Below are 72,089 nucleotides of genomic sequence, written 5' to 3' on the forward strand. Positions count from 1 at the left end.
ATTTATTATTTTCTTATGGCATAGGTTGATGAACAGGAACAGCTAGGTGTAGCAGTTTACTTTAAAAAGTATTTTATTTACCAGTTTTACACACAGTATAGTAATTAATACTGCTGAAATGCAGCTCAGAAAGAGGTGTTAAAAACAGCAGCATTGTGACAGTACTGTGATGTAATCGAATCAGCAGATAAGCATAACGTCTTGGCCCTACTTTATACACATATCACTACACTGTGGCAAAGTCTCATTTGTGCTCATTCAGCAGAAGACGTTTGTGAAGTCTGGATAACAAGTCAAGCAATTTAATATGATTTTATTTTCAATTTCATCAAAGTATAGACTGAAAAATTAAGTGATTAAGATTGAGCCAACAAGTTGAAAACTTTCAGCACTTCATTAATTTGAACATACTTAGAATGAACAAGCTACTCCAAAACTCATTTGGTCAGTTTGGGGTTTTCTGAGTTATTACTTCTCTATTTGAGCAAACTGAACTATAATTGTCCGCGTTTCAATTCCACCAACTATTGTGGGGCTCTGAAGTGTGTTTATGATTGAGTCTGGGGAACATAAAAGAAGTTACCAGACCATGGAGACTAAATATAACCTTTAAAGTCTGCCTTTTCCTTGTAAGCGTCCCTCCGCTTACACTCGGCCTCTCTGAGGGGTGTAATAACTTCCCTGTGAGGTTTGTATATATGCACGCAGGAAATCTGTTGACAGACGGGGAGCGCTGCAGAGCCAAGCCTGTCCTGCGAGATGGAGAAAAGTCTGATGACTCGTTTAGAAATCTCCCAAATGGCTCCCAGACCTAATCACTGGTCTTGTTTAATGGCCACTGATGTTATTATTGTGGATGACTATTTGATCTCGCTGTGCCACTTGAGAGGAATTAGGGGAAGAGTAATTCACAGACAAACAGTATAGGCGTGGCAGCCCATCTTAAACACAGAGCCCATCTTCCCTTTGCTGTAACGCACGCAGCCTTAGTTTCTCCTCTTCATGAGGCTTCAGGTTTGATTATTTATTTTGTTTGCATGCACACACACATGCACACACACACACACACACATGCAGAGCTTTGATCTCTCCACTGCACACATCAGGAAGCCAAACCAGGCCACATCTTTGCTCAACGCCAGCACTCGCTTGTCCCTCTCCACTGCCCCTCTTCCTCGCCAGGCAGGCACTAACTAATGTAGATAGTCTGGCTATGATAGATTACATACTGCCAGCCTGGCTACTGCCAAACACCCAACCTGGAGCTGATTTCCAGCCTGACTGAAGCAGCCCGGCGAGATGTGATGTTTGGTTGTGCTGCATCACAGGCCTGTAGTGTTTTTTTTTTTTTTTTCTTTTTTGCAACATGTCAAGCTGAAAAGTGAATGAATAACAGTGCCAGTTGTACAGAGGGCCAAATGCATCTCTTAGCCACACCTTCTCCTGATAGGTTAAGACAGTTGACTGGCTGTTTAAGGCCAGCTGTCGAGGAAATTGTTTTGGCATGTATTTTTCCATTGCTGTGTCCTCCCTCTGTCCTGCAGCCCAATCAATAAAAGCCTCCACAAGGCCATCTGTGGGTCTCTGTGGGTCTGTGTGTGTGTGTGTGTGAGAGAGAGAGAGACAGAGAGAGAGAGAGAGAGAGAGGAAGGGTGTGTGTGTGTTTCCGTGTGTATGTATATGTACTGTATACATAGTGTGTCATCATTCTCCAATGAAAAAAAGGAATCTGTTTAGGTTTTGTGGCCTCTTTTGAAAGCGTCTGGCCTCTTTTCCTTGACTGTGTTTCCACTTTAGTGACCGTGGTCTAAATTAAGTTTAAGTAGCCGGGTAGGTCTGCACGATATGGATATTTAAAAAAAAAAAAAAGTAAGAAGTGACATGCAATATGATATTTCTAGGCATTTTTGCAATGAAAATAATTCATTAAAAATCAAAGGAAACTTCTTCCAGGGAAATAAAACCACACTGCTTACCAAAAAGCCTCAGGACTGAAAAATTCTAACAAAAGCTCAAAGTTATAAAACATCAAAGCACACAGACCATTGATAAATGGTCAATAACAATGAAAAAACCTTGAGTCAATTCATTTAGTTATACATGTATAATATGCAGGGGCTGCTACGATTGGTCGAACTCGCAGGAAACTACAATGATTGGTCAAAAGTGCAGAGAAGTTGATGTGATTGGACAAAATGGCAATGTTGTGCAGAATTCATGGAGATTCCTGGATGGGCTGAAAAACTATGATGATGTGACATTTGTTGGGGTCTGCACCAAACAAATGTTTTTTTGCAGTTGGAGAACATTAAAAAAAAAAAAATCTGTAACCACAGACCAGTGTTGTTCATTATGTTTTGACACATCATCAAGGAGATACAGAATAAAGCATATGACAGACAAACCAACAGCAAACCCCAGGCTTTGTTAAGAATGTAAGGATTAAGTCCAGCAAGAAATCACTAATTTCCCTAATTTTTGCAGGTCTTTAGAACAAACAACAGGTCTTAGTTCCTTGAGAAGGACTTCCTGGGATTAAAACTGTATTTGTTGTCCAGTACAGGTGACATAATATTTCAGCTTAATGACACAGATAATACTACATTATTTCTGTTGACTACTCACTTCAGTTTTTCTTAAAGTATTTATAGACATTGAAGTCTGGATGTATTCTCAGCTGCTCTGTCATGTGTTTACCTACAGGAAGCAGGTGACTTTTTCTCTACCAGTCTGCTCTTTCTTAATCTTTGTAAGTTCTTCTTTTTTTTCTTAGCCAGTGACACCAGTACAGTATCTGCAAAAACAACATTGTTAGAAGGTGTTTTTTGAATTGTGCTGCTGCTGGTGTTATTGCTATTTTAACCAATACGCTAAAAAAAAGCTAAAATACTTTATAAGCCAATCTGTCTCAAATAACAGCAGTTTGTTTGAACAAATAACTGCACATCCCCAAAACAGGCATGTATGCAACATATGATGCTAAATGCTCAGAAGGTTAATTTATATGAATAATTTAAACAAAAACATGAATCTAACAACGTACTTAACTCTCATACTGAGCATCTCAGTTTAAACAGTAATTCTGTTCTCAGACTTTAATTAATTGATTCTTATCAGCTGAACTCTGCCATGATTTCTCAATTTTAAACTGTTGCTGAAGCTTATTATTTCCTGCAAATGCTTCCCAACGTGAGCCTCCCAGCAAGGATGCCCCCTGTCATATTACAAGGATTGTAAAGCAATTCAAATAATTAAGGAAAATGTATTTATTATTTGTCTTAATGACACTTAGATGAAACCGACCAATACAGGGCAACACAGAATCCCTCTGGATCTTTACTTTTTGCCAAAAACAAGAACAGAAAAAGTTTTACATTGCAAATTCTATTACTGAAGAAAGGTTAATAATTTAATATATTTAATATTGAAGATTTTTTTTTTTTACGAACGAGATCATTGCATCGTTAAAGTTTGAGAGGAAGAAATAACTTTCATGTATAAAAACGGCTTAAAAAAGGTTGATGATTAAAACACAAGTTTATAACCTAATATATTTCAATGTTGTTTTTAAAGTTGGCCAGTACTAAAAAATAATGAATACAGATGTAATGTGTCTCTTGTCAGTTAAATTTCCTGGTTTAAATTTTCTTTCTTTGTTATTATATTCTAACTAAATGATGGTTAGAGGCGTCTCTCTTCCTGGTACAGGCTGGCTCTGTGCTTCATGTTGCCACAGTTTCTGCCATGTTAAAAAACGATTTCCTGTGCATAGTTGTGGTAGTTACAGAATTTCCAGATCTTAAGGCACAAGTATGAGAAAAGCAGGTTGTTGTGGCATCACTCCTTTATATAAAGCTCCGTAATTTTAGCATCCGCTGCTTTTGAGGTATTCTGTGCCTCGGCATCAATGGATCTCCACACATGTTGTTGAACTGTTGCTCCTCTTCCCACTTTACGCGACCAAACACTCCACTAATTGTAGGTTGGAACCGAGAGAAATGTGGGATTGAAATTCCCCGTATTTGTCGGGTATGCAAACAGCTCCTCCTTTGCAGAAATTTAAGTCCCAGTGTGGTTTTGAAGAGGATGTAAAGAGATCCAGTCATCTCAACAGGGAGAGAAGGGCCCCTTAAAAGCTGAGACTGGAGACTAAAGGAGGCGAACATGTGAAATCATCAAAAAAAATCGGAACCAAAAGTCAGATTTTTCTTAAATTTAGCACAAAACTGAACAGCGAAAGTAGCCACGTTTCTCTCCCAGCATTATACTACATGTGGGATCAGATGGGGTGTTGCACAGGTGGACAGGTTAATGTTTGCCGACACATCCGGTGAGAAGAGGATCTGTGATTTTGTTATCCAGAGATAACTGCATCATTTGGCACTCGGCAGCATCCCAGTCCGGCCCATTATAGTTCATTGACCTTGCTGTGACATTTTACTGACGAGGAAAGAGCTCACAAATGCCACTCCTGATGTTAAAGTAACTACGTCAAAAAGATACTGAAAATAAGATTACAGCTTTTTTTTGTACATGCTGTGGAATGGCCCGGTAAATTCTCGCTACTAAAAATAATTATTCTGTCATGACAAATGCAGTGAAAGCTAGTCTCTCTCTTTCTGTCACTGCCTCAGCCAGACGTCACGAAACCACAACAACACGAACGTAGCTGCATTCATTTTCAGCAGGTGTTTAGAATCACTTTGAATTACCACAGGCACCTGCTCTTTTCATTTGACTGTTAACTGCACTATAATAAGAAATTAGTGCCTGATTTCAATGGATTTGCTTTAATCAACGATAAAAAAGTGTTTTGGCACCAGATATGCAGCCTAAAATTTAACTGATACGTGTAAAATTGTGTGGCTGCTCCAGTTTGGAGCTGGAAAAACACTTTTTATTTCTATCAATCACAGTGATGATTTTCTAAGTGGGATAAAATCCCTAATATGACTGGGCAATATATTGATATAATCATATAGATATTGTCTTAGATTTTTTTATATTATTATATGGTGATATTGCAGAAGAGTTTTGCATTTTTAAAGTCTGGTGGAAACAATAACGTCTGAGCTGCAAACTACATGTTGAAAATGGCAAGTTAGCACCTGCATCACTAATGGTACAAACATAAACAAAAGTAACAGCTGTTATCTTTTCTTTTGTGGTTTTTGATGCCAGGCCTCGCTTCCTGACGTGCCGGTATTCCACCAAAACAAGACATGTGACTGTATTCCACAAGAAAGTTAATCAAAAACGTTACAGCTCATAATACAGTCAAAACAGCACACAGGAGTCATAGTACATCCTTTAAGCCTTCATAAACATCTCAAACTGAGTGTCTCCTCTATCTGCTCCGTTTTGTCTCATGAGTCAAGGTCGTCTCATTGTACCCCACCCCAAGGTTGTCTGCCCACCTCACTCCCTGAGGCTTTTCTCATCTGACCGAGGGAGAAATCGAAAGTCTTGTTCAGGAGGAACAAAAAAAACGTCAATTTCTCTGTTGATTCAATTAGGGAAAAGGAGTGTGTGAGATAAAGCTAGTGTTATTTATCATGGCTAAGGTAACACTCGATATCGAGCTATGTTAATTAGAGCTCTGTAGCTAAAACAATGACTGTGGGAAGCAGCGCTTCCACAAATAGTCTCTACCTACCAAGATCAATTGATCTGAAGGAAGCTATACTTGGGTTTTCTTAGTAGAGCGTTGTTAGAAGGAATAAATCTCCAACAAGGTAACAGCTTGATTATTAGAAACTGTAAAAAAAAAAAAAGAAAAAAGATTGTTAGAGCTGAAGAAACTTGTGACATCAGTTGCAAACTCACTGATACAGTCTCATGGCAACTGAATACATGTACAAAAAGGATTTATCACAGTGGCTACGTGGTCTAAAGGAAACACAAGTGACCTGCGTGTATGAAGCAAATACTGATCTGTAATAAGAGACAGGGTTTGACGTTTATTTTTTATGTTGACGCAGGAGGATTTTTTGTCTTTTCTTTCAGTATTACCACAGTAACCACATAACAAAATCACCTGTTCTCATGCATTGGTTTATATTTTGTTTTTCTGTGTGTGGTGCGTGCGAGAGTGAACATTTTTATGGTCTTTTAAAGCATTTATGTTTTGTTTTATGTTTTATTTGCACATTTTAAAAAGAAAGGTCAGACAGAGTAAAAGTCAGTAAAAGTAAAACACATGCAGGTGAGGTAGAACTTGTAAGCTTATCATAAAAAAAACTAAAAGAGAGAAAAATATGTCTAAATGAATAAATAATAAGTGAATAAAATGCATGTCTTGTACATGCCTAATCACATTGTGAAGTATGATTAGCTGCTAATGAGAAAGACAGCACTGTGATGAAAGCAAACCAAAATCAAATTATTCATTTATTGATTCTGGATATAGATATGGACATGCATAATCACATGTGATTATCATATATTTTATAACTTAGGCTGTTATAAATAACAGCAAAAAGACTGAAGGCAAAATCAAGATTGATCGACTATTTAATCACTTTGACATCAAAGCACTTTGAGTCTCATTTTCTATATATACAAAGAGAAGAGGCCCTATTTAGGTGATCAATAGCAGCGTGGTCTAAAGTGCACGGTGCACGTGCTTTTAGGGTGTCCAACTCTACTTTGATATTTAAATGGTGCATAATCTGGGCAAAAACTTTAGTCTCTTAATTAATCATGGGTGTGTTTGGGTGTAACATGAATTAAACCAATCAGAGTCCTAACAGTGTGCGTGCCTTTTACGCACAACACTCTCAACACGTAACTGCTGTGACACTGTGGGTGTACAGATGGGCGCAGGTACATTTGCTACTTAAACAATGTGGGCGCTGGACGAGAAATGACGACCACGTCAGCCAGAAAATAGCAATTACAGCTGCGCTTCACGGTGTGCCGCTTTGCACCAGAGGAGAAAATAGAGCCCAGAGAACGAGTCAGTACGCAAAGTTTGTATTCCATAATTGGACTCACTGTATATTAAAGAGCACTGTCACCGAGATATATGATATATTTGTTGGTTAAAGGTTATTGATCTATTTAGCGGTATGAAAATGAACTTGAGAATTACAAATGAACTTGTTAAAACTTTCTGGCAAGTCTGTACCACTGTAGTATGCTTTAAAAAAGGTACATATTTGAAGAATCAAAAATAGACATTACATTACATTTCAGCAAAAGTGGGGAGGCTGCAGCACATGACCTGGAGAAAGGGGCTGTTTCAACAAAACATTTCTGCAGCTGTAGATTTCTATGAAGATATGTGTGGAAAGTGATACGGGTATAGGCTGTAATATTATGTTAGAAGACAAAAGGAAAGTAATAAACCACTAATTCTTCTAGTAATCAGAGATTTTGTAACCTTGTTGCAAATGAAAGCAATATGATCCTGCTTTTCATTAATTAAGATCCCTAAAAATCTTGAAACCATTCTTAGTAGCTATAGCATTACATGAACACAGAGAGAAACAGGAAAATGGGGAGAGGGGTTGTGGTGACAAATATTAAACGTATCAACTGGTGTGGACTTTGACACTGATTACTGCAAGTTGCACCAAGGACTCTTCATAGACGGAGAGGGAATCCTGTAGGAAAGACTCCGTATCAATAGGTCATCCGACAGCAGCTCTACCAGCCTTTCTTTGTGTCTGGGATTGAGGGCACAAATTTAAATGTGGCTGTGCTGGTCAGACATCTAAGTGTATAAAGAATGAGCTGATATGCTGAGACGAGTGCTTTGCTTTTTAGGCTTAGTACAGTAATAGAAGCACAGCTATCTATTTTGTCTTTCTGTGTTTGTTATCTTTTACCCCCCAACTCCTCCGCCATGACTCTCATTTAAATTGACTTGCTCACACACCCACCCACATGCAATCATCTCCTTCTTTTTCTTTTCCAATGACCTTGCAAGGTTTGCATGCAGTATACTTGTGTAGGAGTCTGTAATAGCAGGTAAGCTATATTCAGTATGGGGGAAATTGGTTCCAGATGAGCAAATGTATATGGATCATACTCAGTATTTCCCAGAAAAATTGCTTATCAAAGCAGAAGAACACAACAGTCCCATCTAAACTATGACAGACTGGCACACAGCTTAATTTTTTCATCAAGAGTTTTCTTTGCTGATACTTGTCACTTCAAAACACTGTTAGACTGCATGGAAAACACACAAAAAGACTTTTCTGGTAGGTGGAAGCACTTAACCGGCCCTAAATGCAAATGTAAAAGGAGTTACAGCAGGCAAACAGGTACAGGCAGAAGGGACGGCTTGGAAGCTATGGCAGCTTAATTGGCAACACGGACCATCTGGCAAAGACTCTCTGAAAACTGACATCTTTATATATACTGGGGCTGATGAGGAGCAGCTGGGTAGGCAGGTGACTGGGTCAGGCGATCTCTAGAGGAGGGAAAGTCACTGAGGGCAAATAGAGGGCAAGTAAAACAGGACAGGATATGGAAAAATCCAAAACAGACACAGTGGGAGTGGGTGGGGAAACGTGGAGGAGATGGAAGCTCAAGGGCATTGACGATCAGGGCTATGCGATCGAAGATGGGTCTGAGCACTGAGCTAGGTGGGTGATGACAACCCAAGGACAAGCCAAGACCGGCTTGACCCGTGAGACATGGTGCCTCGAATGAGTGTGCATGGAGTAAAGCATATGCAGGAGGCAATGTCGGCCAAGATACTCACGAACTGAGGTGTCGGCTTGTGGGACTCAGATGATAAAACAGGGTGTGCTTTAGGGCTCCTGTGTGATTAAAGTAATTCTCAGTGAGTCCGTCCAGTATCACACAAAGGCCTCACAAAACTCAGATCAAACTGTCAAACTAGACTTTATCCAATATAGATCAAGATTCTGTTATTGCATTGTCTATTATTCACCTGAAAGGTTTTCAGTGTACTGTTTAGCTGTAATATGAAAAAGATCGCAACATGTGTCCGGTTTCCAACCGAGAATCCCAAAAACTCCTGTCAAACTAGGCAGCATTGATCAAATATGGATCAGTATTCTGTTACTATTTCTTGTCTAAAATGTTTTCAGAAACATATTTTAATGTACTGTTTTGTTGTAATACGAGAAAGATCACGGCCAGGCATGCTGCCATTACTTCCTGCTGAATGGACGAGCCAAAACCAAAGACTGGCCAAGTTGCAGTGCATCACCCACCAGCTCTACGCTCTTGTCGATACTGTGTATGCTCCCATAGCAAAAAGCCGTGACAGAGGCTCAGGTTAAGTAGCAGAAACCAATTCATGCTCATCTCGACAAGTTTCAACAGTCTCAGGCTAAGGTTCAGAAGCTGAAACTGGTTCAGTCTCAGACAGAGGGACAGGTTAAAGCTCAGATACAGAGAGAGAGGTTCATGCTCAGGTTCAGCCAGTAAAATAGGAATAAACAGGATGTGAGACACGAGAGGTCTCTGGCAGAGAGACACAGCCAACTGAGACTGATAGAGACCTCTTCTCTGCTCTGACACAGAGACTTGAATGATCTGACTGCTGAAGACCAAGCTGTTTGGCATTATAAAAATCTAAATAAACCTAAAAATAAAACTTTTATGACACACATTCACACTTTACCAGGCAAAGCTGCAAGTTTTAAAGGTGCCATACATATTTAATGTTTCTGTAAAATGTATCTATTAGGTGTGATCCCATGTTTATGTAAACTGAGAATTACTCATACTACCTTATAAACAACCTGTCATGTGTTTTCACGGATGCAGCTTTATAAATGTTGGATACTGTAGACTCATCTCTATGATTACCCCTCTCTCTCTCTCTCTCTCTCATTTCACCATGTGTTGCCTTGGCTCACTCTGAGCCCTTTGGGCTTTGCCGTACTTTAATATTTATCAAAACAATTTCAAGTGACACGTCGCCTCTATTTTAACCAAGGCACGATGGCCTTAGGTATCCCCAGACAAATGCATCCCAATATGTTCAAAACAAGCTTACATCAACTGGAAAGCTGCCCATGTGGTTGCTGTCTGAGTGTCTGAAAGAAATCTGTAGTGAAGAATACTTAAAGGGATAGTTAATATTATTTGATGCGGGGTTGTCTGTGATAACCAGTGTCTTAGCTACAATAGATATCCATCAGTTCAGCCCCTGTTTGGAGAAGCAGAGAGGAGTACCAGCACAGGTCAGCGACAAAAGGTATTTCAGCCACTTAAAGGGCGGGTCCATCATTAAAACTAATGCAATATGACTGGAGTCTGGCCCGACCTGCAGCTCAGAGCACGGGCTCAGCAGCATCCGAGTGAACACGGCTGAACACGGTCTTCAGATTATAAAATCTAAGAGTTTGTAATCTACGCCACTGCTTTTTGTAACAGCTGAGCGGGCATTTCCATCTGAAAACCCTGCAAAAGAATGATGATGGAGTCGCCCTTTAAAAAGGCCCCTTACTGATTTTGCCTATGCAGTTTGGTTGGTTTGAAGAGAGAGCGATATTTGGCTTTTATAATGGTGGTTTCATCCTGGAGAAGGCTTTCTGATGGCAAAGTGAAAATATTCTAAATATAGTGTATACTACTTTGTTAGGTGGACAAGTGGAAAAATATATTGTGCTGCTGACCCTGTCCACACCAGTTTAATTCTTCTGTATTGGTTCTCCTCTCTGCTTCTTCAAACTGGAGACATGGAGACACGACCACCATCTACTGCAGCAAACACACACTGACTATCAATCAGTACTTCATACACCCCAACGTCAAATAATCCAAACTATCCCTTCAAGTAACAATTTCTGTATTCAGGCTAATATTCATGCAAAAATAAATTACTTATATTATTATTTTTGCAATATCCTACCTTCAGCCCTGAAGACATGATTGAGTTGTTCCTCGACGTATTAATATTGTATACCCCATGTGCTGACATGTTGCTCACATCAATAACAAATGATTATAATTATAAAGCCAGAGCCAGGGTTGTCCATTTTGCATAGGAACCCTGACATGGATCCCATGCATGTAATGGTTTTTGTGAATAATTAATCTGCTGGGCTGCGCTGTCTCCAGAATACTAAATATTAACAGTCATCTAAAGTCCTATTAGGAACCAGTAGTATCTGCAGCGCAGCCAAATGAATATATAATTACTCAACATTTCAAATTTTGTCCACAGAATCATCGAAGCGTTAGCGTATTCCCCATCTGCATGCTCTGTATGCATCCATCAGCAGTGACACGCGCAAAATACGTACACAGTAGTTAATGCTGGGACCAGCTGAGTGATCTGTCTTGTGTTTATGTTGTGGGGTAAATGGAGTTCTGTGTTATTCAGGCAGGCACGCTCACTCACCGCTGCCCCTGCGTCTCCCTAGGCTGTGTTTCTAACCACTGCCACAGAAACACATCAATCATCTCTCAGGGCCAGACACTTGGATGGACATGGAATATTGATATGGCTTTTAAGATGTGGGGCATGAATATGATCTCTGACACCTATCAGCCTTGCTCTGCAGCTGCTCTACATATAGCCACTGAAGTATTGGTAGATCTGTGTTTATTTAAAGGCAACCTATACTGTAGCTGGGGCACTGACATACTAGAAGGGTAGTTTCAAGTTGGGATCAGTACACTGTAAAAAAAAAAAAACATACTGGGATTTAGTGGAATCAACTAAGCTTTTCTCATTAATTTAAATGTACAACAAGGGGTTTTTAAATGGTTATGAAATTGCCTTAGTTAAATACTGATGCTTCCTTATGACTGATCTAAGTAAACAAGAACATCAGAGAGAAGGCTGGCTGTTTTATATAGTTACTCTTAATGCCTGCCACTGGGTTAAATTCTTCTTGAACCTGAAACCTGTAATCAGCCTGATTTCACAATTTTTCCACCCGTTACGATGAGTTGAATGTTAGCCAGTTAAAAAGAAGGAGAAGGAGACTTTTAGGCTAATAATTTTGTTTTGTGGTTACAGTAGAAGCACTACTATTTTTGTCCACAGGGGGCTCCAAAACACAATATGAAGGTTCCTTGTAGCAGCTTTAATGTAAATACACAAGCTTTGTTTATTCAAGTTAATTAAACTTAAATTTTCTAATATTTATTTTCAGAACACTTCACAACTTATAAACATGAGTTCCTCTAACTTGAATTCTTTTAAATTTAAATGATGAGTTGAATGAACAGTACAGAGTTCAATCAACTCATTACATTAAACTTTTAAAATAAACTTGATCAGCATATTAGCAGACATACCAGCATGCATTTGTTATTTTACCAAATTTAGCATGAACACAAGCACACACACACTCTTGACCTCCATACCAAATTTCAGCCTCCTGGGGAAATAATTGTGGCCACCAGAGTAATTTTTGTGGAACGACTAATCAAAGGAAATCAAATTTGTTTTTATTGTTCATCAGCGTGAATGAAGAGTTTATGGTTCAACTTAATATCTTAAGCTTATTGAACATGTTTTTCTCTTGTATAACTGAATAAATTTCAAGTTTATTTGACAAGAAAAGTTTATTTGTTTGATTACAAAAATTACCTAAACTTGTCTTTTCAAATTCAGTCAGCTAAAGACTTTAAGGCAGCCCTGAAACAAACTTTTTTTAAAGTTAAAACAACTGATTTATTTTTACAGCGTAAAGTGTATTCAAGGCAGAAGGAGCCTCTGAAGTAAAAGTTTTCATGCAGAGTGTAAATAGCTCAAATAACTCAAACAAATGTTTATGGTATTATCATTATACAAGTATTTGCTTTTCCCTGATAATGACTGGACAGGCAAAACAGTCTCTCGCAGTGCGAGTTGAAGTGTTTGGTGCGTCTTTCTAATTGTTTATGACTATCGGGTATGTGTGTATTTTCGTATGCGTACAAATGTGTGTCACTGTTCCACAATTAACTGGTGAATGGAAACTTTTCCCAGCAGACGTCTCCTCATTACCTGCTGTGTGTACTCCGAGCTCACCCACCATCTCCTCAACTGGAAAAAGAAGTGTCATCTTCACCATAAATAACATCGTCTCTCTTCCCCACCCCTCTTCTATTTTCACCTGGCACTCCTTGCGTGCTTTGTGCAGCCCTCCATGCATGAAGATTTACTGCTTTATATATCATTTAAGAATCTATTTAAATCAACTCCCCCTTATGTTCAGGCAGAAGAAAGATGGTTCGGTTCGGTGGGTATATCTCTTCCTGTATGTGCAGCATCTTGTTAACTAAAAGCTGACTTCTGTGCATGTGTGAAAATATTTGCCTGGTGGTATATTTAGCCCCTTTTACACAGAATGAAAAACTCACTAACATCTGGATTTTGTCTTCAGTGAAAAAAAGTACAGTCGGTATTTATTTCCGCGTCAGATGACTCTGCAGTAGTCATGGATATTAGAAATAAATAAATGTTCCCTGTTACTTTGTTATCTAAGAGCTTCTATTACGAAGAGGCAAAATCAGGAAATGTTCAGTTTTCATCAGTAGTAGTTTAACACGACTCCAATCCAGCTAAAAGCGAACATGAAACAGTAATATAAAGCAGATACCTGAAATAACAAACAGTGACACAGGAGAGAAACTTAATTTCAAACCACAGAGATTCAGTTAGAAGCTACAAAAGAACTGAAAGCTGAGCACACGCAGACTTTTAAAAATGTCTGTCTCTTTGGTCTCCCGCACAGACATGATTTGAGGCTTGGCATTCCAGAATATCTGGGGGAAAAAAAAGGCAAATTCATCACTGGGAAAAGGGTCAATTGCCTCTTTTAGCATATTTAGCTGCGTTCAAAAAACCTGCATAAACATGCTCATTTTGGTCTACAACAGTATTGGTTGGTTAAAATCCAATGCATTAGACTGCCAGGGCTCCTAACGCAATAATTAAAATGTAATACTTAATAACATTTATCAATAAACAGCAGTGTATATTTAATTGCACTACAAAGCTCCTTATCAATGCATGCAAACATATTGTGTTCGCACAATCATGCAAACACATGTAATCAAACATAAAAACACACACTCTCTTATGAATGCTGAATTGAAGGATGAATACTGCCTCCCTCACAGTGCCTTCACAGTGATGAGTGCAGAACATTTCCTCCTTTGCCTGTCAGCCAAAATGGCTTCCGTCCAAAACTGTGGTGTCTTCCACCACCCCTGAGCAGTGAAAAAGGGAGAGTTTTCAAAGTTCAAACAGTGTGCTTCGGGTGAGAGCATAACAGTTAAAAAGGCAAGAAAATTTGATAGATTTTTCACATAAAGAAATCCATCATATTTCTCAGGGGGACAAACAGAATTTACCTTTTGTCTTTTTTAGGCAAAAGGACCACATCGTCTAGACATTTGGTACAGCTATTTTAGTAAAGTACACATCTGTCTCAAACTTGTCTGGTTTTCTGTTTACAGTTCAGCTCTTCCACTGTGAGTGGTGCAGATTTAAGACAATTTTTTTCCACTATTCTTGTAGACTCACAAGTCTTAACCCTTCTCTAAATAGAGACGAAGGAGAATCTCCCAGCTTTCTTTGCTAAAACTGGGTGAAAACAATTAGAATTTAAATAAACCTACATTGCAGAACCAATCCAAAGTCTTCAAGACAGCCTTTCACATTGGGGCGGTGACATGCAGAAATCGTGTGCCGACCACTGAGAAGAATGGTGGAAGAACACTGTTTCTACTAAGGCGTGTCCTTGAAAACATGTAAGGGGCATAGGTTTGATAGCAGCCAGTCTCGCCGCCGTTCAAGTAACCACTTCGCTTTTAGAAATCCCCAGACGACTGATAGGCAGCGACATCTCCAGTCATCTGATATTGCAAGACTACTGTTCTGATAGTTTCATGCATTGAAATCATGAAACGTCTTGCACAATGCCAGGACTAGATAATACATGCCAGCAGCTGTTATATATTCCTTTTTGCAGCAGGTTAAAATAAACAATATCTGGCTCTAAACACAATCCAACACAAGCAAGTATCCATCCATCTATTATTTCTACCCATTTATCCTTCCAGGGCTGCGGGGGGCTGGAACCCGTCCCACCTCACATTGGACAAGAGGCAAATAAAGATGCCAGACTTTTAAAAAAATTAGAAAATGATCAAAGATTAGAGAATATTAACCCTCATGTTTGATCAGTTTCTGGATCTTTTGGGAGGCCTTGCATAGTGAAACCAAACAAAAAAAAATGAAATTGATTCAAAAACAGAAGATTGCAGTTCTTCTTTTGGGGAGATATTAGCATAAAATAATACAAGCTAAAGCTGTTAAACTGTTTAGATACATTATGTATCTTGTGAAAAACTATTGGATAGTTTTGCAGTTTGCCATTTAGCCTTAACTGGCAATAAATACTGTTACATTGCGCCAACAAACATTGTTTGCACATTAGTATTGAAGTATTGCATATCAGTAATTGGGTTTGCTGTTTTGTAAAAAACAGATAGCTGTTTCCAGACATTAACAACAAGCTGAACTCCAGATGCTCTGCCATCTTTGATGCTGTATGATTTCAAACATCACTTTATATAACCTCTCACTGCTGTGGAGGGTGAATAAACTTACAGATAACATCAGTTGGTGTATTTTATTTCATTTAACCTTTATTTAGCCAGGAAGGCCCCAGGGAGTCTTGGTCAAGACGGCAGCACGTGCAGTTTCACATAAAAGGCAGTTTCACGGGTAATAATACATACAATACATTAAAAAAACACACACACACACATATCACATATCACCACAGGTCATGAATTATGTAAAGCAGCAACATATTTCCTTCAGAACAGTTTGTAAAAGACCTTTAAAGGTATTTAAAGATGAGAGTGTTTCCAAAGAAATGGTATTTGGCAATTCGTTCCACGCCCACGGTGCATGACAAGGAAGAGCAGCTCTACCCATTTTATCTCTATATACTACATGAACTGTTTACAACACACAGCTTCAGATTCACTATAATCTGTAGACTTTCAAGAGGAATAAGTGGTGTGATATTCGCACAGGTGTGAACTCAAGTCACATGACTTGGACTGACACTCGACTTGACAAAATCAAAAAAGGATTTGCCACTTACTTTATAACTCCTAACTTTGAAATTGACTTGGGAATGGACCTGGGACTTATAAGTCCTGACTTGGTACTTGACTTGGGACTTGTCAGTTTTTACCTTGGAACTGTCTTGGGACTTGTTAGTTGGTACTTGTCAGTTTTGACTAAGGACTTGACTTGGGCCTTGTCCATTTTGATTTGGGCATTGACTTGGGACGTTTAAGTCTTGACTTGGTACTTGACTTGGGACTTGTCAGTTTTTACTTGGGATTTGACTCAGGACTTGTCAGTGCTGATTTGAGACTTGACTTGAGACTTATAACTCTTGATTTGGAACTTGACTTGGGACTTGTTAGTTGGTACTTGTCAGTTCTGACTAAGGACTTGACTTGAGACGTGTCCATTTTGACTTGGGACTTGTCAGTCTTGACATGGGACTTGACTTGGGAATGAACTTGGGACTTATAAGTCCTGACTTGGTACTTGACTTGGGACTTGTCAGTTTTTACCTGGGAACTGTCTTGGGACTTGTTAGTTGGTACTTGTCAGTTTTGACTTGACTTGAGACTTATAACTCTTGATTTGGAACTTGACTTGAGACTTGTCCATTTTGACTTGGGTATTGACTTGGGACTTGTCAGCCTTGACATGGGACTTGACTTGGAAATGGACTTGGGACTTATAAGTCCTGACTTGGTACTTGACTTGGGACTTGTCAGTTTTTACTTGGGATTTGATTTAGGACTTGTCAGTGCTGACTTGAGACTTATAACTCTTGATCTGGAACTTGACCCGGGACTTGTCAGATTTGATTTGGGAATTGACTTGTGACTTGTTAGTCTTGACATGGGACTTGACTTGGGAATGGACCTGGGGCTTGTAAGTCTTGACTTGGGACTTGATTTGGGACTTGGACCCCTCTGGTTGTCTGTGTTATGTATCTGTAAATGACAGACAGAGCAGATCCAATATGGAAATGAAAATAAAAGTTCAGATTCACATGTGACAGACTTTATATTTTGAATGTGAGCGATCACTGCAGTGGTCCTACAGTACAGGAAGGAGAGGCAGAGCCTGCTGTTTGTATTCCTGATATTTCTGTCTCTGACTGTACCTGTTGAGCCAAGAACAGTAAATAAGGAAATGTTTCTGCTGTCCGACAGTCATGGCTGATAGAGTGAGACCATCTGTGTCCTCGCCGCCTCTGAAAAGGGGGATGATGTCGAGGAAGGAGAGATGAAGGGATGGAGACGGCAAAGGCCTGCACAACTGTTGGTGGTCACAGCCCAGTGCACACATCCCTGTGGCTGCCTTCAGGCTTGACCTGTGTATGAGCTCTGTCTATCCCTCACAGCCTGAGCACCTCTGGACAAACACACACAGTCACAAGTCCACACAAACAGATCTGCCCGTCCTGCAAATGCAGACAGGTGTGCAAACTCAGTCAACAAGATTTTACCACAGTGCTTTCACGCACACATGCACACACCTACACACATATATACATATGCTCGGCTGCCACCTGGGAAGCAGATTTGACAGACACATCCGGCAGGTCACTTGTGGCGCAGGTGCTTCCTGCTGCTGAAGCCGTAAAAAATCTTTGCCTGTTCCCACATAATCTCCTCCATGCTCCTTTTTTTTCTGACAGAGTGCATTCTGTGTCCAGATTACCTGTCACACTGGTGTGTTCATATTCACGGCAGTGTTTCTCCTAATGTGACCCGCCCTCCCCTGGGAGAAACAAAATATTTTCTTTATGTTATTTACCTAATATATGTGTGGGAGCCTTTACTCTGTCCTCTGCTCTGCGTGTGCTTCACCAATCACTGCACACACAGGCAGCCGAGCTGAGGAGAGACGGGTGACCTTAATCAAGTTGATGACATCTCTTAACGTTACTGTAAGTGCAATAAAAGCGTCCCAACTCAAGTAATTTACTGATAAAATCTATCATCAAACAAAGATAGGAGTTGACCCCAAACCAGCTGAGCCGAAGCTAGCTAGTTTCTCTCCATAAAGGAGCATGTGTTGTGTCCCAACCCTACGACAGAAACAAATTTATGTTATTTACTGCGAGAGCTTTTACTGTGTTTTGTTCTTGGTTGTGTTTCTCTCTGTATTCCTTTCTCCCTTTTTCTCTCAGTACTTTTCTAGCTTCAACCAAATCTCTGTAGTTTGGGGTTTAGTTTCTCTCCTGCATCCCTGCTGGTACTTTCAGGTATCTGCTTTATCCTTCGTGAGAATTCAGTCTTTTGAAGTGGACCACAAAAAAAATTAAATAAAAAATGCAGAGGGCACATGGGACACTGGAGTGACTCAACAAAAGAGCAAACAGCAAAGACCGGCTGGAGAGTTCAGGAGAAACAAGGCAGCACAACAAAGAATCGGTCCAAATGAGGGAATCCAAAAAACAAGGCAGGAACACGTGGAAAAACACCGGGAGACACTGGGGAGTAGACGGAGACAACCTGACGACTGAAAGAGGGAAACTGACTGAATACACAAAGGACTAAACAAGGGGCAGGTGACACTCGTCAGGCAGCGAAGAGGTGGGAAAACAGACAGGAAATGAAACCAGAGCCGAACTTCAAAATATAACAGGAAATTACAAAAAAAAAAAAAAAAAATCCAAAACATGACAATTTTACCGTTTCATGTTTGCTCACAGCTGTATAGGAGGTGTGAAAAGGTGAAATATTGATATAAATATATATATATATACATATATATACATATATATGTATATATATTTACTGTACTTAATCAGAAAATGTCCATGATATGTCACCAGAGTTTAAGGAAACGTGCCAAATTGAAATACTGGTTTCTTAGACAACAAAGCATGTTCTCCTTTAAAATTTCAATTCTGGTCCAGTTTCTGTTTGTCTTTTTCATGTTTACTGGAGTTAAAATTGAGGCCGAATGTTTGCCAAATGAGTAAATGCCTGTTCGAGTCATTAGAGATAATCAATCATCTTTTACAGAGTAGATGTTTATGATGATTAAACTGAGTAATGTGTTACTGGAGTCTGGCAGGCAGTAATCCTGCTCCAGAATGTGTATTTTCAGAGGAGTGGGCTTTTGTTTTCAGGATAACAGGCTTATCTTTACATTGGCAGACTACTGAAAGTTCAAAACAACTGGCAAACTTTCAGTGTAGGACTCAATGTCGCTTGTTAATGTTCAATTATAATGTTGCACTCATCTTGTGCTCCTGTTCAGTGTCCCTGCAGCCTGCAGGAAACCTGCCCGAGCTTCAAGTCAGGGGAGAGATCGCACATTAAACGGGGATTCAACCTACGATTCATAAGAAAAAGCTTTTATGTAATAAAACAACAGGGGACATTTATTGTGAATAGTCTGTAGGAAACAAAGCATCCGCAGTGTAAAAGCAGCTCGATTTAAGATAAGCATGTCATGTTGGGCTAAAAGTAGTTAGGCGACACTACAACCAAGAATCAGCCCCTTCAGGAAGTTGTGATTGCAACAATTCATGCACATTCAACCAATCCCTGTGACTTCTGTGCGACCTTAAACTCAACAATTTTTCCACAAACCAATCATCACTGCTTCCTGGGAATTCTACCAATCATAACATTCCCCAGTACAAACGTCACACTTGTCTCAATGAAGCGACTTAATTATATATACAGTATTTTTTATTTTATTTTATCACAGGTACTGAAAAGAATACATTTTTCATTGTTATTGACATTTATTGATGCTCTGTGTGCTTTTATTTTCTAATTCTCTTCTGTTTTGACTGAGTTTGAGCTCCAAAAAGTTTTTGCTTGTTTGGGGGATACCCGCTGTGCACCCCTTCATTAACAAATAAAGCATATTTTTGAAGTAGTTTTTGTAATCCTGAGCCTTTTTGGCAAGGTTACTTAGAAAAACCAGAATAGAGTGCAGTTTTGTTCTCCCCTGGACAAGTTTGATTTTAAAGAATTATACACAAAATATTGTAACTTTCTTTTGCAATTTTCACTCGCTCCTACAATTTCATTGCAAAAAATGCCTAAAAACACTGCAACATGTGTTGCAAGTTTTTTAAAGAAGCTGTTGTGAAACCAGGCAGCAATCCTAAAAACAGCCTGCAAAATCCTGGAGAGGCCGAAGAATAAACAGCCAGTGCTGCTGTTATGCAGAGGACATTGGACAACAGAGAGGATGCATGCATGAGATGCAGCTCTGTGTCTTACCTGTGTCGTAGGAGGAGTGAGTTGCAAAGATCTGTCTGCAGGATTTATTATCATAACAATCCCCGGACTGAAGTGAGTTTGTGATTCCAAGTTTCAGAGAGCATGAATATGAAACAGTGCATTAGTAAATCGGTATGCAGATAACTGGATCGCAGAGAGAGTGCTGCAAGGTCAAGATGTTTTTCCCATGATCTCAAGCTACTAGAAGTAATCTGAAGATAGCTGGTGGAAAGCACATCACTTACTTGGCATGGTATCTGTAGGAGGGTCAAAGAAGGTCTCCTATCTGACATTATGCAAAGTGTAAAGAATAAATATCTCCACATAAACAAGAATAATTTTCCCGCTGTAGCATTGTGCATTACTACTGATGTGTTACCAGTTTGCAGTGCAAGACAGATTGGCCTAGCGAGACAATGTCTCACCACATGATCAATATCTATCTCTGTCTCCCAGTTAAATGAAAAAAAGACAATCTTCTGCTAATGTATCTCCTTTATTACTCGTATTTATCACCAAGTGAGATGAGAAAGAGAAAAGGAGGGCGGGTGGCGGCAGCAGCTCGGGGTGTTGAATATGAACATAGTGAGTCACACATAACAGCCTGTCAGCTACAAACAGGGCAACCGAGTTTTCTCCCACCATATGTGGAAGTGTGGTTCTGTATGAATATGGTAAAACGCGCCAGATCCTCATCTCCTCCATCTTTGTATCGGCAGCGTGAATCCCGCTTCAGGAGTTTCGTGTTCCCCTACAGCCTTCCTCGACTGCCGCTTTAATTTTTGATGAATCTTGTAATAGCTAGAGCAGAATATATTGAGAAAGTGGCCTTTGTGCGCGCGGCGACAGGCGTGTTGGAGGGAGGGCGGCACCATATGTTGCAAAGTGGAGATGAAATTGGCTTTGTCTAAAATGGAGAGGAAGCTGGAGTGTGTGCCGGAGTCCTGGAGGGAAAAAGACGAAGAGGAAGAAGGTAAAAAAAAACCAAAAAAAAAAAAACCCTCCCCCCTCATTTCCTCATCACCTCCAACAAAGCAAGGTATTAAAGAAACACCTGTGGTTTGAGCAATGAAAGATCCAGAGCTTTCCCCCTCCTCTTCCTCCTCCTCTTCCTCTCATCATAGACTCCATTCCTCTCTCACCCCCCCTGCTGCTGCATCCCTTTCTGGCCTGGGGCATAATCTCTTCCCCAGACAAAAAAAAAAAAAAAAAAAAACGAAAGGAAGAGATGCTGACATGTAATAAAGCAGGACTGATTCTGTTTGGGGCTGAGGCTAGCCGCGGCTGCTGGAGCTGCTGCCGGTTTCCGGCTTTTGGGAAGCAGAATGGAGCGAAAAAGAGAAAGAGAGGGAGAGGGAGAGAGGCTGGGTATTTCTACTGCAGAAAGATGAGATTACTTACTAACAGATGCCTGCTAATGAAGTGTTGACAGGCAGGGTGAAGGGCCAAGCAAAGCTACTGTATGGGAAATGATGGAAAGAGGAGAGGAAAAAAAATGGATGGTGAAAAGACTGATGAAGGCAATGGAGGAGTGGGTATACTCTACACTCTGAGAAGTAAGGGTTCCAGCATGGTTCTTACTGAATGGTTGGGGTTATACCCACAACTATTTGCTTCTAAAGAACCATTTTTGAAGGAAGGGTTCGTCAAGCATTCCTAAGGGTTCCGCTAAGAACTATTTTCATCTAAAGAACCCTTTTTTGGAAGAAAGAGTTCTTCGAGGATCGGGGGCCGGGGGGCAGAGCCGGAGTTTCTGGAGGGATCACCCCGAGTCATGTCGGATTCTGCTCTGATCTGACATACTTTACTTCATGAAAGCAGACAGAGGTACACAAAGGAGAGGCAAGACTGGAGGGAAACAATCGGAGTTCCTTGGGTGCGGAGTGGAGTTAGAGGCTGAACTGAACACAGACGCACGCCCTCAGTGCCGCCTTGGAGATCGGATGTCTCGTCCACTCGTCCCTCCCTAACGTTCTCATCTCATTTTTATTAGTTGACAAAAAGCGTCAGTATGTTTTATCAGCGTTTTTGTCATCATTCTAAATTACTTTTTCTTTCATTGTCTATGCTTGTGGGTTGCAGGTGAAACCATTATCTAAAAGGGCATCATTTTGAGGTGTTTTCGGGATGAAACGTTTAGAATACACAAGGGTTCTTGAGAAGAACCACCTTGTCGTGGTATAGATAAAATCTTTGGAATATGAAAGGGTCTTTGGTAGAACCCCACTGGGTGGTTTCTAGGTGAAACCCTTGGATTATTAAAGGATTCTCGGTAGAACCCCCTGGGTACATTCTAGATGAAACCCAGGGAATATAAAAGGGTTCTCACTCGAACCCCTTTGGTGAATTCTCGATGAAACCCTTTTAATATAATAGGGTGGGTTCTAGATGAAACCCTTTGAAGATGGAAAGGTTCTGGATAGAATCCCCAGACAGGGTTCTGCCTGGAACAACTGCACCATAGAGGGGTTCTGGGTGTAGTTCTGGGTGGAACCTTTCACAGATGGTTTTAGGTACAACCACCTATGTTTGGTTCTAGATAGAACCCCCTGAAAAGGGATCCAGGTCGAACTAAAGTGTTCGACCAAATAGGGTTGTCCTGTCGGATCAGGCTAAAAACCCTACATGGTTCTGGTTAGCACCTTCATTTCTGTGTGTGTGTGTGTGTGTGTGTGTGTGTGTGTGTGTCTATCTTAAGCCTCTGTTCTCCAACCTCAGAACTTGTGCTGTGCTCCGTCACCAGGGGAACAGATAGCTTTTAGCAGGCTACCCCGAGGTGGAAAACACTGTTCAGCCTCTCTCTCCTCCTCCCAGTTAGTCCCTCTTTCCTGCTCCCTCCACGTTTCATCTCTCTCCTTCGAAGCATTTTGTTTTCCTTTGGTATCCCTGTGACACTTCTTTTTCTTTTTTTTTTTTTTCTGAGGCAGGTTTGAATTGAAATAAATTTATTTCTTCTCTCTTCTCATGCTGCTGCCGCTATGGACATAAACCTTCTCTATCCAGAGCAGTCAGTGCTGTCATTGAAACATATTACCTCTGTTTCCTGCTCTCCTCACACAGGTGGTGTCGTATTTTCAAGGCTGTGTAGATGAATAACAGGGATCATTTCACGTTGACATTTTTTTTCTCTTTTTTTTTTTTTATGAAAACTTATCAGCTTTGTTTACCATTTCCATTGTTCCCTCCCTGCGTGCAGATCTGAGCCGGATGGCAAACATCGGAGACAGACTCTGTGGGTGATGAAACACAAGGACACACACGGTGGGGAGGTGGGGAGTTGGGACGGTGTGGGGTCTGGCGAGCTGTAGTCTGACAGAACAGGTGAAAGAGTTTTTTTTTTTTTTATGAAAAAGGATGGAGGCGCTGGAGAAAGGTAGCTGGCAGGAAATTCAGCACGGGGACTTAAAGAAAGAGGGGTGGGGGGTGGGGGGTGCTATCAGCTCCCTGGACCTGCACATTTTGACAAAGAGCAGCTACTTTCAAAGTTTTATAGCTTCCACCTACCTGCCCAGCTTGCTCACCTTCCTTACATACTGTAGGCCCGTCAGAAGAAGCTGATGGAGGTCGTCTCTAACGCCGTCTCCCTCTGCTTCCTTTGTTCTCGGGAAATGAGCACTGAAGATCTGATGCCTCCTCCTCTGTTAGCGAACGAATGTACCGAGCAACAGCAATTTCCTTGAGCAGGCTTCGCCTCCTGCTGCTCCAGATTACAGCTCATTAGTAGTAGCTGCAGAGAGACAGCCCACACCAAGCCTCCCCTCTGATTCCCACATTGTTTCCTGTGATTCTGGAGCGGCGTGCCACGGTGACAAAAATGGTGGAGGTGGTGGTTATGAAGGTTAGGCGGTTGGAGAGGAGACAAAGACGGCAGCGAGGTGCTTGTTCGCAGTTTGTCAGCTGCTGGTGAACGTGAAGAAGTAATTTTGGGGAGTGGAGTGGTGCCGAACTGAGAGAAAAGCTACAGAGTTGGTAAAAAATATGAGAGACAATGTATGTCATGATGGACGACCCCACGTTGTGTTGATGGATTGAGATTTAAGTGATCTTCACGTAGCTGTCAAGGCAGAAATACGGTGTAATTTGGGGAAAGAGCAACAGTGAGTATCGTGACTTCTGCTTTCATACCAACGACTGTGGCTGGAGGCATTGTTTTTGGGTTGTCCATCCATCAGTTCATCCATCCCATTCTTTTGAACACAATGGTGTGATGGTATTTCTTTAAATTTGGCACAAATGTCCACTTGAACTCACTTTGAATTGTTTAGATTGTGGAGGTCAAAGGTCAAGGTCACTGTGACCTCATGTCCATCCCTTTCTCAGAAACAGCTGGAGGGTATTTCGTCACATTTGGCACAAATGTCCTATTGGACTCAAAGTGAACTGATAAAAGTTTGGAGGGCAAGGTAGAGGTCACTGTGACCTCATGTCTTTCCCATTTTTCAGAATGCAAAATATCAAGATTGCTTCAAATGAATCACTTCCAACTTGGCACAAACATTCACTTGGACTCAATTTAAACTGTTTGCATTTTGGAGGTCAGAGGTCATAGTCACTGTGACCTCATGTCCGTCCCTTTCTCGTGAATGCAATATCTGAATAACGCCTTGATGGAGTTTCTTCAAATTTGGCACAAATGTCCTGTTGGACTCATGAATAAACTATATATAGGACATGTCAAAGTTCAAGGTCGCTTTATCCTCACAGAATATTTTGGCCATAACTCAAAAAGTCTTCTGCTAATTCTGACAAAATTTCACACACATATCTAATATCGAATATAATGATGCGGTGATGACATTTTTTTTTATCTGAAAGGTCAAAGGTCAACTTCACTGTGACATCACAATGTTCGACAAAAAACACTTGAAGCTCTCTGTCAGAGATATTTCAAACTGGAACATGTCAGCACATTGATAACTTACATTTAGCCACGAAATACACTTCAGTTCATTTAATACCTTTTATTAAATTCCTTCAAAGCTTTCACTGTTTATATTATATTAATCTGAAGAGACATGGATGTAAACTGCTGCTTGACTGGATTGAGGGTGCACACAACCGCCAGGCAGTAATTGTAGTTTTGACTTACAATGACACCACTTCCTAGAAAAAATACTGAAGGTTATGAGGAGGTCATGGCGGTCATGTACACGGCCAGCAGCTATATTCCTTTGTTTGCATGAATAGGCCACAGTTTGTGGGCTGCTTTGGCAGTTGAGCTCTTGTACATCTGCTTAAGTCTGTCTTTTGTCTTCCGTTTGCGAGGGTAGAACACGTTGAGAGTGCTTCTCTCAAACTGTCAGCTGTGCCAGGCAGCGCGTGGTAATTGCCATTGAACTGCTTTGTGTTTCTGCGCATTCACACTCATTATCTGCTCTTCTCTTCCTTCCTGTTCCAGAAGACCGGTGAAACTCAAGCACATCGCTCCACAAAGTTCCAGTCTCCTCCAGTATCCTTGGAAGAAAAGTTTTGGCAAAGTTGCAAAAGGAAACAGATGCCAGATGTGTGCTCTGTCTGTTGAGTCAATTCAACTAAACCCCATTCTCTGCTTTTGTTTTGCTGTTTTCTGAAAAAAAACAAAAAAACAAAAAAACAATGCGCACATAGAGTTGTAGATTTACATATACAGTAAATCATAATAATTATTGAAAGGAATTGAAAGCTATATGTATCATTTCTGCATTAAAATGTCTAACAATGAGAAGATAGATATTGCAGATTTTGTTGAGTTGTGTAGTCGCATCATCTAAAACACACAAGCGTCTAGCTGCTATGACTTCTGGAAAAAGACGTTTATGTCAGACATGTCAGAGAGTGAGGAGGGGAGTCAGCAAGCATGAGTAAACGTAACTTAAATCAAACTTTACTTGCATCACCTTGTCCATGAACATAATTTCTGCCTGAGTAATGTGAGATACATTTTTTTTTTTTATCTGCAATGGTGTTAAACAATGAAGAAAACAACTCCCATGATCCAAGGCTACTTCAGATGCCATCGAGCTACATCTTTTGTTGTTGTGTTAATGCGAGAAAGACTCTTAGCGGCACGATATCATGTCTTTAAATATGTGCTGGTAATTCATTTAACCATTTGACCAGATGTGGGCGTAGGTCATGATGAAATGAGCTAGAGTTCAGCATTTTCTCTCCATGAAGTAAAGGGAATATATGCCTGTGAGTACTACATACATTGATTTATTGTACATTAATGACAGTTGGTTGATAAATTTATCCTTTTTGAGTTCTTCCAACAAAGATTTGAATATGTTTTGGCAGAACTAGTATCTTGTTTGTTCACGGTACGCTGTGTAGTTAGCAGTATCCTGGCAGGTTGGCAAGTCAAGCGCTTAGGTTCACTTTAAACTGAACTGATATTACTCACCTGGAAACACTGTGCTGTATTGTTTTAATGTTTTTGCATTTGTGTTCTGACAATGCAGAAATGTCCCAGAGAATGTATTTCTAAATGTATACTTAACTACAGAGTACCTTGGGAAGAAAATAACCGCACAGACAAACAATTATAATCACTTTTTGTTTATATATATTTTAGTTTGAAAAAGAAGGATCAATGAGACATAAAAAAAAATCTGGAAAAACAAAGAAACTGAGTAAAATTTTAACTTATTCAAGCCTCACGTCTTTACTGGATCCACTATATTAGCAATCTGTCTAGTCTGATAAAGGAGCAGAATAATATGTAGTTGGAAAAGCAAAGAGAAATTAAGCAGCCACCGTTTACCCTATCTGATATTAATTCCATTCACCGTCTTATATCAAAGAGAATACCAGCAAACAGTACAAACACTGGTTTGGTTTTGCAGCACGGCAAAGCAACACGACAGCAGCTGAAACTTCTCGGATGCAAAACAAAAATCGACCACTCAGATCGGGTCAGTTTCAGTTTACATCTTCTGCATCTCCTCGAGGGTGTAGGCCTCCGTCCGTGCACGCTTGGATGATTTGCATCCACTCCATCCTCTCCATCCACCGGGGCCCCTTCAGACTGAATAAGCCAGGATGATAACAATCTTGTGGGCAGTGGGGGAGAGATGGAAAAAAAACCAAAAAGACGGTCAGAATGCCCCGTCCTCCACCCACAAACACAGCTATGAGCCATGCTGTAGCAGCATTGTACGCTGCTGCTCGGAGCTGCTCGCCTTCCACTATCCATATCCCAACATGACCTGTGACCCTGCAGTCATCCTGACAGACGGAGCCTCTGACAGCTTATCCCCTGAACTCATTCTGCCTCCATGAACAGTGGAGCATGAAGCATGCGATACGTCAGAACTGAGATGCTGAGATTCTCAGTGTCAACAGACATCAAACCAAACTAAGCCTTAATTACATTACAGTGACTTGGATTGTTTTCTTTTACAGTAGACTCAGCTGTCCCCTGTATCCTTAATAAGCACAAACTTTGATCGAATATCTATACTGTATGCACATAATAAGAAAACAAATACATTATTTGAAGTATAGAGGGTGCTGCATGACACACACTTTGATTCTAGTGGTGAAACGCAGAAATAAATCCTCAGGGTGTGCGACTTCAATTTCTCTCCATGTCCACACAGAGCCCGGCCGATGAAATATGCTGCTTGTGTCTCTGCACTGTGGGTCATACTCAGCTGCTGTTAAAGGATGAATTTTTTTCTCCCTCTCCTTCCTCTTCTTTGTTTGGCTCTCCACTCAGGCTAGGCTGACCACTCCTTCAGCATACGACCGCAGCGCAGTTGACCCTGAAACAGCGAGCCTCACCTCAGACCAGCTCGGGGGTCAACCCATTTTCAACCTGAGCTGTGCAGACTGCCTAATGCTGCTGCTCATGAACCGAAACAATCCCACTTAAAATCTCTTCTTTTACAGTTGGGAAAACTTGTGCAACTACTGTTTGCACAAGGTCAGATAATAAAAATCTGAACTGAAGACCCTCAGGAGGGAGCGGCGTCAATCTTAAAGAAGCTTTTTCGACGGCAGGCCTTCGCTCTCTGTCAGGTTTTCAATTTTTTGACTGGTAATGCGGTTTGAAAACATATAAGCCCTGTACCAGTGCTTGGTTCCACACTCAGAAATAATGGTTCCAAAATGGCTGAGGTTCTACTAGAAACCTTTTTTACAGAAGGGGTTCATTGGGGATTCATTGTAAGACTTGGGGTTCCATTAAGAACCTTTTCATCCATTTTGAATAATGAATTCTTCAAAGATTGCTGAAAGTATGGGTGGTAAAAGACGATTTTAGTTACAATAACCAGCGTAGCTCATGGATGACCACGATATAAAATCTATAGGATTCAATAATTTTTTTTGCCTCATTTGTAGAATATAGTACAGTTCTTTGTAGAACCCTCCGAAGACAAGAGTGTTATAGGTAACCTGTTTAAAATATATTTTTAGATTGCCCAAGGTGGGTTCCAGATGGAAAACCTGGAATATAAAACGGTGGGACAGCCCTGGTGGGTTCTAGAGGATTCCCTAGAACATAAAGGGTTCTTGGTAGAATGCCCAAGGGGGGTTCTAGATGAAACTCTTGGAAGATAAAAAGGTAGAAAACCCTGAGTTGAAGATGGAACCCTTGGAATATAAAATGGTTCTTGGTAGAACCTCTCGGGTGTGTTCTAGATGAAACCCATGGAAGATAAAATGTTCTTGGTAGAACCCCCTGAGCAGGTTCTTGATGAAACCTTTGGAATGTAAAAGGGTAGAACGCCCTAGGTGAGTTCTGGGTGAAACCCCTGGAATATAAAAGGGTTCTTGGTAGAAAGCCCAATGGGGTTCTAGATGAAAACCATGGAACATAAAAGGATGGAATGCCTCTGGTTGGTTCTAGATGCTACCCTTGGAATATAAAAGGGTTCTCAGAGGAACGCCTTAGGGGGGTTCTAAATGAAACCCTTGGAATATAAAAAGCTAGAACAGCCTGGGTGGGTACTAGTTGAAACCCTCTGAATATGAAGGGGTTCTTGGTAGAACCCCCTGGATGGGTTCTAGATGAAACCTTTGGGATATAAAAGGATTCTCAGTAGGGTGGGTTCTAGATGAAAACCCTTGGAATATAAGTGGGTACTGGGTAGAGCACTCTGGGCGGGGTCTTGTCAGCAGTCTTAGAAGGTGAGAAGGTTGTGGATAGACCCCCCAGAGAGGGTTCTGGGTGGAACCATTGCACCATAGAAGGATTCTCTGTAAAACCTCTCTAGGTGGAATCTTTCACAGATGGTTCTAGATATAAACCTTTATGCTGGGTTCTAGGTAGAAGGCTCTGAAATGTTTCCAGGTGGAACTTTTATAGCAGGTTTTACCAGGAACCCAAAAAGGGTTCTAGTTAGCACTTTTTTTCCTCAGGGTGCAGCCCCTCCCAGTGACGTCCCTCACCCCCCACTATGTGTCAGCGTGCCGGGGACACTCACTCGGTCACAATCTCGACATCTCCCATCTAAACAATGCTGTCGTCATTTGTCAAACTCCTCTCTCTGTCTCCTCTGAGTCTGCAGGGGGAGCCGAGTGATGCTGGGGTGTGATAGGTGCCTGTCAGGGACCATGCATCTGAGTGCATGTGCACACAAACACACACACACACACACACACGTATGCACACTGTGTGCGGTTGATAGAGACGGATGTCCTGTGCATTTGAGCATTCAGGGAGAGTGAGTGCATGTGACAGACAGTCAATCAGCCCGTGATGAGAGGTAATCGCACAGTGGACAGATCAATTAGTTATTTTCTCAGGAGACAAACAGAGGAAAAACACCACCGTTCTCCAGGTAAATGATTTGCATTTCACCGCTCTTTCATCTCTCTCATCCTTCTTGTATCTTTATCTTTCTGTTTTCTTCAAGCCCCCTCATTCCTCCCCTCTGTGTGTCTCCCGCTCTCCCTCTCCACTTTGAATTTGGCTGTTTGGTTGTTTATCTCCGCTCATTTCTCCTCCTGCCTGTCTCACAGGGAGGGAGGTGGAGATCCAGCCGATCAGGGCTGAGTAATGGTATATGAGCGCAGCCTGTGAGCGATGAGAGCTCGGCTTGGCTGGATCATTTATACCGGGCCTCGCCGAGAACAAACATATGTATCTCAAAGCCATCAGAGGCACTCCAAGGCTGGTTTGAGCACAAGCACACACACAAACACACACAGAGGTAAACTGTGAGCACACTTTAGGACATGCTATGTATCAAATGCAAGCCCAGACCTCCTGAAGGGCACCTTTCCTCTCTTTTGATGTTGGACATGTAGTGAAAAAGCTTGTAACATGTGACCTAACATGGATGAAAAGTCATCCGCTTCAAAGCTCAATTTTCTTGTTATCCCCGCTTGTTTTCCTGCTGCCCATTCAGCCGGCGTCAGCTCACATCAGCTGCTTGAATTGGTGGATTTAGGGTTGTTATGCATGTAGGTCATGTGTTGTTGTTTTTTTTGTGTTTACTAGCAGCAGCAGCGGACATTCCCTGAGGTTGCAGAAATGTGGTACAGTCTCAGCTCTCGCTGGAGATCACTCTGTCCTTCACACCCACTTAGAGCAGGATTCAGTCAGTGCTTGTCAGAGCAATTTTACACAGCAATCTTTATTTACAGAAATACCACCCTGCGCAGACACACTTGTACGGACGCGCACACAAACACACATGCTCAAAAAAGCTCATATTTTTCTTGGGAAGGTGATGCAACCAACAAATGTTGCTCTACTCGTTGCTCAGGGGTGAAGTAGGCCTGGGGCTCTGTGCCAAACTTTTATACTTCTATGATACTTCTGTGGCTACAGCTTTGAATTGCTTGAGTATTATTGAATATTGAAAAATGCCTTGTCCTTCAATACCAAATTTTGATACCTTAGAAGAGAATCTCCAAGTTGTGGTTTATTTTTTAGTTTGTAAAACTGCTATCAGTGGGGAAAAGCAGACAACTGAAGTTTAACCACTTGTGGTAAATAAGTTCAGCTAAAATTAAAGTGAAAGATTTGTACTGTAATGTGTAATGTAATTTTAATGTAACTTCAAGTGATTTCTAACATTGGTATCGAAAAAAGGACCCAGTATCAAAGTAGGGATGCAGCGATCGACCAGCCAGAGACCGGAACCAGCCGGTTTTCAGTGTGACTGATTCTCTGCTGGCCATATTCACACACACGCTCTGCAGGATGGTCACGTCATGTGCACAGCAGACAAACTGACCGTAACGTCACACCCACAACAGCGCTGATTATGGACACACACACTCAGACACATGTTTGCATGAAATCAGTGTTAGCGGTAGATTCCAAGAACAGGATAAAGAGGAGACAGACGGTCTACAGGGAGACAAAGCAGCTGAGCAGCTGACATTTGCGCCAAACAGCAGTAAACTTTCTGTCTTTTTAGCCTAAAGTTAGCCAGCAGCAGACTGCTGTTCACAGACTGACAGTTAAAATCTCACTTCCTGTTCTGGCTGAAGAATAAACAACCTGTGTTGATGCGTCTCCTCAAACATTTTCTCATCCAGACTTCTTTAACTTTTATTTCTGTTTTTCTCAAAGCTTTACTAAGCAAACTGTTGCACCGCGTCAGTCAGTTTGTTTACATCTGCTTCCATATGAGATCACGTGAAATTGCTATTAGGGTTGTTATTCACATATATTTTAACTGGTTATATGGCTCCAAGTCAGTCCCCTTATTGTCTTTTACATTAACAATATGTCTTCTAAATAAAATGCATAATCAATTCGAAGCCAACTCTAACATAGCTTAAACTTAAAGGTAGCTTTCACCAGCTTTTACAGCAGCACAGCTGCTCTGCACGAGCGCTCGAAGTGAAAGTACCAGTTTTTTCAAGCAGTTAAAAGTAATTAAAAGTAATTAAAAGTATTTTCTGTACTACTACTGTTTACTTTAACGACCATGTATGAGTGAGAAAATGGCTACAAATAATGTTATAGACTGTTGTTAAAGTCTGTGATGGTTATTTTCCTTGCCCCATTCTGATGCAAAAATACTTACTATTTTAACTTAACTATTTTAAGTTTGAAGTGAAAGGGAAAGCATTGACACATAAATTAATATGCGTCACAACAGTCCTTTTGAATTTGAGGACCAGTATTTTTTCTTATCAGGCTAATATATAGTCTATTAAATGGGATGGAAATTAGACTACTTTTAAAATATACAACTATTATCATTATTTTTATGTGCTTTAGATGTCTATTTTAAGAATTATTTAGAATTTATTTAATCTTTGGAATAATCAATAAAGTCATGGGTTGAGTATTGGTTGAGTAATCAAAAAAAAAATCATTAGATTAATCATCTGAAAAATAATCATTAGGTGCAGCTATGACTAGGTATCATTTTAAAAAACAGTACCATTAAAGTGATACTGCTACCACGGGGGTACTTCACTTCATAACTTTTTTCAAAGTTTGTTTTTTTTTTTCTCTGAAGAACGTTTGCACTGACTGGCTCCAGCAAAACCATATAAATAGTCATTTTCTTCCAGATCGGTGTACTGAATGCAGGTATTGTTTAACTGCAGAAGTTTTGATCCTTCTTGGTACTGGGTTGTTTCGATCGATATCTCAAAGATATTGAGTGCTGACATCCAGCCTGAGGTGCAGCCCTATTAACTGCCATCACTGACAAACAGTATAATTCAAATATTATTATTTTTGGACTTGTCCCCTCCATGATGGCTGCCTCATGCGGTCTCTGCTGGTCTTCCACATCCTGGGCTGCCAGGTTTGTGCACATTGCAGTAGAAATCATCCAATCATGTTTCTAAAACAAAACCTAATTAATAAACATCTAGAAAATCTTGAAGAACCCAAATGTTTAAGTTTCTAAAAATGTTAAGTCCTCTTGAATCATCTGTTTCAAGTCTAAGCCAAGTCCCGAGTCATGAATATCACATCAAAGTCAATTCTTTTTTAGTCAAGCAGGTCTCAAGTCATCAAATATGTGACTTTAAGTTGAGACGAGTCATGTGACTCCAGGCCCCCACCTCTTACACACACACACAAACGCACAAATATGTCCACGTGCTTCTCATTAATACAAAAGACGTGTGCCATCTCATTTTACAGTTAACCAGCACACATCAGTCTGATGTCCTCCTGTGTGTGACATCCTGAGTCCTCCAGGGCTGGCCCAGCATGCTCCATTCCTGTTTTCAGTCCATCTTCTTCTTCTGTGTGTTGACAGGACCACCTGGTGCTGCCGCTGGTTGCCAGATTTCGGATTATCCTGCATAACAATGGGCCAAAGGACTGTTTGGACCGGCTCCGCTCCTGAGCTGCCAGGAACCGCTCTGCCTCTTGCCCTTCAGAGGCAGCGGCTCTCCTCCCTATCGTGCACACATGGATGCACGGCCACTCGGGGACGATGCTCCCCCTCACACACATTCAAACTGTTAATTAACGTGTCCTTGTGTTTATGGCCATCCAGTGGCCCACAAGGGAGTCAGTGAGGTCTATGCTTGTGTACACACACACACACAAACGTGCACACACACTCATTGGTAAGCTCATACACAGCATGTCATCTGCACGCTTAACAAGCGCACAGTGGGCAAAACAGATGCATTTTAGTGATAGTAAAAAGAAGAAAAGTCACAATAAAAAGGAATAAAAGCCTAATTCATCTTGGTGTGGGCTGAATAAGTACATGCAGGTGTGTGTGTTTCTCTGTTTGTGTGCACATAAAGATGAGCTCCTGTGTAAAATGAAAAAGACAGAGTTTGGCGATGCTCCTTTTCCTCACGGAGACTATTAATTCTAATAGGCTGTACAGTGTGTGTCTGCAGAGCCTCTCTTTGCATACACTCTGACATCCCAACAGCCTGGAGCGACACTGGCATATATGGCCTGCAGGCGTCCAGACAGATCCTCACTGTATGATAGTCTAAAACAACATCAGTGAGGTGGAGGAGACGCTCAGATCACATTGCAACTGTCAGAGTCATGACCCAACTGGAATAGACTGAAACCCGTGAAATAGAACCAGCCTCTCGCCGTCTGAACCACGAACCAAATCTGTCACTCAAACTCCAAATGGAGACCACGGAGAGGTAAGAGGAGAGGAGGGAAAAGAGAGCGATACCTCGATAGGGAAATAAGATGAGAGACAGGGAGCGAGAAACAAAGAGGAACAGAGTAGAGCTGGGCAACATGGCTTAATATAATATCTTGATATTTTTAACCTATTCTACAATATACGATACATACCTCGATAGACACATTTTCTCAAAACAGCATTCTGCAAATTCTCAAATACAAACAAACATATGATGATCTTACAGAATATGATGCCTTGCTGTAGGTTAAACTACCAAACAGTAAGTAGATAAAATTGGCAGCAGTAATACTAATCCCAAAATATCCTAGCTGTAAAACCCTGACATGGACATGACATTTACTGGACAATCAGTACTTTAAGTAAATTTTGCCGTAATACAGTACTTATGTGACATTACCTTAATAATGTTTAAAGAGCAGAAGTTTAGAGTATTTTCACATGAGGGTATTAGCAGACTTTAAAAATGTATTCTGACACAGTTACTGATTACCTGTTAAAAATGTAGTCAGTAACATAATCCAAGTATCACAATATTAAAGTAATGTAACTTGATTACGTTACTTTTGATTTACCTCAATATAAAATATGATTATTTAGCCTAATGTAGTGTTTGTAGGACTGCAACTCAATTCATTTCATCATTGATTAATATGAGATTAAACTGCGTTTTTATTTTAGCTTGTGAAGCAACTTGTAAATCAGAAAATATTTACATTTAAGGAGCTGAAATCAACTTTTTTTTGTTCAAAACAATGACTCAAAATTATTAATCAGCTATCAAAATAGATGCAGATTAATTTCACCCAGTGAAGCATTTTTTCACCAGAGGCCATGATAATGAGTTGGCAACTGTGTGGCCACTGTGCATGATAGAATATTATCCTTTATTTTAAAGTTGTAATCCTTCTAATAATAATATTTTTTACTAAATGTATCTGTAATTGGATTATATCTTTTTATTTGAAACACCGTAACCTTCCTTTGTATCGAGATAACATAATCCTGTTGCATGTAAGCCGTTACTCCCCAAGCTTGGGTATCAGTAGTTTTACTTAAACTAACTTGCATTTATATATCTTTTCTAGTCCATTGATTACTCACATTGATTCACCCATTTTCTCACGCAATCACACACATTCACACACTGAAGGAACAGCCACCGAGGGCAATTTGGGGTTCAGTGTCCTGCCCAAGGGTCTGACATGTGGACTGGAGGAGCCGGGGATGGACCTGCAACTCTTCAGATTAGTGGACGCCCTGCTCTTCCTCCTGAACCACAGGAATAAGTAAAGGACACTGAAAACACGAATATGACAGTATGGTCTTCTGCTGCGTGGAACAAATATACTCAACCAAAAATATAAATGCAACATTTAAGTTGTTGCTCTCATTTTTCATAAGCTAGAGTAAATATCTAGGAGACCTCCTCTGTGCACACAAAAGATTTATTTGTTAAATTTGTTTAAATCCGTGTTAGTGAGCACTTCACCTTTGTCAGGAGAATCCATCCACCTGACAGGTGTGGAATATAGAGACGCTGATTAAACAGCAGGATTGTGTGTACAGGTGTGCTTTGGACTGCTTTTGAAAAAAGGACATTTATTAGGCATTGAACTATTTTTATTCTTTTCCCAGGAAGGCAAAGTCAGGGCCCACCTCACTCTGCCTCTGATTGGCTCGTACTTGTTGCTGTCATTGCTTGGATTAGTTCGGTTCAGGCATGCAGAGTGATTGGTTAGTGTTAGGGTAAGAATATCAGTCTAAGCCAATCAGAGGCAGAGTAGAGCAGGTCATGACTTTGCCCTCCTGGAGAAAAAAAATGGCATCTGTAGCTCCAAGTGAAATAGCCATAGTTCTGTGTCTAATAAATGCCATTTTTCAAGACAAAACTTTAACATTTAGAGTGTCCTTTTGTTGTGACCAGTCCAAGGAACACCTGTGCGATAATCCTGATGTTTAATAAACATCTGTATCACACATCCGTCAGGTGGATGGATTATCTATGCATAATCAAAGGAGAAGTGCACACTAACACAGATTTTACCAAATCTGTGAACAAAATTTGCAAGAAATAAACCTTTTGTGGACACTTAAGATTTTTATCTTTAACTCTATTATGTTTATATTTTTGTTGAGTGTAAATGTGATATATTGCACAGCCTTAAGAGAGAGGAAATGTGAATTTTGAGAGAGGACAGTATGAGCCAGTGGTGTTAGCATGAGCTGCAAGTATTCATAGTGTATTTTACATTGTTATTGTGTTGCTGCTCCTTCACTGAGTTACACTCAGTTGCATGTGCTGTTGCATGGAGAAACAAGGCAGCACCACGTGGTGCAGAACTGAAAAGGTGTTTAACATGCTGCCCTCACAGACAGAGCTATCCTGTACAAGCATTACAAAAAGCAAAATGAGTCACTCTCCTGTAAAATAGCCATTTGAAATTAAACTTTTATGAAAAAAAAGTTGCTACGGTTACAACGGATTGGGCTGGAGTTGGCGCTGCCGGTATTGATATTCAGCCCTCCGTCTTGTAATTGTGGTATCAAGAGGGAGCAGCTTGTGGCCAGATGTCACGGGAAGACACCGTTTCCCATTTGTTATTCACACATGGAATAGAAACTGCAGGAATTAGAGGTTAATTATGATGGAGAAAGTTTGAGAGGGGGATGAGAAGGTAGGATAGAGGGAGAGACAGACGAATGGTGGAGCGGGGCGGGGAAAGTTAATTTTCATCGCTGTTGTTTCTGTGTTGTGCTGCAGCTGGTGATGAATGACAGACAGAGAGCGCTCAGCTGGAGGAGGATGGCTAATGGAATTGTACTGCATCAGCCCTGAGATTCACGAGGAGAACACACTAGGTTACTATTATTCTTTCTAAATGCCATGCCTTGTTAGGGACATCCTGCTTCACACAGAGAGAGAGCTGGAAAAAGCCCTCCAAAAAAGATTTGGGTCTCATATCGTCTGCTTTGAATTGTTTTGTTTTGATCCATTGTGAAATTAGCTGGAAAGAAGATGGGATATCTAGCAGGGCTGTGATGGCATGGATTTATTGCTCCATGGTGACAAAGCAACAAATTCAGGATGGTGGGTTACCACGACGACCTTAATAATAACATTTTATTGGACTTATTGAAGGATACTGTCATGAGCATAGCTTAGCTCCTTTAAGGAATAGGGCAGTGCGTAATGTGTGTACGGCGTCTCAGTGTGAGTGTATTTCTTTAAAGACATATTTCACTGGTAGGTCTACATGAAAAAATAATTTTGACTCATTTAATTTCTCATATAAATGCCATAAATACAAACTATATAGATGGTGTGCTGCCATCATATTGGGAGAAGTTCTTAATGTAAAACAAAGAAATACTGTGTCTTGCTGTGAGCACATGCACAAGTACTTACATGTTTTGGCTACGACTTCAACTATTCCAAAAGTGTATGCACTGGGATGTAGTATAAAGAGCAGCCATGACAAATTTGAGCACAGGAAGTGGTGGTGGTTGAGTGGCGTAGGCCCAGGATTCACCCCCCAGTGAGCTGGATTTGAGGCCTACCTGTGCAAAATGATTTTTCTGGCTTTCGACTGAGAAATGATGATAGGCTTTCACATTGCACACTGTAAATGACTTTGGCAAATCCCAGGGAAAAGTGGTCCAAATGTGAGTGTTCAATCAACGTCTACAAGTAGTCAGAGAAAAACTTCCATTTCTCAACCAATTCTGAATGTCTTGTCACCGATTACCAGAAGCAAAGCAAGAAGCAGAGTGAGAGAGACGGTGAAGCTCATCACGGTGCGGTATGATGTCAATCTGACAGTAAATGTACAGTTCAGGTTACAGTGCGACAGTAAATAAATGCTGCAGCTTCTCAAGACCAAGAAAGGTTTTGTAGGTTATTTCTCAACCGATGGAAAAGTGCTGGGGTTTAGTCCCAAAGTACGCTGAGCAGGAAAAGGTAACGCTAACCTAATGCTAATGCTAGCATTGTACCTTTACAACATCTGTTCCAGTGTCATTGCATCCCATTCAGAAACCTTGTACTCCGGCCTTGAACTGCAGTGTCTTTTCGGAGATTTTGTCAAATAAATCCATAATGATAAATCCAAACACAGAACGTCTTCTTTAGTCATGTTTCTGTTGAAGATGGTTGTTGTTGTTAGGATGTTTTTAGCCACCCACTGGCAATCCCATGATGCCTTTGGTTGAGTCTGTCAACCAATCAGAGGCTGTGTTTCTGTCATTTGTGACGGCGCTGATCCACATTTGTATTAACAGATCGATGTACTAATCTCAACACGAGATTGACCATTCAAAATAAGACTGACTGCAGTATCGTGGTTATCGTCATGGTCCTAATATCCAACCTGCATCATGACTCTGCTTCATTTCCAGCCACAAAATATGTTTGAAAATGTCGTCTGTTGAGGCCAGTGAGTTTTCATTTGGACGGTGTAAGTCATCTGCAGCAGATGAGTTTCATTCTGTTCTGCGATAATGACAAATATTGCAGGTACATAGCGGTAGGTGCAGGCGGAGGGGGGGACCTGAAAAGTGTGTTGATTCACTTTGAGGTGTAATTCTACACTGATGATGTTCAGCGGAGCGTGAGACCAGCCCGAGATGAGAACGCCTTCGTATATCGCTTTCTCCTGGCTGCCTGCGAGCGCGAGCTCGTATCCTGCCCAAGTGCACCCTTCAAACTGACCGCAGCGCTTTCTCCAACGTGCTTTATAGTCTTATTGATTCACTGTTGTATTTACTGTATTCACTGCTGGAATTATGAACTGTTAAATCAAACCAAACAGGCAGAGAGTGGATGAAGTCATCAGATATAGTAGCATTGATTATTCCCATTAGATTTCTCCCTTCCTCCCACGTCCGACTGCTTCTCCAGTTGAATGAGTTGTGGCCAGTGGCCGAGCAATGATAGACAGATCATTACTCTGCACTGAGCATGCCAAGCGAGCTGCCTTTTTTTTATAGGCAAGGACAGAGAAAGCTAAAAGCGAGAAGGAGAAAAGGAAGACAAAGACATCAATTTATCATAAATGCTAAACTGAAGCCAGTCTCTGGGTGTCTCACAGTCTGTCTTGGTATTTCCCATCCCCCACTCTGCTGCATATTCTTCATTCTCCAGTCTGCAGCTCTAACCTCTTTAGAGGATATTATGGTCCCCTGCCATCAGGAAAGCCCATTATTCCATCGACAAAGCTTTATCCATGGAGGTATAGCTTTACTTTTCCACTTTGTGCGTGTGTGCGCGAAACCAGAACCTTCACAGTCGCGGAGGGTGATGCCTGTAACAGCATCAGTTCTTGTTTGCTGGAATGGAAGCTCAAGACGGTGAGATAGGATCAATGTCAAGATGAGAAGTTGCTCTGTCACGGTAGAATAATTGTTGTGTTAGTTGTAGGTGTTTTACATTTTTAATCCAATAAATTTAGTCCTATCGCCAGACAGAACATTGATATTAGATGATTATGCAAAACCCTGGAAATCCATCAATGACAACTTTATATTTAATGCAAAAGTTTTACAATGATTTCTTTCTGCATCATCTGTGCATGGAAACTGAGGTGTGGTTAAAGCAAGTAAAAGACTGGAAAGATTATGATTACTGTAGAAAAGATAATATTAGCTGTTGGCACAAAATGCTGCAAAACTATCCTTAATTAAGATACATCAATCATAAACACCTGAGAAACGAAGCTAACAGACCTCATTAATAGATTTGAGGGAGGAAACATGTACTTTTGCACCCTCACTGTTATATAGAATATATGCATTAATGACTTGGAAGGAATTTAATAGATGTTATTACGTTTTTTTTTTTGGTTTTTTTGAGAAATGGAAGTTATCACTATATTGACATGTATGGTTCATTTACAGAGGAGTATAGAGGACAGATAGAGAGCTGAACATTATGAAGTGAAGCTGACCTTTAACCTTTTGAATATAAAATATCATCCCGTCATCATTTTGTCTGATTAGATATTTGTGTGAAATTTTGTCATAATTAGCGTACAAAGTCTTGAGTTATTTCCAAAAACGTGTATTTTAACCTTTTGTCGCCACTACAGAAACACTAGGTAACTGCTGCGGTATGATAAGGTAGTTGGTCTGAATAATGGTTTAATAATGTGTGTATTGATTACTGATAGTGGCTGATCAGGCTAATTATCAGCTCATTTTATTCTGTTTCTAATGGCAGTATGGCTTAAACTTGTGTGCGTTTGTCTGTCACTGCTTAAAGTACAGAACACAATGAAAAAATAACATTTTTATATATAACACAGCAAAATAAACTGAGCCTTGCAGTGTTGCGTTCCTACTTTTAACTATAACTAAGCATCAATGGACACAGTGCTACTGTAAAGTCAAAATTATGATATGTTTCCTATACGATTGGTTGAAACTGGTTGGTTCTAACTAAGCATGCACATTTTTAAACTGGTGCACAGTCTGACTGGGGATGTGATTGAAAATGGTTAAAAAAGACATTTTTTCATTTCATCTTGACTTTAATCAGTCACCTATGAATGCAGTGATCGGCAAGGTTTTATAAATAAAGAGAGTGGATATTTGCACATCAAATCGCAGCTGGGCACAGGTGCAGGACAAAAAGGAAATATTCACACACAAATCTGCAAGCGCTCAAGAAATGTTCCACTGAAGATTTGAACCTACAAGGTCGCCAGGCACGTGAAACATTTTTTAAAGTTTGCAATTACGAGGACAACCTGTTTTCAAAGGTGAGTATTATTTCACTGGTTTACTTTGTTCGAACCTGCGCTTGTTTTCAAACTGAGACAGCCGCTGTTGTAGGCTGTTTGATTTGGCCTCTTCCCCAAAATGAAGTCACACAGATAGACTGAGACTGTTCTCTTCCCTTCGTCTCTCTTTTTCTTTGTTACTCACTTTCTTTCTTCTTCTCGTTCGCTCTCTACATGAAGCCAGATTGCCCTTCACTTGAGGTAATGAAGCCACTCTATCAAAGACCCGTACCTCCACCCGCCTGCCGCCCACCTCCCGGTTCCTCACTAAAAGGACAATACAGTGCGGTTGCGGTCGAGCTACGCTGCACAGCTTAAGGACAACATTCGATCTTACTGTATCTTTTGTCTAAAGCTTGTTTACACGATAGCTCACAGTGGCTCATAACCAGCATTGTGAAACTGATACCGATGCTCTATCACTTAAAATTCTGTTCTCTTCCATCATGCTGCATCGTTCTCCACTGAATGACCTTGAGATGCTTCAGCCACACAGCTCAGTGAGGATGAGGGTTCTTCTGGGGAGCCTCTCCGCCTCTCGTTACAGTTCTTCACCAGGCAAGTCGGCCATATGGTCACAGCTCTGTAGACCAACACTCCACCGCTGAGGAGCTTTATGGGCATAAACGACAGCAAGACAAATTCCTTTTCGGGGGCTGATAAAATCTCTCTAGTCATCCATTTACTATATGGCCAAAGCTGCTTTCGCTCCAACTGTCTCCCCGTCCGTCCAAATGTCTGTTTTTTCTCTCCAGAAGTGTGCTGAGTGGGGTCGCGGCATTGGCGGTGGCAGCATCTGCCAGCGAGGAAAGGGCCAAGGAGAGTGAGTGCCTCCTGTTTGTCTCCACTGTCTCCAAGCCCCGGACCATATTCTTCCTGCTAATTAACCTGCTGACGCCTCCTTACTGTGTACATTTTGGGGGAAGGTGGAAGGAGGGTGTGCAGCAGGTGGGGAAAGACGCTGACAACTGGCGACTTGAGCTCCGAAGCTCGAGGATTAATTACGCTCCGTCTCATTGTCTGACCGCACGTATGCACACACATGCACACCTGCCTGCTTGGCTGCGCAGAGTGTTTCTGAGCATTGTGTGCTTTTTTTTTTCTCATAGATTTTTAAAGGGATAGTATGGATTATTTGATGTGGGGTTGTATGAGACATTTATAAGTAGTCTATAAGTGTATTACCAACAATTGATGCAGGTCAGCACAACAACAGTTAGAGAAGCAGAGAGGAGCAATGTGGACACGGTCGGCAACAAAAGGTATTTCAGCCACTTAAAAAAAGGTCCATCATCATTTCCTACCAAAAAAAAAAATTAATGAATTATTAATACCAATACTCTACCAATACTGAAAATATATTCTTTAAGGATTTATATATATATTAAATATATGTAATTGATACCATGTTTTGGTTTAAATTTCTAAACTTGCTCTGTGCCTGAGAACAGACAAGAATTCATAACTTCAAACTATTTAAAAATGCATTAAAAGCCTTCAAAATCTAAAACTAACATTACCTACTGATAACATAGGCGTAAAAAAGGTGCTATTATAATCATCTTTTTTTTTTATCGATTTTTTATGAAAACGTCGGTCCTAATCAGGCACAAAAAGGGTTAGCTACACCCTCAGGACCCCTGTCTCACTTACTTGTTTAAAAAAGACGGGAATACTGCTCATACACTGGTAAACTTGTCAACTCTGTAGCTCTTCTAAACTCAAGATAAGTAGGAATTATGGTAAAAATGTGCATTTTGATTTGCATTAACAGAACTATTAGCAACTTTAAAAAAATAAAATGGCTACTCACTATAACTCTGCTGTGAAATGAAAACATGGAACATTCTGATTATCCATTTTAAGGAGGTGACAGAGGTGGCATAAGTTCTCTTTAATAATACAGTTTTGTCCCATTTCTTAAATCACAGCTGTTTCAGAATAATAAGACACGTCCCTTCAGACAGCTCAACTGTTCATGCATGCCATTATATTTTCTGTCTTATTGTGTTACTGGCCTCACAGTCAGCTGTCAAACCTGTTACATCATTATATAAACAAACACTGAAAGTAAAGGAACAAAAACAAATGAAATGGCATGGCCATTGTATAATTTCTAAAAAAAGTACAAGTTGCTCAGTTCTGACAGTTTTACCAAGTTCTATTTAATCAAATTGATTTTTAAATGTGTGAACATTCTTGCCCCAGATGTACTTTCCTCTTATGTCACAAAAACAGACTCATATAGAACAGTCAGTGGGGGATCAGCAACTGCAGACAGGCACAGCGGAAAAAAAAAACAAAAAACACTTTCAGTCAGTTGTCCTTTTCAATAAGAGGAGTGCATATTTGGCATGCACTACCAACAAAAACAAAAAGACAAAATGATCTGAAAATGTTTAGTGAGAAGATGAAACACTGGCTGAAACCAGACCAAACCTCTGATCATTGATGACTGATTTCTGTTTATACACCTCACTACTCATTTATTTTTTATGTAGTTCATTTTACTGCTGAATTCTTACTTTTTTATGTCATGCTCTTTTAAGAAGAAAAGGGGCAGGGGTTACAAATTAGTCATGACTAGAAACTCTACATCTGCGTCTTGTTAATTTAAAATAAATTAAAAATATAAACTAATAAATAAATAAGTGTATGCTCTATTTGTAATATTTCCACAGCTTCACCTTGCCGTCCGACGGCCGTTTCTGATGGGAAACCATAATATAAGGCAAATACCGCTCTCTCCCAACAAACCAAATGCAGAACACAGGAGTTGCTGTTCAAAGTCTGCCTCAATCTGATAAGTTGTCTGTGTTTTTGAGCGACTTCAGTGAATCTAAACTATCCTTTTAAAATGCAGAAATCACACAGTAACACAAACAAACTGTCAGGATGAGGCAGCGGTAGACCAGCAACCCCCGTGAGCTGCAGGCTGCCTATGGAGTTTGGTTTATTTGAAGTGGGAGATATTTGGCTTTTAAAACGGTTGTTTAGTGTTGGAAAAGGCTGTCTGATGGCAAAGTAAAGTGGTGAAAATATTCTAAATATATCTTACCCTTAAACTGATACAGATTTTTTTTAGGTGGACCTTTTGAAAGAAGCTAAAATACCTTTTGTTGCTGACTCTGTCTGCAGCAGTTTATTGCTAAGCTTCTGTGCCGGTGCTCCTCTCTGCCTCTGCAAACTGGGGGCGTGTTGACCGCCATCTATTGCAGGTACATTGACATTGACAAGTACCTCATACAACCCCACATCAAATAATCCAAGCTATCACTTCAACCTTCACTGTCAGTACTGTAGGGAAATCAGGAGATTACATTTATATTTTATGACAGATTAGTTTTCTTTCTGACTGATCCAACATGGAACAGGAAACACAGGAGAGCTAAGGAAACCAACACGGGGAGCAAAAGTGATTCAGCAAATTTCCAAACCTTCAGCCAAAACCTTGAGTATTTGATCAGGTCACATGTGACCAGCATCCATGGAGGTAACATGGAAATGATGGTGGAGCAAAGGAGGGAGGTGCAAACCTGCCTGCTGACACACAGCGTGAGGTTAGAGATACAGATGGCAAAACTGGCTGTGACTCCCTCGGCTTCAGGTTGCCAGGCTTGGAGCCGGAGAGGAGAAAATGTACCGCAGTCCAATTGCTAGCCTCTTTAGCATGGAAGTTCAATTTCCTACAAATTTTTGCCAGGGGCCCATTAGCATCCATTCTGACTTTTCCACTTTGTGGTAAGAGCAAGCACTTTTGTTTATCCTTATGAAAATGAGTTCCTGAAGGTAATTGCATCCGTGTTGCATTCAGCGTGTTGTTCATTAGGAGAAGGAGTTATAAATGGGAGCTCTCACAGCGTATGTTCACGTCAGGCTCTGCTGCTCCCTCTGCCACCATGGGCGACACGCACATCGCTCACTCCCTCGCAGGAACAGGCGAATATATGGCTGCACCCTGCCAGCGGGAACGAAAATGGGAAGGCGGGGGATGGAGGGGGTGGGGGTGGAAGAACGAGAACGAGTAGCGGGGAAGGCCACAGAGAGATAGATATAAGAACAGGATCAGAGATGACGACTTGGAAGATAAAACAAAGCAAAGAAAAAGTTTCGACTGGCGATGAGGAACGATGAAGAGGTGGAATAAGGAGGGGTGGGGGTGTTGTGTGTGTGTGTGTGTGTGGGGGGGGGGTGTTGGTATAGCAGAACAGGCAGACGGGCAGGAGAAGTTTCCAGCCCTCCACCCATCAGAGAGTTCGGCTGTTCAGATGTTTGGTTGGCGGTAAAGGCAGACAGACAGATTGCAGCCAATGATATGTGTTGGGAATCATCTCAGAGATGGGCTAATGACAGGAGGGGAGAAGCAGGCAGATGGCTCCCGTCAGGGAAATACGCTTGCATTACCGTCCCAGTGGTCTGGGCTGAGACGGCGTGAACATTTGGGATTGAAGGGAATAAGTAATGGTTAGTATGAAGGAAGAAACTGGGGAAGGTGGAGACAGACTGTCCTCTGCTAGACCTCCTGTTTCAAAGAAAGGAGGGAAACTGTGAGTTTATGATGCCCACACAGTCCGTGTTAGCAAGGAAAGAGGCAAGGACGAAAATTGTTCTCTCAGGTGAGTGTGTGGATGAAGTATTTTGCATTGGCAAATGTAATTAATCGATCCTTTCTAAGCCCCGCCCCTTTGTAGTGTGTACTCAGAGCAGGAGTGAGCTAGAATTGCTGCCTCATGGTTGTATGCAGTCAAGTTGCTGTTTAACTACACATCTGTCCAGACTAATATAATGTAAGTAGTGAAGATATTTAAGGAATTTAACACAGAGGAGAGGAGCACAGACGACTGATAGGAAGTGTTTTTGCAGAATATTATGATGTCACAGTGAAGCTGACCTTTGACCTTTTGAATATAAAATGTCATCACATCATCGTTTTAGCCTATTAGACATTTGTGAGAAATTTTGTCATCATTATGGCCAAAAATGTGCTAAGTGAGGTCAAAGTGACCTTGAACTTTGGCCACCAAGATCTAATCAGTTTTTGAGTCCAAGTGAACATCTGTGCCAAGTTTAAAGAAACTCCCTCGAGGGCTCTTAAGACATCACATTCATGAGAATGAATCAGACATGAGGACACAGTGACCTTTGACCGCCAACATCTACTCAGTAAAAATAAATGGACGCAAGAAAAGACGGGCGGACGGACAACCTGAAAACATGATGCCTCCGACCCCGCTACTGCCAGTGCAGAAACACAAAACTAAATACCAGGGACACAGTACAGTTGTACAGTATTTCAAACCTATTAATGGTGTTGCACCTGGTTGTACACACGAGAAGATGAAGGAAATGGTGAAAAAAGTGAGCACAAAGTTTTAAGTTTAAGTCTTGTGTTCAGAAAGTTAATGGGTGGAAAGATGTTGGGAGAGAGGGGCTTCAGCCAGACGCTCTTCGACCATCTGGCTGCAGCACATACAACATGTACCTGGTTTCTGCACTGAGACAAAAATGTGTGTCCTCCATCCAACTCGCGGTCACACATCAACCCATTTCCAAAAACACGGGACTAACAGAGAGGTAGTTAATATTGTATTACACTTTCTGCATCTGCAAGGGTCCACTGGAGTCCGCTTCACTTAAACTTCATCACAGTGTGTAGGCTCTGCGCGGATCCCCTCAGTTTGTCGTGACTGCGCACCACTACGGATGCCAATCTGCTGCACATGTTGGAATCTGTCCCTCAAAGCAGAAAGAAATATAAACAGAACTAATTGGCACACAGCTGTCCGTGTACACGTATGTTCGGGAGTATAATAGAGCACTTAGTGTTGCTATAATGCGGTTGCTAAATTTGAATTTGTAATCTCTTACACTACTTGTTGATGAGAACAGAAAATGATAATTACTGCCAAGCAGCACTGTCTCTCTCTTGTCTTTCTCTCGCATCAGCCCTTATCTTGGTCTTCTTTGTTTCTCTGCCCTTCCCTCCCCAGTTTCCACACAGTGTCATCTGATGAAGGGGTGCGAGTGGCAGCATCTGTCAACCCTTAGTATTGGAGTATGTGTCATCTACTCATGCGGGCCCACTTGTATCCCCCTGAGTAGCAGCTAAATAGATCAAAATGGACTAATCTGGTTCCGGCTCCTCTCGTCTGCTCCACTGGCTCTGACAATCTGCGTCGTTTCAGTCGCGTGTTGTCTGGCCGTCCGCGTCTGTGATGCTCGGCTCTGTTGAAGGGCTCCGGATGAGAAGGCTTCAGATCAGCTGTCAATATGGCGAGGAAACTGAGAGACCAGTAACAGATTGACAGTGACAGAGTCTCACGGGAAGATCAGATACGATCCATGAATCACAGACAGCAAACGCTGAAACTGAATCTATTGTTTATTTACACAGCGATGTACAAGTATCACATCACACGGGGCATGTCAGTGTCTGCTTTCTTCAGCTCGCCGTGTCTGTTATCCGGTGTCACACTTGCACACATGCAGTGTTGTTCACACTGGACAAGAGTTAACTCAAAGTTGAGCTCATTGTCCCAAAAATTAACTAGTTCACATTCATTTCTTCTGTTTAAAAAAAAAAAACACCTCCTACCATGGATGCTTGAGTCTATTCATGTTTTTCTGTATTAATTTGGACAGGCAGAATAACTTACATCTATAGTTATTAAAATATTTACAACAACCGGAGAAAGTTTTATTCTACAGCAGACAGCAAAGTTGAACACAAACACGAGCCGACTGTTAAAAATTAAAAATAAACTGGGAAATTCCAACTTCCCGGTTCTTATAGAACGCATCATAATGTATGAGAACAGCAAGGAAATGAAAATGGAGACAAACTTATTTAACACAGATTTGCACGTTTGTTGCTGTAACAGAGACTCCAGTCTGCAGTGCTGAGGTCAGAGACTTCATGTTCCACGATCAAAGACAGTTTGTATATCATGTCGATACTTCTGTCCAAATTGACACACGCTCTCTCTCCCCCTCTCTCTCTCTCTCTGCTGTGAATCTGCATCAGACTTTTTTTTTTTTATCAGCTGACGATGTGAGCTGAATCATGTTCACGTTCATTAGTTGCAAATCGATCCAATCAGTGCACTGTTCAAAAACACGACCATGTATAATGAAGGTGCTCTGTTAGCACATCCATGCACAGCACTGTACATTATCATGTTCATAAATAAAAAAGGCACTGCTGCCCCCTGACAGTTGATTAAACCACTGATGCAGTGACGTGTCGGCCAATCGTATGTCTTTGTTTCCCTACTTCTGTATCCTGTCTACCTACAGTTCCAGTGCTGTGTAAGCAATTGAGGAAAAACTTATTCTCGCCTTTTGCCAGTTTCCATTTTTATTCATCCCCATCTTTTTTTTTTTTTTTACCACGACATCAGCAGAAAAGGCAGCTTGATGATCCGTGTTTCTCTGACTCTACACAAAAAGCAGAATTTCACTTTAAATTCATTTCAGGTGCTGCACCACGCCATTAGAGTCGGGATTTCTGAAGCATGGACCTTTTGTGTTGTACACTGTAGTTTCCAGTGCACTGATGCTTACTGTGTTGTAGCTACCATTAGCTACTTAGCTCACTTAGCGGTCGTATTAGACTGAGCTACAACCAAGAACCTGAAATACATTACATTATGTTACAAAGGTGATGTACAGGACTCAAGTTAATTTGTAAGTATACATCGTCCATCATTGATAAGTCTGAGTATTTCTTTTTGTGAAGGTGGATGCTATTTATTCTCCTGTTTTAAACAACAAAGTTATACTGCGTTGACATTAACTGAATGTTCACATCGTTTTGCTGGTTGTTCCAACACATTCAGAATCATCACCACATGTACTGTTGGCATTTAACAGGCTTCATCTCCCCAAAAAATATATATTTCAATAATCAAATAATTATCAGAAATGTGCAACAACTAGTCGACTATGAAAATTCTCAGTCAGGAGCAGCCCTAAAAGAAAGTTTACTTTTCTAAGCTAGAAAGCAGCATAGAAGAAAGAAATGGAGACAAGAGACATCTCCTTTCTGTTATCTTCCTCTAATCCTCTCCGTCCCTTTCTCATCTTCGTCTCCACTCTGTATTGGAAACATAAAGCGTTTTTGGCCCAAGACAAGAAGTCTGCTGTGCAGGATATACAGTAAGATGAGAGAATGGCTAATCTTCCTTCATTACATTTAAAATGATCTTGAGTGAGTCATTCCTAGTGGCCCTCTTACTACGTCCTGCCGGGCTGTGTGGGTGGATGACTCTGACTGTGTCAGACAACTGCTGCTGGCTTATGCATTTAGCCGACGCCATTGGACCACAATGAGGGGAAGTACTTTCTAATGCAATAGGGAAATGGTCATTAGTTTGGCAGCTTCATCATCATTACGAGGCTTAAATAGGTCAGCCGCTGACTTCAGGAGGGCGGAGAGGCTCTTGTTTCTAGGAGGAAATCTTTGTGTTCATTAATGCCCGTAGTTTATGATTGTTCATTCGCAATCATTTGAATGTGAATTTGTCAATTAAACTTTGATCAGTTTAATTACTGGACACATTTCAGACTCACTGTTATTAGCTCTTGTAGCAGCTTATGCCCTGGCCGCCTCTCGCCGAGATGACGAAGGACCGTAAGAGAACTAAGATATGATAAAAGTCCATTTATATGCAACCACCGTCGCATACACATACAAACTATTCCCCTCTGGCAAAACACAGCCCGGGATACACTGTGCTCTCCGAGGCAGTAAAGGTGCTGAGGGAGCGAACATAAATTTCATTTCATACACCAATCATAGCTTTATTTGACTCCACCTGTTTGATAATGCTCACACTGTGGCTTATATTGTGATTTTCTGGGCTGAATAAGATTCTTTATGGCCTAAACAATAATAGAGACAAAATATGGATTAGATATAAATTCATCATACACTGTGAATGAGTGTACGGAAATGTGGATATAAATATGTATTTTCCTCAGCCATGGGGATAAACAGGTCTGTATATTTAGAAAAATGTGCTTATTATTATTCAAGCATGAGATTCATCTGAGGGTGCCTCACCCTGATAGAAAACAGTGTTCTTTGATGTTCAGAGTCAAGATAAAAGAGTCATTGTTTTATGTTTGTGTCCATGAAAAAATATCTGTAATTCACTGTTTGCCAATTATGCACTGTTTTTTCCACACTAAAGGTGGATGTCTGAGTTTTTTCAGCACAAATAATGAAAATGAGTGGATCAGAAAGAAGAAGCAGCCAGTTAAATCTTTGTTTTCTTTGTTGAATGTTAGAATAGTGAATATTAGCTCTAAGAAATACTCATTTTCAGACACCACTTAGCTGCTTCTACATTTTGAGTCAAACAATACAGCAATGTGCTGTAGACTTTCCTAGCATTTATTATTATTTTTAGTTTTTATTTTCATTTTTGTCAGTCATATTTTTGTTTCTCTTCTCATCCCTGCAGTCGCTAAGTTTTTGTGCTTTCAAGAGTCGCACGTCTCTTGCATTTGATCTCTTGGCAATTTTACATCAGCATAATATGATCACTATATGGTAATTGATAATAATGTATATGTATGTATACAAAAGAGTCATGTGTCCTTCTGAAGTGCCGCATACAAAAAGGCAAAGGAGAAAACTGCAAGTCAGAGTTAGAACAGCGCAGAGGTTACTTTACTGTTGAGTCATTAGTCCACACACACATACACGCACACACACACACACGCACACACACACACGCACACGCACACGCACGCACACACTCTCTCTCTGTCATATTCTGTATAGATGGCACGCACTGGAATGTGTATGCACATATATATAAAGGGATAATGCCTTGTCGTATATTATCCTGCTTATACCATAGTCCCCAGCTAAATACAAAATATTAAGACCATTAATTTACATTAATGAGGGTCTGACTAATACCTGGAACAATCACTACCATCCCATAAAGTTCCTATGCAATGGAAACGTTGTTCACTACTCCAGTAAACAGGACAAACCTTTGGTATAGCTTATAGGAGCCTTTGGCTCAGCTGTGATCCAGAGAGCTAATGTTATGATAGCAAGTATATGCAAACAAAATTCAAAGACAATGAAAAATTGAAAAATAATAGCAAGACTAGCTAGCTATCCAGCCATTGTCCTCAAATCAATATCAAGATTTTCACGATTTCAGTGAGTGTTTCTTCACAGCAGAGTTGTGTGAAATGCTAACTACCACAGATAAATATCACCAGCAGAATCCCTGAGCTAAGCTAACATTAGATAGATAACAGTATTTTGGGGTTTATTCAAGCTACTTTACTGTAATGACAGAGGAGTACCCCATCCTTGGAAAGCATTTTGTAGCCTCGCATTTGCTAAATTTAGGCGATTGTTATTGAGAGTTGTGCTAGAAAATCTGTGCTAGTCAAGCAACTTAGCAACAGTTGTGTAACTGAAAATAGTGTTACTCACAGTTTGATAAGACAAATCCATTAGGAGACAGGAATGCATTCAACTTGCATCTCTCTAGGCGCAGGTCCATACAGGTGTTTGCAGGACACAGTTTAATTTGAAAGTAATGTGAGTGAAATTTGTGTTGGAATCAATGAGCAGAATCAAACTTAAAATGTTTTAATGATTCTTTTGGAATCATGATTTTGGAATGGATGCTTATTTGGAATATTTAGAAACTACGCCATGTGCACCGTCAGCTGAAGCCTGAAGTGGTGAGTTGAATAGCGAATGGGATGATGAGCGAGACGATCAGTTATGTGTCTCAGTAAGTTTAGAGGAGCAGTGTACATCATTTGCCATCCTGTGGTGTTCAGAGGACGAGGCACTCAGTATTGTACAGAGGCGTAGCTTCCTAACATGTTGCAATGAATTGTAAATGGAGGCTTTGACTGTGTCCCTGTTGCTATGGTTATTTACTTTAGAAATAGGCTGCACATTAATGTAGAATAGTTTCAGTGGTACTACTTGTGGTCTGTGTCCACATAATGTTTAGAGAAAAGTGGGAACGCCCAGCATCTTTCTTCTGAGTGCTCTGATCTTCTTTGTGCAGCTGCTTCTAATTGAAAATTCCTTGAACTTTTCAGAAAGATGCTGGTACGGTCACTTTTGCTTTTTTCAGGCAACCAATTATATATATGATGGGGACTAGTTGGCCTGATAACCAAGAACATGGAGTGGAGTTTGCCTTTCTCTGTTTTTTTCTGAAGGGAACTGAAGAGCCAAGACTCAACTCATTTCCGTGCAGGAGCTCAGAGAGAAAAAGGGTTTTAAAAGTCTTTGTGCGTTCAGCTCTCAGTACTTTTGTAGCTTCTAACTGAATCTCTATGGTCTGAAGTTTAGTTTCCCTCCTGCGTCGCTCTTTGTACTAGCAGGCATCTGCTTAATTTTACTGTTTCAAGTTCACTTTCAGCTGTATAGAAGTTGTGTTAGATGACAAACATTTCCACACTTTGCGGCTTCATAATAAAAGTTGCTCAATAACAAAATATCTGGGGACTTTTACTGGGACAAATTTATGGGAAATGAAATGTAGTGACCCAGTGTTTTACAGCCGCTCGACTAAAGACAAGTACGTATCAATACACACCTTCAAATGGGTAGCCCGGATGTAAATCCCTGACACGCTGGGCTGACGCACCGAGTCAAACCAAGCAAGCTTGTTTTGAACAGGGTCATATGTGAGCAGGCAGTGAAAAAATGGCAAATAGATACAAATAGATAGTAAAAACCAAATGGGGCAATGCTAGAGTGTGGAATTGAATATATGGATATCATATAGACAAAATTTTCCCACACAGCCTCTTTATCCTGATGCTCCACAGCTTCCTGCCAGGACCTGCCCACCGGAAACAAACGCTATGTGGACGCAAGCCCTTAGGCGTCCATTCTCACAAATTAATGGACACCCTGCGGCCAATCAAAATTGAGTATTCATCCGGACCACGGTATAAATATTGCATGAACATGACTGAACAGCTGCATGTACGGTACATACATTTACTCACATCCCAGAGACAGAGAAAGGGTAAGACAGGGGAAGCTGACCTTGTGGTTTTTAGTTCCAAGGACACTGCCATCGATCTTGTGGAGGAGGTGGTCAGTCTGTAGGTGTGTGCTGGATTAGTCTGAAAGGGTAAGACGGCATTAGTGAACGTGTTTGTTTGCGTATGTATGCACAGTAAGTGCTTAGCTGTCTCCGCATGTGTCTTTGCCTCCATTATAGAGGAGACATAACGGCATTGACACAAGAGCTCTCACTTGTGAAACACAGACCCACTTCAGCAGAGATTACCTAATGAACATTAAAATGCAGAAGTCTGATACTGCAGTATGTGCTTTTTGGTGTTAGTGTTGCCTTCAGGGTAATGAGAATCCCTCTTTGTTCTAGCAATGGGACATTTCCTCATGTAATATGCAGCAGAGCAGAATATTGAAGAGCAGCATGACTACTGTCGCAGAATGAACAGTAAACCAGTACGCATTGATTACACATCATTTCTACCAATGATTTATGACAGCCAACAGCTGCAGTGCAGGGTGTGGCATCCCAACTCAATTTGTCATGTGAAAGAATACAGTGTGGTGGTGAGTGTCATTTTGGCCCTCTGTCTCTGGAGCTGTAAAGTAGCGCCTTGGGGCAAACCTCTTTGAAATATCTCTCTGTGACAGTGCAAACCTTCACCTCGCCTCAGATCTGCCTAAATGATTTTAGCTGTAAGGTGAGAAATCCCAGCCTTTGATTTAGAAAGGGGGCACGCAGGTACAGATTTCCCAGAGGAGGCCGAGTTCACTGATATATAACCAGAGAGGTAAATGTCTTCCTCATTTCCAATTATGGTTTAACAAGACGGATTGAGGTCAGAGCCAGAGAGCGGGGCCGCAGGAACCAGCCATCAGACACAGTTGTGGACAGAGGTGGCAGTACACACATTCTTTACTCAGGTAGAAGGGCAGATACCTGCATAAAAAAAAGACTCAGGTAAAAGTAGAAGTACTGATTCGAGAAAGTACAGGCCCTTATATGTACTCAAAAAGAAGTAAGAAGTCCCCTCTGAAGGACATTTCTACTGGCTGTGTCTTAGCAAAGTTAACTGAAACTCATCTTTCCTCCATGATCGAGGCTCCCTCTCTGCCTCTCTATCTTTTATATTGTTTTTGTCTTATTACATTATTTTCAACTCTTTATGTCTTGCTATGTCTTTTTTTGGTTTTGGCTTGTTTTGCCTTTTACGTCATTCTCGTCTTGTTACGTTTCGTTACATTGTTTTCATCTCTTTACGTCTTGTTATGGTGTTTTTGTCTTGTTATGTTTCATTTGACTTTGCTATGTTATTTACGCAACTTTTTTCATGTTGCATCATTTTTGTTGTTTTCATCTTCTTACACCTTGTTACATCTTGGTTCACCTTTTACATCGTTCTCGTATCATTATATAGTTTTCAGTTTGTTATGCCTTTTGTGACGTTTTTCGTCTTATATTACGTTTTCTGCCTTTTTTGTCTTTTTATGGCTTTTATGTGGATTTCATCCTGTTAGACCTTTTTACATTGTGTTATGTCTTGTAACATTGTTTTCACCTTGTTACGTCTTTTACGTCATTTTCATCTTGTTTCATCTGTCATGCGTGATACACACTGGTGAATACACCAAGAAATTGTCTTTTTTTGTGTTATTGTGTCATCCATTTACACAAATAATACAAAAAATCAATAATCCTCCTCAAATTAATTAAAACTAAAGTGACAAGCCTGTTTTGAAAATGTAAGGAGCAGAAAGTACAGATATTTGTGTCAAAAATTTGTGTCAAAAAGTACAAATACCTAAAAAAAATCTACATAAGTACAGTAAAGAGGAATTTGTACTCAGTTACTTTCCACCTCTGCTTGTGGGAATGCCAGTGGAGAGAAGGGGGCACGAAGGGGTGGCGGGAGCATTGGAAGTCCTAGCACGCCACCCTGAGTGAGAGGGATGATTTTCCCCTCAGTGCCCACCCTTTCTCTCATACACACACACACACACACACACACACACATACACACACACACACACACACACACACAGTCGGGGAGCAGTCGGAGGCAGGGGGCTGAGGCGGTGCCAGCCGCCCATAAAGGCCCCAGTGATTCTGTGTGGAGAATTAACCTAGCAACCACCGAGAGAAAGTGAAGCAGCCGGCTCCTTTCTCTCGAGTCCACTTTAAGACTGTGTTTTAGGAGAATATTGTCCTCTAAGATAACTCCTCCGCCACAATGCATCATTTCAGAGGGGCTTGGCAAAAGTGCATTTAAGTCAGTTGCAAGTCAATGATATGGAGAGGGGGGAGGTGACAGCCTAGTTGGGGCCGACAGCTCGGAGACTAGCTGAGAGAGGTGTCACTGCCACTCCGTCTGAAAAGCTGGCTGTTGTCTCGGACTGTTTGTTCACTCGGTCTTTTCAATGCGGCTTCCCGTAGACAGAACAGGGGGGGAAAAAAACAGCCTAATTCCCAATACAAATCCCTGTTTAAACATCTAGTATTTGGTAGTTTCTGATTTTACCTGGAAACAAACAATCTATTTTTCTCTTAGCAGATGTAATCCCTGAGGTGGAGTTCTAATTGAGAAACACATAAAAGATTAAACACCTACAAGTTTAAAAGGATTTACAAAAGCGTATGCAGGCAAGCATACGCTCACACAAAAGCACAGTCATGTTGTTCACACGCATGCTGTGAACAGTGAGCAAGCAGCTGGAGTTGCAGCTGTATAACCAACCTTGTATTATTTTATGCAGAGCTGTATGAAGTACTTCTTCATAGTTGGTGTATTATTGACAGTAGATGGAGGTCAGCACGGCCCCAGTTAGGAGAAGCAGAGAGGGAAAGGAGCATGGAAGCTAAACAATGAACTGCTGTGGACAGGGTCTGCAAGAAAAGGTATTTTAGGTACTTTAAAAAGGTCCACCTAAAAAAAATCAATATCGGTTTAACTGTAACTATACTTCACCCCTTTATTTTGCTGTCAAACTGCTTTTGCAGCAAGAAATAGCTGTTATTAAAGCCAAATATCACTTTATCCAAACCAAGCAAACTCCATACAACTCCACACTAAATAATTTGAATGTTTCCTTAAAGCAGGCTTGTCCAAACTATTCCATGAAGGGCCACGTGGCTGCAGGTTTTTGTTCCTACCAAGCCAGAGCACACCAGGCTTGACTCATTTCATCAACTGATTTCAGTCCTCAAACAGCTGATTAGAGGAGTCAGGTGTGCTCTTGGTTGGTTGGAGCGAAAACTTGCAGTCACTTGGCCCTTTGTGGAATAGTTTGGGCAAGACTGCCTTAAAGGAGCACTTAAGCACACAATGCACCTGGATTTATGTCATGATACTGAACAGCATGCCCCCTCTTTCCAACACTCCTTCAATCGTTCAGAAAAATAAAAGATATTGTTCCGTCCGTGCGGTAGCTGTACTTGCAGCAGGTGTTTTTCTGGCAATCTCATTGTCCATACAGTAACTCTGTGATTTGATCTACTGGCCAAATGGAAAGCAACTCAAGGATTTCACTTCAAATTTCCTTTTACTGCTTTTTTTTTTGTTACCCTGCCAAATGGAATGGAAAATGGAGAAGAAACAAAAGCGCTTTGAGGAAAAAAAAAGATGAATCTTCGCAAAGGTCAGAGCGTTCGGTCCTCCAGGATACTGCTCATGTTTTTGTATGCAGTTTGTCTGTGGCCAAATCGTGTGTATGTGCGAGCAATTGTGCATGTGTGTGTGAGTATAAGTGCACACAAAGGGTGTCCTTCTTCGAGATTGTGTGTACGTTTAAGGGCCGCTGCTTGTATCGGTTTACGACAGCCCCGGAGCTAATGCGATTCAGAGCAGAGAATAAGGCTGTGCATTTTAACAGCTTGGCCAGCGGCGCACGGCAGCCAGCAGTGCACGAAGGAGCGACAGTAGCCGAGCTATATGTCTGTGCCAGATAGTCTACCAGGGCTGCTTAGTAAGGGACTGCAGTTCCAGCCCGTCTCTCTGAGGACGGGGCCAGGCTGAGAAATGAGGAAACAATCTGAGAGGGAAAAGAAAATCATTCACCTGTTTATATCTTAGTAGCTCACAGGTTGCCTTCTCCTCCAATCTCCTTTGCCTTTGGTCCTCCTTCCATTCCTGGCCTGCCTTTCAAGCTCACCCATCTCTCCAACTGTCACTGTGCGTGTGCGGGTGTGTGTGCGGGTGCGTGTGTCCAAGCGTGCATGCTCATAAATCTCTATGAAAGCTACTATCTGGAGTAAAACCATTTTATCCATCAGGGAGCTGAAACAATCCTGCTTGATGTGCACAACTGCAGACCTGCACATACACATGAATGCGGAGAGATACACTGTGATAGATGCCTCACACGCAGCGCAGATTCACATGACAGACAGCCGGGGTAATTAATGTAGACAAAAGGACTGATATTTTCAGACCGGACATATCATATGAGAGCAGCAGAGAGCGCAGTCATACATCATGTCGAAACGCTCCACTTACTTTGTCAGTCTAATCCTGCATGTTGGGCACCATTATAGCCAAAAACAAACCCGGTCAGGACGCGGTGTTACGGCATGAAACATGGATTTGTTTGACTGACTGTGATGCAATGTGATGTATGATGACAAATACATCTCAGGCACAGCAGTTTGTGAAATAGCCACAAAATGCAATAAGTAGATTGTAGATGGAGGGAGGAAGGAGGACGGGGTCGATTGGCGAGCCGAACACAAGATTTCCACACAGCAGACCAGGGTTTAGTAGATAGTTATTTTAACCCAAACTACATTTTCCAGGCCAAACCAAATTTCAACCGTCACCTGAAATGTTTCTCAGTAAGCTTTATTTTGAAAGAGCAATCATACATTGCATCTTTATTACTGCTAACTTGATGATGGAATGATAACAATGGTGGATAATACATTTGTTTGAAAGTCGGGCTGAGTGACACAAAAAATGTGTTGTGTTATGCCTCTGTACAGTAACAGCAGAAGGCATATTCAGATCTTTTTTTTATTATACTGTAAGTAAAAGTAGCAATAACAGATGTACTGTACAAGCCTTGTATTTACATTGTTAACAAAATTGGTGTCAGCAAATGTGTTTAATATGAGCAGCAGAGTAAAAGTTCTACTTAATAAACTGTTGAGTAATTTAAGCTAAATAAACTTTATTATCTGACTTTTTAGACACTGAATATAATACATTGCCCTTAGGCACATCTTGTTTAACAACACAGCTTGGAAAACAAAATATGATGTCAGACTTGAAAAGGAAATAAATAAAAAAAACATGCAATTTTAATGGTTATCCTTCAGAAACATGACGTGTAAGTTTATGATTTGATTTTAAGTTGCACTCAAGGACTTGAGACCAGCTTCTAGTAACTATATTCAACTCAGCGTGAAGTTACAGATCTAAACCTTCTTCTGTGCATAGAAAGGGTTTATTTCTCTCAAATGTCGTTTGAAAAATTGTTAAAATCTGTGTTAGTGAGCACTTCTTCCACCCTAATTTACCTTTGACTGACTCGCACTCATTGCCTTTGTTGGTTTGGTTGGTTAGCTTTAGGCATGAGGAGTGATTGGTTAGGGTAAGAATACCAGGGTAAACCAATCAGAGGCAGAGTAGGGCAGGTCAAAACTTTGACCGCCTGGTGGGAAAAGTAGTCCTATGTGAAACAGCCATAGTTCAGTACCTAAATTGAAAAACATTGCACATTTTATTGTGACCGCTCCAACACACCTGTGTCATAATTATGTTGTTTAATCGGCACATAATTTGTAACCAGAAGTCTTAGATATTTTACTTCAACTCAGGAAAAACTGGGAGCAAAAACAAGTGTTGCATTTATATTTTTGTTGCATTTATATAGGTGTTAGAAAAATGTGTTTTAGTACTAGATGCAGAGGGAAAAGACTGCTTTATATACTGTTGAGTAATTTAGGCTATATAAGCTTTGTTACCTTATTGACCTGGTAGACAATAAAAAATAAATAAGTTACCCTGAGGCACGTCTTGTATAACAATAGAGATTGAAGAAACCGTGCAGTTTTCATGGTTAGTCTTCAGATATGGACTTGCATTCCTTGACTTGCTTCCAGTAACTACACTCAACAAAAACATAAATGCAACACTTTTGTTTTTGCTGTTTTAAAACTTCTGTGCACACACAAAGTTTATTTACTATTTTTAGTTTTTTAAATTTCTTACACAAGTTTGTTAAAATCAACATTAGTGAGCACTTGTCTTTTGCCAACGTGTGCCTTGGACTGGTCACAATAAATGACCACTCTAAAATGTGCAGTTTTGTCTTGAATAAAAAACATTTTTTGGCATTGAACTATGGCTGTTTCAGTTCACACAGAGCTACAGAGAACTTTTTATTCCCAAGGAGGGCAAAGTCATGATCCACACTAACACTGATTGGCTAGTATTCATTACCTTTGGGCGGGTTAAGGTTTTGGTATGAGGGTTAGGATAATTATAAGTAAGTAAGCCAATCATAGGTATTTAATACATTTGTGAAACAAATTGAGAGAAATAAACCTTTTGTGTGCACAAAATAAGTCTTAGATCTGTTACTTCAACTAATGAAAAATGGGAGCAAAAACACAAGTGTTGCGTTGATATTTTTGTGACGTGTCCATCGGTGTTAACAGTAAGTGTGTTTCAGTATCAGAAGCAGAAGAAAACAACTACCTAACATACTGTTAAGTTATTTAAGCTATAGAAACTTTTATTACCTCACTGACCTGTGCGGCAATAAAAAATAAACAAGTTGCCCTTCGGCAGGTCTTGTATAACAACCTGGCTTAGAAAGCAAAATACTATACTATATGAACACACCTTTAAAAAGTTAAATGTTCAAACATCATGTCATTTTGAAACTGGGGTAGGAGATTTTGGACAAAGAAAGCTGATGGCTGTGTCTCATTCCCGCGTCATCAAAAATACAATGTTTTGTGCTGAAAGCTTCATTAAAGTCTCCTCCTGGTTCTGATTGTTTGTTTTCTTTCAGGTACAGTGGATTCTTACAGATAATTAGGAGCACGAGGAACAGTGGTGGTTCTAGACTGATTTTACTGGGGGGGTCAGACTGGGACCAGCTGTTTTGTCAGAGGGGCACAACTGGCCCGGGAAAACAGAGACAAAGAAAGTGACATTGTTCAAGCTTTCAAAAAGATTCTACCTCAGCAGTAGGCTTGGGCAGCATTTGTTTTTGTCATATCTTACACAGACAGACAGTAATTTGTCTGTCACTCATCCTCTCTCACACACCTGCCGAAGTTACACACTCACAACGAAACGCTACTCTGACCAGACGGTCGTCTGCGGTGTTTGTTAGCTTACCTTTATTATGAGAACTGGATCCAAAATAATCCCAAACAGAAACATTTTTCTTATTTTTTTAGTAGTTAAGCCCGTAACTGTATCCCCCAGACGCCACGTTTGTCTGCTCAGCTGCACAGAGACTGACCCCTGGTGGTATAAGCTTTGCACTACAATACAGTGTCTCCCTATCAGTTTAACAGAAAGAGGAGCGTCTGTATTTAGGACGGTGTTAAAAATTGTATCATTAGGATTTCTTAATACCCTAGTTTACTGTAATACCTTCATTTCGCCCAAATTAACTGGGTATATAAAGTAACTGTACACAAAAAAACAGCATAAAATACCATGAATGGTATTTGTTTACTAACATTGTGTCAGTGCATATATCTTTGCAAGGAAGTGACAGTTTTATTATTATTGGAGGAGGGGGGCAGAACGGGATCCAAGCTCAGTATTACAGAGGCAACAGTCATGTAAATTTTATTGAAGTTTTATTATTAGTTATTTTTATGAAAGTTCCCTACTGAAACTTTAGTGTTTAGCATTTTGAAACCAGAGAGAGTTGCATGTTCACTTGTAAGATGCCTTTTGCCTTCCAGTAAAACTATAAATTTGTCTCTGACATGTGGTTATTTAACTATAGTTCCACAAAAGTTGAACTAAAGTATAATACTTGTACATGCATTTGTTTTTGTACTTTCCAACTCTGTATTAATGGTACTGCCAAGCAACTACCAGAGCAGCTGTTTTTTTTTCTGTTACAAAGCAGAGCAAACTGTGAGGAAAAGTTACAGGGGTTGAGAAAACAGGTAGAGAAAGCAACTTAAAATGGACGAATAAAATCCAAATGGAAATGAAAAAGGAAACAAACCGCCGAAAAAAAAAGCTTGAAGAAAGGGTAGTGAACAGGGGGAGAAAGTGGGTAAAGAAAGATCTCAGTATAAAAGAACGATTAAGACGTGCAGATCAGGAAAAGAGACGAGAGAGTAAAACGAAGCTGTGAGACAGAGACGGAAAATAGAGAGGGAGAGACAGCTTAGAGCGAGGGATGGAGAAGGGTGTATTAGCGACGTAGATTAGTGCAGCGGCAAAGGCGATTGTTGACAGCGTCTTTCATCACAGAGGAGGGCGGTGGCAGTGTGACGCTTCGCTCCCACTCAGGTCCTGACCCGCGTTATTACAGAGCAGCTCTCGGCAGTTCGCTCGGCTAAATGAAGCCATTGTGTTGGATGGTGCGCGGCCTGATGTTGTTCTAATGAAGACAAAGCCGTGTGTCACATGCCAACCTGCAACTATTAACTACACGCTCACATGCACACACACACACACACACTCAGACTATGGCAAGGTCACATCAGCATTTCATAAACACCATATTTGCTGTGTTCCCAGGCAGATGCAACACGTTACTTGTATTAAATTCTGAAGCCGTGCATTTATTCTCATACAAAAATCGAGGTGTTATCTGTAAATTTAGCCGACAGAGCCTGATATTAGGTTTTAAAAACAGGGATGGGAGAGTCGTGCAGGGGAGGAGATTGTGCTGCGTTTCAATATTTCAAGGTCCTTCTTACTTATACACAACCCCCACATCCTATTCCTCCTACACACACCCATGAACACAGATATACACACACACACACACACACACACGTGGGCCAGTGGTGTTTGAGGAAGGTCCGGTGGGTTTGTCTGGTCATGTTGACTCATCCTTGTGTGAAACGGAGACCAAACATTTGCTCTGCGTGGCTTCAGCTCCTCGGCACACCTGCTGCCTCTGACCCCCACGGCCATCGGCGCTCCAATAATCGGCACATTCATTAGATTTCTGCTCATCACGCTCAGCATCTGGACTGTGAGACAAAAACAAACACCTGTGCCAGAGAGATGCAGAATCAGTTTGTCAGTGACGACACATTTAAACCTTGCTGGATGAATGATGGGGGAATTCTAACTTTTTGATGATTATGTATTTCTGTCCTTTAATCAGCTGCAAGAAAAATACTTCCCATCCACCCATTTGTTTAGATTATTAAATACATTATATGGTTAGAATCCAAACCGAGCAAGATTATGTATAAATGATAAACTGAACTGCATTTCTAATGTACATAATAAAAAATCTTGAGAGAGTTTCATGGCAAAGGAATATAAAGCTAAATGCAATGAGGGAAAGTCAGTTTTCTTCTCAAAATTACAGAGCCAGTGTGGATTTAGTGCCATCTAGTGGTGAGCTTGCAGATTGCAAACACCTTGCCCATCCCTCCCCCTCCAACTACAGAAACATGGCGGAGGAGCTGCGTCCTCTCTAGATATAAACAGCTCATTTTAAGGCAACAAACACAACAACTCTTATTTTCAGGTGATTATACATCAATGAAAACATACTTATGAATATTATATTCCATTTCTGCAATATTCTGTCAATACGACCTCCTAAATCTTACACAATGGACCTTTAATAAAATATATCTTATGAAATATATGAACAAATATTGGATGAAAAATTCAACTGAAATATTTGGCACAACGACTTACAGACCGTGATCATGGTCCAGAGAGAATGGATCCTACTGAATTTTATAAGTCCCTGTTATTTCCTTGCCTTCTGAATAAACTGAACAGTTTAAAGAGAGAAAAACGGACTACATGCATGTGTGCGGACTGTATTTCATGAATGTGCCTGTGCCACATAAGGGTTTAATCACTGTCACAGTTGTGTCAAAGGGAGATTTGCTGCTCCTGGGCTGCAGGCTCTGTGGGCCCAGAACAACTATCTACTACTACAACTACTACAACAATCCCCACCCTCAGCAGCCATTACAAAGCTAACTGTTTTAGCATGCGCTCTTGAAGGCAGCATTAAGGCAAATCATCAAATTAAACCAGAGAAACAGTTAATTTAGGTTATGTCAGTCAAACCCGTTGTATCAACAATACAACAAACGGAAATCAAACGGTACAAGTGTACAGTGTTGCTCAGATAGACAGTTCCTGTGAGCTCAAAAAGGAAATCAGTGCACCTTAATGTTGACAACACAGCAGGACTTTTCTAACTGGACAAACAAATCCGGTGTTACAACACTCCCCAGTCTCCCCTACTCATGATTTAGTGCTAATTAGCGTGCTTATCTCAGCTTATCTCATGGAGTTGCTCAGTTGAAATGTCCAACTTCTGACCTCAACGTGGTCCAGGTACACAACGCCAAAATTAAACCAAAGAAAAACATATCTGACTGTGACAAATTTCACAAAATCGAACTCTCAGCAGTGCAGCTTGCTTGAATGTATAAATGAAACAGCTACTTAATAACACATTTTGATATAAATCTACATGCAGAACATGTTTTACCATGCAATAGTTTGTTTTACTTTAATCAAATACAGGCAAATATAATGTTACACTGCCTTTATGTGGCGTTAAATTCTACTTTTTCTTGTAGTAGGTTGGAAATTTTTGAGCTATCTGGATCACGGCATTAGTCTTGTTTGTTTGTGTGAGTAGTGAAATCAACTGCATGTTCCCGTGCGTGTGTGTCTGTTTGCAGTTGGATGCGTGTGCTGCTAAGCGATCCAGCCGTGATACGAGGAGGCTCAGTGAGGCTGTCAGACAGCCTCTGCATGGCGTCTACGCTCCCAGGTCAAACTGGGGCCATCTTTGCCTGTCACTGCTCCTCTGGAGTGTGTGTATATAAGTGTGTGTGTGTATATAAGTGTGTGTGTGTGGCAGCAGTGTGTAACCAAAGGAAGCTTCGCCCCTGAACCAGTGAGACTAACCTGAGGGGAACCGAATCAGCTGACCTGTTTCTCCTCCAAAAACCTCAAAGCAGAAGTTAAGACAGATGCAGTCAGGAGAGGTGACCTCAGCCAGACCTTCTGCCAACAAACCACAGCTATTTTACTCCACCAGACAAGAAAATGACACACAGCACAGACGAAACATAAACTCCAAAAAATAGTTTCTTTTTACATCTTCCAGCGCTGTCAACACTTTAAGCGTTTCTCTTTTGTCTGTGGGATCCTCTCATGTAAACATATCAGTTGTGTTAACTGTTATCTGCCATGATTAAATCGAATTACTGCAGCTAGCGGACGTAACGTGATGTAGTATTACGGCTCAGATGGTGTGTGTGACACGCAGAATTAACAACAACAGCGTTTTTCTTCACACTGGGCTGATATAAATGTTTAATCAGGCTTCGGCGGGAGTTTTTTAATAATGAATTGGAACTTTTTCAATCAGAAAATCCAAGACGCTTGTTTGAAAAGGCTGTTGTTTCAACGCTAATTATTTATGAGAAAATTAAAGCTGCTCCGGGGTGAAACGAGTAACCCTGCAAACGCTCCTGCTGTTACACTCTGGGAAATAAATGCGCTAACTAGAACCAAGAGGGGTTCTTCGGCTTGTCCTCGCAAGAGAACCCTCTCTGATAGAGCCTGGTAGAACCTTTGATGAGTTCTACCTAGAACCCAACATAAAGGGTTATTTGTAGAACCATCTTTCACCCAGAATCCTCTCTGGGGGGTTTATCCAGAACCTTTCCACCTTTTAAGGGTGCGAGCAAGACTCGACCTGCAAAGTTCTAACTAGAACCTTTTCATATTCTAAGGGTTTTGTCTAGAACACTCTCTCATGGTTCCACCGAGGACTTTCTTATAGTCTGAGGATTTCATGTAGAACCCAGCTATGGGGGTTCTTTGATTCTTTGTAATCGGAGGGTTTTATCCAGAACTCACCCCGGAGTTTTTTACCAAGAACCCTTTTACATTCCAAGGGTTTCAACTAAAACCACCCAGGGGGTTCTACTGAAAACACTTTGTAATTGGAGGGTTTTATCTAGAACTCACCCAGGAGTTTCTATCAAGAACCCTTTTATATTCCAAGGGTTTCATCTAGAACCCACCCAGTGGCTTCTCCTGAGAACCCTCTTATATTCTTAGGGTTTTTTTCTAGCACCGACTCAGGATTTTCTTCCGAGAACCCTTAATATTCCAAGGGTTTCATCTAGAACCCACCCAGGGGGTTTTACCAAGAATCCTTTTATATTCCAGGGGATTTATCTAGAACCCACCCAGGAGTTTCTTCCAAGAACCCTTTTATATTCCCCAGAGCCCTCTTTGGGGGTTTTATCCAGAACCTCTCCACTGCAAACAAGAACCAACCTGCAGAGTTCTAACTAGAACCTTTTCATATTCTACAGGTTTTATCTAGAACATACTCTCAGGGTTCCACCAAGAACCTTTTCATAGTCCAAAGGGTTTCATCAAGAACTCACCCATGGGGTTCTACCAAGAACCTTTTTATATTTTAAGGGTTTTACCTAGAACCCACCCATGAGTTTTTTTTCCCGAGAACCCTTTTATATTCCAAGGGTTTCAACTAGAACCAACCATGTTACATTATAGTTTAAAGAACTCTTGACTAAAGGGTTCTGTATGGGATCATTGTTCTTACAAAAGAACCCTTGACAAACCCCTCTTTCAAAAAAGGGTTCTTCAGAAGTGACTCTGGGTAAAACCTCAGCCTTTAAGGAAGAACCCTTTTGGAACCTTTATTTCTAAGAGTGTAGCTTTGATACAAAAAACGACCATCTGAAGTCATAACATGAAATTTTTCCCATCTTGCTCATTAAGGCCTGATATCATGATATTATAAGGGCATTATAGCCAAGTAAGAGAGACACAGAACAGGAGAGTGCCAGTCAGAACCACACACACACACACACACACACACACACACACACACACACACACAGTCCCGTTGACTGTAATGATATTCTTTGATAGCCTCCCTCTCCTCGGCGCTCCATCTCGGCTGTGTTAGATCCTTGAATCCCGGACTTAATGGACGATAACTGAAGCCATGCAGCCTCTCACAGACACTATAGGAACACCAGGCGACTTCAAGATTCTCATCGGAGCCATTGAGCTGAGACGGCACATTCTTCACGGATCCAATGTACTTGGATGCGCGACAGTTTCACCGAAATGCACTTGCTTGTTAGGGCTTGTGATGAAAAGAAGCACTGGCTGAACCCGATGCTGCGATGTTGAAAGAGCAAGACCTAGATTGTTTTTTTTAGAGCAGATGCTACAACGTGCAAACACATAACAAATGCTATTTGTTCTATTTCACTCCTTCAGGCAATTCAGTCCACTGACATGAAGGTATTTTTTTTGGGGGGGGGGTTATCAGTGTGCAAGTTTATGTGCTTCGACAAAACACTAATCCTGTTATTTCGTCCCTGAAGGATGCACATTTCTTCAGTTCCTTGGAGACAACACTTCTATGATATTTTTTATCAGAATTAGGGAGCCCCCTCCTCTCTGCTGACACACAAAACTTCTGTCTGCTGACCTAGTCTCCCTCTCCTCCTCATTTGCCTCAGATGGAAGCAGTGATGCAAACGTTGTAGGCGCCGAGCAGCGCTGGGGAACGTTACTTTTAAAGTTTGCGTGAAGTTAAAATGGACGTTTAAGTGTTTTGGTTTTTTTTTAATCATATGTGTTGTGCTATGAGTCACCAATACACCGGTATCTGGCTCAAGAATGACAAAATAGGTAGTTAGCCGTTAGTTAGCAATTAAAAACTGTTCGTGACTCATCCTGCACTTGAAGGCGTTACTAAATTTGCATCCAATTAAACGCTTTCTTGCATATGAGGCTGCCGGAGCATGAGGAGGATATATTCATGCTTCGAAGTGGACTGGAGTGTTTCTGGACGCAAAAGCAAAACTTTATAACTTTTATCACTGATTTGGGTCAAACTGGATCATATTTTATGGAGAAAATATTTTCTGGTTTTCCCTCTGATGTCATACGACTCCTCACCTTCAACTCGGCGTGATTTAATTACAGAGTTTCCAGTCCAGAGGAGTCAGCTAATGTGACCGCTCTCCCTCCTACATCCATGGACCACTTCAGCTCATGGTGGGAAGAACCAATAAACACCAATCAGTGTCCCTCCCTGGCTGCCTGGACTCTACTCTTTTAGCTGAACTTTAAAATAACTTGTTAAATTATGAGATTACTGCTAATCACTGTATTACTGTTAATTATAAAATTACTGCTATTAAAAAGTAACTTGTTAGGTCACTGAGAAAAGGAACTTGTGAGACTGAAAAGCCTCTCCACAGGTGCACTAGTCTGGATGGTGTTGGAGTGCTGGCTGCAAGAGAGATCTGATCGCGGGGAATTTGTTCAAAACATCCATCTCAACACCCCACTTGAGATACTCCACAATTTCAGAGTCTGCCAAGCCCATAGGTTGTCTGTCCTCCGTCTCAATTGCAAAAAAAAAGACACCCACAGAAGCTCGTCCGATTACAAGTGAAAGCAGCAGTAGTTCTTGCTGTTGAGGAAACTAACAATTGTAATGGTAAAGGATTGCTTGTGTGAAAAAGTAACTAAATAACTGAGCACTTCAATTGCAAAACAAACACTTCACATTGCTTATTACAACAAAAAAGTAATCTGAGTACTATACAGGCTCATTTATGCTGTTAGATGTGGCTACAGATGGAGACTTCTTTTGCATTCATTTTGTCAGAATTTCTTGTTTTTTGAAAGTTTACAGATACAAACTAGTGGAAAGAGTTCTCTGTCCTCATGTTGCAAAGCATCTAATTACCACAGAGACCACTGCCATCTACAGCATTACCTCCGCTTTTGTCTCTTTCTCAAAGGGACACTATTACAACTACCTCCAGCGTCGCTGCGTTTGTTGCGGTCACAAACTTTTAACTCTTCTGCTTCTTCTTCGGTGAAACTACTGACCGTGTGCGGTGCCGTCTAGTGCAGCCGTTCCCAAAGTTAAGAATGCCACAGCTCCATCTGAAATCTAAAAATCATCTGTGGCCACATAACTTTCAGTCACAACCCTGATCAACACAAGACTTTACTTACTTATATACTTATTATTTTGTAAACAGTACAATTCTATGTGAATGTGGGCATAAAGCAATGCAGTGCACATTGATAATCTGTCCACATTAACATAATTATTTATAAACTTGCATATCTTTCCTTTTTAATGCCCATCAAACAAGGTATTCCCTCAACTATGATTGAGATATAAGATGTGTTCTGGTGGCAGTGTGAGGGACACCAAATATGGTGTAACACCTGTTAAAACAGGTCAGATAAAAGAAGAATAACATGTAATTTGAATACTGTGTCTATTTTTTTTTTAGTTATTATTACCTTCTGCATATTTGATTCTGAAGACTTTATGGTAATCTCAAACTTAATTATAAATTGAAAATTAAAAACTTTATTTTTAACGACCTCTCGCTGTCTACCTGCTGCACCTTCACAGCCCACACTATGGAAATCTCTGCTCAACATTCGTGCCAACATAAAGGACGCATGGAAGTATGTGGGAGCTGGTGACTGTATCGTTCAACTATCTATTTTTGTAAGCGATGGAGGTATAAATTAGCCTTAACACCTTACTTTATACAGTGTTACACTGCTGACCAGCACCTGGCTTGGTGACATTTAATGAATTTTTGTACCTGAGGGTGAAATCGTGCTCTCGTCAACTGTTCCTCAGCATCAGTGTGAAGCCTGGCTGAGCTCGGCGGTGTGTAGATTCAATGTGTGACTCCCGAATTGTAAATTCAGAGCGTCTCTCTCCCAGCAGAAGCACCGTGATCCAAGAGCAGCTGCAGCAGAGACTTTAAAAGTTTGCAGCAGTGGCTGAAGGGTTTCATACTAACAACATCGGCTTTCTGGCAACTGGAGAAGATGACAACTTCTTCTCAATCAGCTGCGTCTCTCGCTTTTTTTTTTTATTGATGGAGGGCTGGATGAATGAATCCATGTATGGATGGATGTGTAGATGGGGGGATAAACAGGAGAAGCAGGAGGCTGCTTGGCTGCAGCAGATGGAGGAGCAGCAGGTGTCGTGGTGGGGAGGGACCGAGGTTCCCGTCGTCAGCGTTCCACTATGATGCTCCCTGACAGCACGGGGAATGGATGTGTGGGAGAATGTACTCTCTCCCCATTAGCACATCTTCAGCCCAGAGCCGCCTCCACTCCAGGCTCTCCTCCTCGCTCTCAGGGGAAATAGAAACAGGTGGAGGGTAGGTGCTTCTCTCTCGGAGGTGGCGGCAGAACCGTGTCGCGGAGGTGATAGATGGACGTGTGGTTGGACGGGCGATGTGTCACTGGGGTCATGGGCTGTGTCAGCGCTTGTCTCAATGCAACATTCATCATCTGATCACTCCAGGGAGAGTTAAGTGACAGGTGTGAAAATTGAATTTTGCTCACATTTTCATCAGGTTTCAAAAAAGAACAGCTGGTTGGGATTCTAGGTCAGATTTTGTGATCTGAATGTAATTCAGACGGAGTTTTTAAGTAACGTTAAGAAGAGAACAGGGATTAGAGGTGAACAGAGACAATTATTATTTGTATCTGTATCTGTTAAACCAACAAAATGATGCGTCTCTGTGTCTGTGTTCACATAAACCAACAGTGGGCATGATGTATACCAGAAATCACATTAAATGGGGCAAATGTTTTATTTTCTAACCTAATATTCATTGGAAATGCATTTGTTTTGCCTTCAAAGCATCACATTGATTTAATACTGGCATATAACTTAATCTGAAATGTGTTTCCAAATCCTTCAGTCCTTACTGTAATTTCTCTCTTTCTGTCTTTTCTTTAGTTTTTTAATGAACTGAATCCAGTCAACTAACACTGAACAATCAGGAACTGAAAAAATGTCTTATATGTTTTTCGCTGGACACCAGCTGCCGCGCTCTTACAAAACAAGCGCTCCCTCCCTCCCTCTCCCGTGTCTCCTCTCGATTTCCTCAAAACAGACCACGCTGAAAACAGCGACAGAGGTGACATTGTGCCGCGTCGCACCACCAAACTTTCATAAGAGCAGAATAAGTTTGTGTTTCATAATAAAGAAATCATTTATGCAAAGCGTGTCTGACAGCAGAGAACAGAGACACGAGTCTGACCCACAGAGACGTCGTGTCACTGTGAGAGCAGGTAACAGAAATATCTCTGTTCCTCCACGCTTATCAAAACCACAACACTCTTCATACCAAACAGAGCAGCAGATCATCTTACTGCACAAATACTAATATTTTAAACAGTTTAAAGTTTGTTCACAGAATCTCATTTACACAGAAGACTCATAATAAGATGTTAACACCACTGTAATGTCTCCTCTGTCTCTACTGTTACTATATTTAGGAAAACTATCAGGATGTCTTTCTGCAACTAACAGCACTCAGCAAATGTAGCATTAGTTGAATCAAAATGTAAAGATTCACACATTGCATTGTCTTGTATTGCATCATATCATGACAGAGCCGAATCGTTGGCCATTTAAAAATGTCTCAGATATATCGTATTGTTGAACATGTATCGAGATACGTATCGAATCGATCTCAGTCAGTGAGATAGACACTCCTACTATCTTATAATGGTCGAACAGTATATTAACTTAATATGCAATGGCAAAAATGCCACGTTTGGAACCCTTAATAGTGCAGTTTTACTTCAAGGCAACATCCAAATCGAACAGTTTTACATAATTTAATTACCAAATAAAATACATTAAACAATTAGAAATTAAACTTGACTCATCAATTAATGTGAAGCCATTTTTTTTTTGTAAAATGACAGACCATTTTTTGTGGATGCAGTTGAACCATGCGAGGAAGACCAAATAAAAAAAGGATTTAACATGACTTTCAGGCAATAAAAAGCATATTTGGGTAGAATAAATTTGTTTCCATTGCATTATCTGTGCTTAGCCGAATAACATATTTGCATCCCTAATAGCCATCAAGAAAAAGTAATGCCAAACTGGAACTTCTTTAAAAAAAAAAAAAAAAAATGTACCTACAGGCGAAGAGGCAAAACAGTAATGTGTAAAATCGGATATCAAAATGTCAAAACAGACCGGCCAAGTGAGTCCAAAAATGATAAGGTTGTCAGCAGCAGCTGGTGGCTTTGTGTGAGGAGAATATCTTTTCTCTGTGGACAGCTTGTGAGTCTGGTTCAGGAAATCACAGGCTGTGGTAAAGACGCCACAGAAAGCGCAGTGAAACTGCTTCAAATGAGGCTGGAAACCTTTGCTCTGAGGGACCAATAAACACCCGGGCTGGCTCAGCAGGACACTTATAAACACACACAACTGACACATGCACACAAACCCGCTTGCCACGGGGAAAATCAGGGCTGATGAATAGAGTGTTGTGCAGCACATTACTGGAGACAAACAAATAAGCAGCATGTGTCACGGCTGATAACAGATATCCCTCGGTGTGGTGTGTACGCGTCTGAGGACATCTTCTGTGCACCGAGAGGAAACTGTCTTTCATTAATCCCAAACTATTTCCGTTTATTTATTGAGTCACCAGCAACATGACTCACGCTGCCTCCGTGACATCTTCGCCTCAAATAATTTGGCTGTTTTCACCGTGACGCCGCAATCAGTATTGACTTTCTGCCAGCAAAACATGGAAAGTGACAGTCTGAGTGACTGTTTTCACATATGAAACTATGTCCTGAGAACCAGACTGGGACATTGTCCAAATTTGCCCTTTCACACACACTGATGCCAACACTTCATCATGACTGTTTTCACAATTACAGATGAATTTAGTAAAAATGGGAATTATTAGTAAGATTATGATTTTCAAATAAAGCTGCTAATTCA

The sequence above is a fragment of the Lutjanus erythropterus genome, chromosome 1, assembly GCF_056507025.1.
Source record: "Lutjanus erythropterus isolate fLutEry1 chromosome 1, fLutEry1.hap2, whole genome shotgun sequence".
NCBI classification, from domain to species: Eukaryota; Metazoa; Chordata; class Actinopteri; order Lutjaniformes; family Lutjanidae; genus Lutjanus; species Lutjanus erythropterus.